The sequence below is a fragment of the Haemaphysalis longicornis genome, unplaced genomic scaffold (genome assembly GCF_048455015.1).
Source record: "Haemaphysalis longicornis isolate Haplotype H1 unplaced genomic scaffold, Haemaphysalis longicornis Haplotype H1 scaffold_1, whole genome shotgun sequence".
Lineage (NCBI taxonomy): Eukaryota > Metazoa > Arthropoda > Arachnida > Ixodida > Ixodidae > Haemaphysalis > Haemaphysalis longicornis.
This window is the reverse complement of record NW_027526203.1, coordinates 218,734,968-218,807,056: the sequence shown is the minus strand read 5'-3', so window position 1 is coordinate 218,807,056 and position 72,089 is coordinate 218,734,968. Positions and strand designations below refer to the sequence as shown.

The 72,089-nt window shown below is 48.8% G+C and overlaps 1 protein-coding gene across 1 annotated transcript; it reads left to right on the top strand.

Annotated features, from left to right (window-relative positions):
* The first annotated feature begins 25,146 nt into the window (after nt 1–25,146).
* Nucleotides 25,147–50,470, top strand: LOC144168354 (uncharacterized). Its single transcript, XM_077697359.1, has 5 exons — nt 25,147–25,387; nt 36,268–36,408; nt 40,995–41,186; nt 43,183–43,272; nt 50,255–50,470. The coding sequence occupies exons 1-5, from the start codon at nt 25,378–25,380 to the stop codon at nt 50,350–50,352; spliced, it is 531 nt and encodes a 176-aa protein (XP_077553485.1). The 5' UTR covers nt 25,147–25,377; the 3' UTR covers nt 50,353–50,470.
* The last annotated feature ends 21,619 nt before the right edge of the window (nt 50,471–72,089 follow it).

Genomic DNA, 72,089 nt, shown 5'->3' with positions numbered 1-72,089 from the left:
TACATGCCGTGGCCCTTCAAAAATTGACAACCTTGCCCCCTTCCATTTCTCGGCCTTCTCCCTCAACGCTATTGTCTGGCTACGCCAGTATGGTTCACTATCCCTGTAATATTCCAGTTCAACGCCCAAGTACTTCACTGGAGTGGTGACCCAACTAATATTAGCGAAGGTTGGCGGTATTGCTGACCATTCCCCATGCCAAAATCCTAGGCACTTTGCCCAGTTCACAAAACTACCTGTCACCATGCCAAACTTTTTGACAGTGTCAACTACCAACTGAACGCTTTCTTCGTTCATACAAAAAACGGCCACGTCGTCTGCGTATGCCAAAAGTTTAACTTCCGACTCATGCAGTCGGAAGCCTTCGATGGCACTATTTCTGATTATACTCATACGCAGGGCTTCGATGTATATGCAAAACAATAGGGGGCTGAGGGGGCAGTCCTGGCGCACCGAACGCTGCACTTCAATTGGGGCTCCCAACTTTTTGTTCACGATCAGCCGCGTAGTGCAATTGCGGTTACAAACCCAACGTTCACATGGTCCAAAATACAAAACAATATCTGGTGTGACACACAATCAAACGCTTTTTCCAAGTCAATCTGCAGGACTGCCACTCCCGTGTGCAGGGCGTCGCAGCACTCAAGGACACACCTTGCTTTATGGATATTTGTAAAAATATTGCGACCCTTAATTCCGCACGTCTGATGTGGCCCTACTATTTGTTGGACAACACTTTGAAGCCTTTGTGCCAGAACTTTCATAAAGATTTTGTAGTCGACGTTTGTTAATAATATTGGCCGGTACGACTTGACAAATTTAAGTTTCTCCGCTTCATCTGTCTTAGGAATGAGGACTGTGTGGGACGTGGAATATGATGGGGGCAGTGTTTTAAGATCATACGCTGCATTAAACATCTTCGTTAGCACAGGTACCATTTCATACTTAAACATCTTATAAAAAGCAGCGCTTAACCCATCCGGCCCCGGCGACTTTCCCGGGTTCAGGCTTTCAATAGCACATTTCACTTCGTCTTCCGAAATAGGTCGTTCAAGCCAGTCCTTCATTTCGTCTTCCAAACGAGGCAGCCCGTCTATGAAATCCCGCTTGAAGCTTTCTGCGTCCACCGCCTTAAGAGCGAACAGTACTTGGTAATACTCATAAAAAGCATTATCGATTTCGCTTTTTTCACTCGTTACTTTACCCATGTAAGTTATCTCCTTGATCTGATTGCGTCGTGCATGTGCTTTGTCTATTCCGAGCGCACGCTTTGTGGGCGCCTCACATATAGTGCCCATTGCTCTGCTCTCGCGCGTTCTTCGTCAATAAGTTCAAGCTTATGCTTTATCTGTGCAATGTCGTCCTTAAACACCCCGGGCATTCTGCCCTCCTCTAACGTTAATTTTTGTAGGATGTTTCTAAGCATTTTTTCCTTTTTGGTTTCTTCATATCTAATACAGCTACACCGTTGGACGGGCTACGCTGGACTTCCTAATATCAGGTACATATATTACAACAAGTTTACACTTTTATTTAGTTTTGGCATTTAAAGCAGCTTAGGTGACTATTTGTTGTATTGCGCTCGTGCAGTAAGCGTCCCCCGAGTTTCCACAATAGCTCACGTCTAGCAATTGCATTTCGTAGACGGAGAGAGAGAGAGAGATAAAACTTTATTTGATCCATGCCATTCAGGTGGCACTTGTAGCCGGTGGCATCCACCACTCACCGGCGACTGCCACAGCCCTATCGATTAACTGGACCTGAAGGTCCAGATCGGAGCTGCGGAGCGCGGCCTCCCAGTGCTCCTCAGAGGTGATAAGTGGGAATGTATTTTGTGGGCATGCCCATATGATGTGAGAAAGGGTGGCGTGATCTCCACACAGGCAACAGGCCGCGATTGGATAGAGAGTTGGGTGTATGTGTGTCAGACGAGCTGGATTGGGGAAGGTATTTGTTTGTAGTAAACGCCAAATGTGCTCTTTGTGGTTGTCCAATTGCTGGTCCGCCGGTGGGTAGATCCGGCGGGAGAGGCGGTAGTGTGTTGTGATGTCATGAAATGTGACCAGGCGATCCCTCGCAGACCGCGCCGCGTGATAGGGATAGAGGTTAGGCCCTGCCTGGGGACCAGAAGAAACGGGGATCAGAAGAAACATGTAGGCGCCTTGTCTGTGTCTAAGTGTTTCTTCTGGTCCCCGTTGTTTAGCGCCTCAAATTTATTCAGTTTGGAATAGCTTTTATTTTTTGTGCATTTTGAACCAGCTAAAAAGCTCCAAAATTTCCATAAGTGACTTCTGTGATCGTCTGCTCACGCGCGGACCATCCATTTGAAGCACGGGGCACGGCCGCTGGATGAGAGCGCACGCTAAGTGCGGCCTGCCGCGTCGCCCGGATTTCAACGGGCAAGGGCGTGAGTGGCGGTGTTTACGTTTGCCGACGCTTGACTCCCTCGCGGCGCTATCGTTCGGGGACTGGTTTCGGGACGGAGCGGGGCGGTCCCCGTTGGCGAGCGCTTGCGCCGACTGAGAGACACAGCCAGCGCACGGGTTTTAAAGCTGTTGTTGACCTTCCTGGGCTACTCAACCGCGAAAACTGTCTGTCCGTAGTTATGTATGTATGTATGTACTGCCAGTCTGTCGCTCGATCCAGCCGCCCGGCCGTGACTGAAGCAGCCAGAAGTTAAAATAATTCTTGAATGAGATATAGGCAATACATTTTCCATCTAACAAATCTAAAAAGATGCTCCATATTCGACAACATTGTTAAAAAAATAATATTCGACAAAAAGATAATAAACCACCGGTAATAAAAAGATAAACCACCGGTTAGCTTTGTCTGAAAACTTCTCACATACAGCACGTAAACCGCGTTGCACAGTTTAAAGCCGCAAGTTGATTAGTTACAGTTCAAGCGGCAGGTATTTGGTGGGACTTTATATGTCCTAAATTTCAAAAATGTTCCCTTTTCTCGGGAAACGCGGTGTCGACACACGGGAGAGCGATGAATATTTGCCGGCGACGGATTAAAGATTGCCTTAAATACACTTGTTTGCAAAAGCATGTTGGCTGACCTCATAAAACGAAGACACGCGAAGGATGGTTGAAAAAGGATTTGAAAAGACTAGACATTTTGCTATGCGTGTCTTTTGATACTCTTATACTGGCTCGATCATGTCTTGCCGCGCACAGAGATTTGGGTTGTTTCATTTTCGCAGGTACGGCAATGCCTTTAAACGCGCTACTGAAAACTTGATTACAAAGGTTGTATAGAAAGAAAAATAAATGCACCATGCTGTGTTCAAGAGACAGTGCGCACGGTCAACTCTCCTAGCTGCTAAGCATTTTTCAAACTTTGCGATGAGAACTAGCGCTAGGTACATTTCCTCCGTTATTTCATCGCCGATTTAAACCCATATGCATTTATCCCTGAAGCTAACGACCGGGCTCCTGGAGCAGCACTAGTGTGTGCTGAAATTAGCGCGCCCTAAAGACGATGGGGTAGTTTTGCTCTGCGAACATACTGCGCTTCAATTCGAATTAATTTTCGTAGCGTAAGGAAATTTTCACATACGTTATTAATACGCCAGTTTTCTTTTTTGAGTATCCAAGCGTAATCTCTCCGTAATTCAAGAAGTGTAATGCCTTGTATCTGCACAAAAATGCGTAATTCACGCAGTTAGAACATTTAATAATTATGATATTCTAGATGTAGATTGTTGGTGTAAAATAACAAAGAAAAGAAAATAATGTGACATGTAAAAGCAGTGTTTGAATGCTTACGCATTATTGGGCAATTTTTGGAATTACTGTGCAATTTCGCTTTTTTCTTTTGTGTCCGGGCAAAAATTTAGCTTGCCGAGCTCGCCAAATATTTTTTTTAATTTTTTGTCGACCCGGACATCCCATCTGCTCTCCTTAATTTTTTTCGAGGCTACAGGGAACAAGTAAAAATATCAGGTAGAAACTGGAAGCGCTTTTCATTCAACTGTATATACAGGGTGTTGCGACGATAACTGGAACACTTTAAAAATTTTCCCTGAGCGATCCGCCGCTCTGTTCGCGCTCAAACTTCACACAAAGGTCGTATTTTGTGGTCTATTTTGTTTGACACCGGGAACAACAACGGTACTTACCTGTTTATTCTGAAAATAAATAAAAACGATTTTCGCCTATGGGAAAATGGCCGCTGATTTGGACGTGCGAGCCAGAGCAAGTTGATGTTGGAACGACGGAACCACCTGCAGAGTGAAACGCATGTTTGGGATTCACGTACGGAGCCAAATGGTGCAGCAGACGATCAGAAAATGCACCTAGAAATGAGCTAACAGACGATCAGAAAACCCGGTTTTCTGGCTCGCACGTCCAGATCGCCGCCATTTTCCCATAGGCGAAAATCGTTTTTATTTATTTTCAGAATAAACAGGTAACTACCGTTGTTGTTCTAGGTGTCAAACAAAATAGACCACAAAATGCGACCTTTGTGTGAAGTTTGAGCGTGAACAGACGGGGGATCGCTCAGGAAAAAAATTTTAAAGTGTTCCAGTTATCGTCGCAACACACTGTATAGTCAAAATAAAAAAGGGCCAACATAGCTATGATAGTAGTATTACTTCATAATAAACGTGTAATCAAGTCATATGTGCCGTGAGATTAATACGAATTGTGGTGTTTTATTTAGTGCACGAGGAAAAACCTACATAAAAGTTGGTTATGTCTCAAACATTGAGAAGTGTTGGCACTCATAAATAACAAGCGCCGTCACAAAAACATTGTTTCTGTTTGTCCACAATCTTAATATATTATCTGCAGCTGCAGCTTGCAGACAAAACGTAAATCTCTGTCGGGCGTGAGGTCACAAAGAGCATGTTGGGCGATGTAAGACACAACGACACAGCAATGCGAGACAGAAGGCACACTATCAACGCGTAATGCTGCTGCTGCGAACGGAATTCAACTTCCATCTTGACAAAATTAAGCTCGGCCGCCGCTAATCGTGTTTGTCTTTTAACACGCGTAACATTAGTGATGGTAAATGCTTTATGTGAAGCGTGGAACGCCGATGATAAGCCCACACTTCGAAATAAGCGGCCCGAAAGCTGGCGTCCCGCGGGTCGCGCTCACAGCAACCAGTCCCAGAATGGTGGCGCCGTGGTGGCAGTATTCGGCTCTAGGCGCACTCACGCCGCTTTGGAGGCACGCGGCAGGCCGCAACTCAGTGCGCCTTTCATCCAGCGGCCGTGCACGGGGGACCGCGGCTCACGCTGCTGCGATAGCTACCCCGCGCCCCTGTTCCGGCCACTGTATTAGGAGCCCGAAATGCGCTTTATTTAATACAAACCAACAGCAGCAAACACGAACAAGCCCTACCGGGTAACACCATACATTTCTTAAATTCAAGCCTTTGTAGAAACATAATCCAGTACAGCCGTTCGCAGTTCTCAGATGACGCTTTCGGTAACGAGTCGCCCCGCCTATCCTTTCCTCCATGCCGGTCACCGAGCGCGGAGAGCAATGGTTCTGCGCGACGCCGTAAGGGGGCCGAGCGTCTAAATGCGGCGGCCCGGCGCGCGCGTCCTGCGAAAAACTCCCGCCTTTCTCAAGAAGCTTTTTGGCTGCCCGGCACAGACACAAACCTTCCTCTGGGGTTTTTCCTCTCCTAAACAATTACCCCGTTACCCTGCCTTACCGCTTTTACCCCTTTTACGTGGCAGACTCTTCTAATGGCCGGCGCACAACATATTCACTCGCAAAACATTGCCTTTTGTTTTTGAGACGGCCGGCGGACGCCGGCAGAAAGCTAGGCGACTAAGATTGCGTTAATATGGTATGTTTCAAACTCTCCGCACAAGAAAAGCACTAGCTGACGAGAATTAGTGGCGCATATATTCAGCCGGGAATTTTCCAGGCTAGCAGACGACAGAAAACGAAAAGGATCCGAAAACACTGTGCGGCGGGCGGTATTCTCCGTGTCGCAGACGACAATAAAACAGATGATCGAACCGGCGGTTCGCGGTTGATTCCACTGTTTATCTCCGGCTCGTTTCCGTCCTGCTGTCACCCTGTGACTTCACGTCAGTGGGCGTGCCACACGTTCTCCACATATTATCTTCACGCGACAGGTAGGTCTCTACCCATGTTTCTGAATAACAACGATTTTTCTTTCCAGTAATCTGCTCGTCAGTCAGTTCCCTTCGCGGCAACGTAGACAGCGCGTGGACTAAACGATTCCTTTACTGAAAATTGAGGGCCAACCTGCAAGCTGAAGGTACACAGGCTCCAGTTTTCATTTTCACCGCGGTCTACAACCTCCGCTGACGATGTTGCCGGTATAAAATCGTTTTGACGTGGTCTGTAAAAAAAAAAAAAAGTTCTTAGCCGTTTCAGGCCATTAGTAGAACATAACTAGAGAAAACGAGAACAGACGACGGTTTCTTTAAAAAATGAAAATGGTGTGAGATAATTTCTTTTTTAGAAATTACCGAGCAACAGCTTTGTGCAGCTAGTTATCTCGCGACGGGTAGAGAGAAATCATTAAAAATCGGGTGGGGGCACATGGCGAGAAATTCAGTTGCTGTATCCGACTTCGAGATATCAAGGTTAAGGATAGACAGAAACGATTGTAGGCAGCGGTGCATCCTTGTTTGCAATTTGGAGAATATCGAGCAGAATGCCGGGTCTCGCGGCATGGTGCCGCAACACTCGGGGTGCTCAGCAGTTTTGAAGAAGAGGTGGATAAACCACGATACGAAGGTCACAAGATAAGAGGGAAAGAAGAATAAGGAATAGGGAAGAAAAAAATCGCCGCGTATCCCCTCGCTTCACTGCAAATGCCGTCGGAAGACGTACGGTAGCCCTCTGCCGCTCCTGCCAAGAAACTCTTCTCCGTTCTTCGTTCCCACTTCTCTCGCTCCTCTCATAATGAATTGAGCGAAGGTTTGGTCTAAGTTCAGTTTTCCCGCCTCCTCACTGCTGGTGCACCATCTGCCGGGACGTTGCGGATCGTTTTATTAATACGTTGTTTGTTTTAGGAGCGAATCCCCTTAGGGGCTGTCGGCGTCTCATGTCGTCGTCGCAAGCGTCGTCTCATGTAGTCACTGTACTAAAACACCGGGAAACTCGTTTACGCCTCGCGCTAGAGAGCTTCGTGCTTCAAAGACAAGCGACTGTTACACCAAAGCTGTATACCTCTACCCCCCAACGGTTTCACCTCAGTTGGCAAAAACACCAAGGCGCCAAGAATACACATATGCACTACATGCTTCGCGCCTCCCCAGGTTTAACGTTAGTGGTGATGGCCCGGGATTTTATGCCTGGAAAAGGCCGAGCACTGTTCTTTTGGTGTTTGCCCTTATCTCGCCTTTCTGCGCCATTTTTAGCGCGCTCTTGTAATTTTCTACCGTAAAAACCGACCCAACGTGTTTTACTGCGAAGCAGTATACCTCTAACTAGCCAAGGAAACTTTCGTGTCCGCGTCAGCAGAAAACTCCCATGCTACTACCGGTTACACATAGAAACATCCCAGGCTACTAATGGCTACCGGCTGCACTCAGGCTACGCAAACTACTGGCACCGGCAGGGATCCAACCTGGTCCCGAAGAGAAGCCTAGCGATAGCCCGTCGTCTTGTCGACTAAGCTACGCCCCCGCGTGGAGACGGGGAGGCAGACGGTGGTTGGGATTCAGCGTCTGGGGAGGGGGAGGGCGCTTTTTTGAGGCGACACATGAAAGAAGAGTGATGGGGGAGGCAGTGAGAGAGATGACGCTATGGCCGCGCGTGCCGCCCTCCTCTTCACCCTTCGAAAGATGCTCCTCTTCGTTTCGTTTCTGCCGACGCTGCTGCGCTCGGGACAACGCCCTAGCTAATCTCAGGTAACGGCTGGCAGACTGCCTGGTTTCACTCTTTGAAGAGCCGCGTGCGTGAATTGAAGTGACGCCGCATGGGTGATCGTTGTGGGTGTCGTTTACAGCTTCGCAGTCCAACCACTTTTGGAGCGCGGATCGGGGCCAATTTTAAAGAACACGTAACGAACGGTTATGTACTTGCATTTTGCCTCAAATATGGCTGGGGGTCTTTGAGCTAAATAATTTCGCCATGTAAGACCCACGCCAGCAGTTTTGGTAGTTTGGAACATTCGTGTCTACGTTACACTCCGCGGTCAAGTATTCTTTCACTTTGGCCAGGATGCTGAAAGACTATCGTCTCTTCAAAAACGAATACAAGTTGTGCGCAGAAGCCAGTAGAGGGGACACGCTTAGCGGTAGAGGGAAGTCTTGCAATCACCTTTCGTGCTCAGAAGAAAAAAAGGCGATACGCTTGGAGGTGGGTTTCACTGTGCAATGAACGGTGAGAGCTTCGTTCGAGGTCATATTCTTGGGTCTTTTTAGGCCCGTGGAGCCGCACTATACAATCATTGCATAGGTGACCGGTAAAAAGCGCAAAGGCTCATGGGTGCATTGTTTTCTCCCGCGGAGAGCCGCCACTTCCGGTTCGGGAGCTCTCCTGGCCTCCCATACGCCGTCGGCTATCACGCGCGTGTGTGCTTGTTGTTTATCTGTTTCCACAGGGAAAAAAAGCGCTCATGCATCGGGAATTCCATAAATAACAACGACTGACTCTACAAGGGGTTTATCTGACAGGTAAGCACCCTGTGACAAATAAACAACACGCACACACTCGCCTGACAGCCGGCGGCGCACGCAGGCGTACGGGAGGGCAGGATAGATCTCGAACCGGAAGTGGCGGTAGCACACGACGTACCCATGAGCCTTTGCGCTTTTTACTGGTCACCTATTGCGGCCACAACACTTGAGAGCGTTATTGAGCCACGCTGCAAAATAAAAAAAGGAAGGCATGAATGTAAAGTAAAACATTTTTAATTTAAGAATGAGATGAAACGTAATTTGTACAACGGTAGGTTGATGAATTAGTCCATTCCATTTATTAAACCAAGCACTCGATGGAAGGAATGAGTTAGGAAAATTTGGAGGGAAAGGCTGGAATCAGCTAGCACTCGACAGACGTTGCTGGAGGTATTTGGGAGAGGCCTTTGTCCAGCAGTGAGCACATAACCAGGCTGATGATGATTACGATCATGAATGAAATCTAATGATTAAAAATGGAGGTATACACAGTAAAAGCCTCATAACTCGAAATTATAAATATATGGGGGAATATCTGAGTTGAAGTTAGTTAAAATGTCAGGGAAATACCACAGATTCCAGTGCTCAGGTCACAGTTTTCAAAAATCTCGCGAAGGTAACAGCCGTTTCAATACAAACATTCTTTCGTAATTGAAGCGCAACCACAGAATCTTGCAAAAAGAGCACAATTCAAAACGAGGCCGTCTTGTGGCCGAAACGCCTAAAGCGCCAATAATTATTGCTCGGGAAATTGGCTTCCTTTGAACGTACGTTTGTCCTCACGCGAACAGATTTGGTAAAAAAAAAGGATTGGCTCATTTTTTATTAAAATTTCGTTTCGAGAAAAGCCTGCAGTCCCTGCTTTTTGCAATTCGTTAAAGGAAACCCCCAAAGCAGGTTACGATCAAGCCGTGTTCTAGGCCGGGGTAATCCAGTGGCGACCGCCCGTGGGTGACCGGTGCGCAACCAATGACTCACCAATTCCCAGGAAGCCACTTCCTGGTTGTCTAAATCCCTCCTCCGCTCGAGCGACCAGACGAGGAGATCCTTGAAAGCGATTTTCCCACGTGGAAGCACTGCGCTGTCCTCCACTCAGCCGCGTCTAGGAAACCCATAGGGGAGGACCGATTCACAAACGGCCAACTGGCCCACTTACTAGCAAAGAGGTTCACCAGTGACATTGGTGGCTAACATGGGCGACAAACTGAGAGACAAAAATTTTCGCGTGTACCTAGCCCGATGGAACTGCGCAGGATGGAACTGCGAGCTTCTGCGAGTGCCTCAAGACCGTGCCCAGTGATTACGTGAGCAGTGCAACTGAGATTGAAGTTTCAAAAATAAGGTTCCCGTGTCGCGGAAAGCGACGTAGAGAGGGCGCCACACAGCCGGTCGCCATTTCGCTGTGCTGATCGCGGCCCAACTGCCGCATGCGCGAGGTGCAAGCCATGCCCGTGAGAGCCCCTTCCTTCCTTCCTTCCTTCCTTCATTCATTCACTATTCCTTTGCCGCCTTTCCCATCCCTGACTAGACCTTGAGTCACCACTGCCGAATAATAATAATAATAATAATAACAACAACAACAACAACAACAACAACAACAATAATAATAATAATAATAATAATAATAATAATAATAATAATAATAATAATAATAATAATAATAATAACAATAATTCATTTTCAACAACACATTGCCCCCGGGGTCAAAGTGCACAGGCACACTACGAAAGTGCACTACGAAAAGAAATGGGAATCAGTGGTCGCTAACTGTAAATGCAGTCACGTACGATGGACACAACAGGATGAGCCAAACGAACGGGCGGCCAGCTGTGTGGCTCCCTCTCTACGTCGCTTTCCGCGACGCTCCGCTCACAGCTAGAAGAACCACACGTTTGACGAACAGCTTTGTGGGTGTGCTCGCTGATGATTGCACGGATTATAAACAAATGGTGGGCAACCCGTGGGTCACCGGTGTGCGCCCAGTGACCGACGGACAGCTCAGAGACCAGCCGCAAGCCGTTACATACGGGTGGGCCTAATCGGGGAAGGGCTCGGAACTGGACACGCGAGAGAGGAGAAGGAAAAGAAAGGAGAGATGGGGAGGAGCAACACCACCGAAAGTCCCGACAGGAAGGACGGGAGGAGGGGATACTGAGTAGGAGGATAGAAAGAGGACGCCGGTATTGAATGAAAAACCTTGCTAGAACCCGCCAAAATACTGTGTTACCATTTGTTGGCAAGATGGGCCTACGTACGGGATAGCAGAGGACCCCGGCTAGCTTTGCTAGAGACGTTGGGCCCTTCTGGGGCCTACCTACCACGCCCGGAAATGACCCATCCAAAATGCCCCAGAGAGGTTCGCAGCGTCCACGAGGGAGACGCCGCGACGGGTTCGACTCACCGACAAAGGCGACGACAGGCTCCAAACGGCCAGGGCGAACCAGGAGATTTGTTGGCCGAGTGGTACAGCGCATAATGAACGCCAAGACAGGGTTAAAGACTACACTGTACCGACGCGCGCCTCAAGCGGGCCGCGACGGTGAGGCGACACGGGGCTGCCGGCGAGGTTGCCTACCTCTCGCGTCCGATTGGGGTCAAGGGCCCCGCTCCGGGCGCGTGGCGGCGAGTGTGCGGACGAGCCGCGATTCCCCGCGTTCCCTACACTCCTTTCCGTGCGCCCGAGCTCCGAGCCAAGAGCAAGAGAGAGACCGGCGCAGTGCCCGCGCCACGCTTATAAGGCGCGGGGAAGAGGAGGCAGGTTCCCGGGTGAGGAGGAGCGACAGCGGTGGCAGGGCAGTTGGTGCCCGCGGCGCCTCGGCCCGCGAGGTGACGTCACAGCGGCGCGGGAAAGCGCGCTCGCTTGAAGGTCGCGCTCATGGGAGGAGGAAAGGGGATCTAGCGGATCCCCACACACTGCATGGAAAAACATAGTTCACTGGGGTATGATCCGGGTACTTTAATATTTTGAAAACTGTTTCACATGCAAAGCCAGCAGCTTACAAAACACTGTGTAGTTTGTAATTTTTTGTGTTGTGCGCCTATTGTAATTTCTACTATATTATTTCAAAAAAAAATGTATAATCTTGTTTTTTCTACATCACCTTTGTTTTGCTAGTTGTCATGTTTTGTTTCTACCGTTGCTGTGCAATGTTACATGTCCAGGGCTGATCGCCGCCGTCAGGCAGAGTTAATCTGCCTTTTGCCTCTCCTCCCGAGACATGGTTTGTTTAAATAAATGAAATGAAATGAAATGGTGAACAGGCTGGATGCAGTGGTCCTTTTTAACTATCTGATTTGCTAAAGTACTGAGGACGAACGCGTCAATAATCAGACAAGTATAAAAAATTCGAAAGGTGTAACAACATGAACGGCCTTGCGTTGGACAATTACGAGCTTCAAAAACAAGCTTTAAGGCCATGCCTAATGAGACTATGGGCACAGGCAAACATATGAAGTTGATTGAATGATCAGCAAACAATATTGCTTTTTTCAGCAAAGAGCTCCAAAAGCCAATTCCAACGTTTCTTTCCCCACCGTTGCATCATTGCGATGCCGGTAGATCCAACTGGCGAGATTTCACGGAACATTCCTAAGGTTTGTGACGGCTCACTAAGCGACCCTGCTGCGCTCTGGACTTTGAATGAGGAGGAGACCGTTTCGCTGAGCTGTCTCGAGGGCCCAAGCTTGCAGTCTGTGCACACTTCAAGGTTTGCCGTTCAAGGGACGTCGATTGGGAGCCAATGTCAGCCGTGTGCCTTCAATCAGACAGCCCTTATAGGAAGTAAAATAATAAATAATGTCGTTTTGTAAGATCCTTTTCATTTGCACAGGCAAAGAGCATGGGGACAGGCTTAACCGCAAGTATATATACTTTAAATTGCCCTGTAGATGCCGCTTGTACGCGTATATTTAGTGCACCCAAGTAACGGCGTCATTGACGTGGTGTTTGCGTAATTGTAACCAGTATGTGTACCGATACCTTGGTTTGAACGGGCATCGGGGACCAAGAAATCATGCGGTATCATTGCCGCGGAATGTTTTGCGGCAAAGCCAATGTTACAGCGCTGTCTTCTGCAGAGCGACGGCACGTACATCTGTGAGCTCGCTTAGGGTGTACACGGGATCGCGTGACCGCCGGTACTGTCAGAGCAGCCGGCCTACCGTGATGTGCGAAGCAGCACGCATGCGCTGTGCGCCTTGAACGCGGCTATGCCATAGAGAAAGAAATATATTTTTATTTCTCTATGGCTATGCCACGGCTAGGTCAGCTGGTATACCCCCCAGGTAACCGATAATTGCGCCACTAGCGCCAATTTGTCCCCTGGTGCTTGGTAGCTAGGCCAAACTGTACAACTAAAAAACAACAAAAAAATCACTGATGCTGCTATGGCAACGCTTACGTTGATGCGCGAGGAGGAAACGCCGTGCCGCTTATCGTCTGCTATGGTCTGAACGAGCGCGCCTTTCTTTGTGTGCCGCAAGCGTGAACAAACACCGCTTGCATTTCGCTTTTCAGATAGGGTTGCTGCTGCGCATCTTGTTTTTGACAGCTTTCAGTTGCTAATTTGCTTGGACTCTCAGCACGTGCAGAAAACATTTGTTTGGATATATTTCTTAGTTGAATACGCGTGAGGCAGCACGCCCTGAAGCGTGGCAATTTTGTTTGGGGCACAAAAAGTAGTAGGCGAGAAATGTGGTTTATTCACTGATTTTATTAGCAACGTATGGCAAGCGAAGTTCAATACATGCCACAAAAGCACATAGCTGTATATCTCGTATAGTAAGTACAAATGTCCGCATTCTGTGTCGGTTACACATACATAACAGAAATCTTCGAACAATTCGTCGAATATACAAAATTGCTGCAGAGGTCACCGCGTTCATTTTCTGTACACAATACAATTCTACAGAAACGATGTTTCATAAAAACACGCCTTTGTGAATAATAAAATGATTATTACGTGAGATGACCAGCTCATTTCGCCACCATTAACAACCGTCCATATTCTTATTCTCGCAAACTTGCTAGCCCAAAAAACCCTTTATAGCTAGCAAATTTTCTGCGCAATTTCGCCATACATCACACTTGGTAAATGGAACAAATACCACTATGGATATCAAGAAACACGTAAAAGCGAAACAAATATTGAGAGTGGAAACAAGGTACAAAAATGTGTCCTAGCACAGGTTGAAAAGCGAAGCGCCGCTCGGCCGTTGTGCAGGTAACTCGAACTCCTCGTAACACGGTATGCGAGTGGTCAGCTGCCGCGTAAATCTTTTTTGGGGCTTCTTTCGTGCTAATAAGCATTCAGAAAAACTGATCGTCGGAACGCTCTAAAGCCAAACCAAATCGTTGAAGAAGCATTTATGCACATTAGGCGAACATAATTTCCAAGCTTTTCTCTGGTACAAAGAAAATGAAGAGCAGCCACTCATCAAACCGATACCGAAGCGAAATTTCCGTCTGCGTGTCCGCTGGCATCAATCGGCTCATGAGAAACTGCTGACAAGTGGCTTCACATGCTTACAACATTACAGACAAATGCGTTGTACCAAACAAAAAGAAATTCACTGTAAAGCAACAGCAGAAGATGATTCGGTCCGCCCAGCAGCTTTTTTGATAAGATAGCGCTTGCTTCTTCATAACTTTCACTGAATCAAAAGTGTGCTGACCTGCATGCCATCCGCTGGGAAGCGGAAAAATTTCGCTGGGCTATTTCTTCCCGTGTTGTCGCGCACCGCACAGCATCGAAGCACGCGTTGTGTCCTTTTCTCAGTTTCTCTGACATTTTGAGCCCGTTCGCACTCGCAGACACCAACATTTTCACCTTCAAGGCATACTACAAAACTTCTACACGTGCACACAGTGAAAGCGGCAGGAGCAGACGGACAGAATGGCAGCAGAAGAGATAAGAGCGAAAGCGCCGCCCATCGGCGCAACGAATGAAGCGACTAAATAAATAAATAGGGTGCCAAAAAAGGAAAAAGCCAAGAACACATTTTATTTCTACACACAATAGAATGATGATGATGGTTGGATGTTTATGGCGCAAGGCCAACTGGGGCAAAGAGCGCCAAAACAATAGTCATGTAGGAGGGGTGAAACCTTAAACACAAAGTAAAGTCAGCAAAAACAAAAGTAAAATCACTTAAAGATAATGGTGATGGCTGGTGTATAGGGCCAGATTTGATTATGCGTGATAGGAGATGAGGTTTAAAAAATTAACTTCTGACAAATACTCAAACACACGTTTCACGGAAACAATGGCATCGTCACCTAGTAACAGCGATGGATGTAGTGGGATATGTTGTCTGTAGAGTTCTCTGAAGTGTTTGTGTCGTGTTGCGGGAAGTGCCTTGCATGTGATTAGTATGTGCACTACGGATAGGGCCTCTCCGCACCTGCTGCACTGGGGTCTAGAAGATCCCATCAGCAGATACGAGTGCGTCGGATGGGTGTGCCCTATCCGCAGCCTACCGAAGGCGACTTCCGTGTGTCTGTTGTGTGAGTCAGCTGTGTACCGTCCCAAGTGTGGCTTTATTATGTGTAGTTTGTTCTCTGTCTGTTCGTCCCAGTGTGTTTGCCATGTTCTGCGCAGGTGTTGTCTTATGTGAGACTTGAGGTCTGTGTAGGGTATCGTTGTAATGTCTACAGTGTTCCTGAGTGCAGCAGCAGCGGCCCTCTCGTCTGCCAACTCGCTCCCAGCGATCCCTGCGTGTCCTGGGACCCAGCAGAGGACCAGCTCATGCTTTTGTGCATACACGGACATGATAGTGCTGAATACAAGATTAACTATGTGGTTCTTGGGGGGCTTGTGCGATGACAGTGCGCGAACAACACTCAGAGAATCTGTATAGATGATGGAATTGTGAATTTGATTTTCAAGAATGTGTCGTACAATCAGTAAAATTCCATACGCTTCTGCTGAAAAAATTGTTGTGTGCACGCTCATGGTTCTGGCTGCATTGAAATTTGGACCATCAGCAGCGCACGACACCATAGTGGAGGTTTTAGAAGCGTCACTATAAAATTCCGCACATGTGTATTTAAACTGCAAAGACAGAAAGTGCTGCAGTATTGCAGCTCGTGGTACCCGATTTTTGTCAAGTCTCATAAAAGAAAGGTCGCACGACACAGGGCGAACTTGCCAAGGCGGTAAACTGTTTGAAAAGGATGACCTATATACATCTAAAAACGAAGCACTGAGTTCTGAGGCTCGCTCTCTCACTCTAAGTGAAAAGGGCAGAGGAACGGATGGGTGATTTACAAATAGCAGAGATGTTGATGTATCGTTAAAGACAGGATAAAAAGGATGATTATTCAGTGATGAAATTTTAAAAGCATATAGCAAGTCCATGTACGTTCGTTGGTTCTCAAGGCTCCACTTATCACACTCGACATACAGACTCTCGGCAGGGCTAGTGCGAAAAGCACCCGAGGCGAGACGAAGGCCCAAGTGTAGCACTGGGTCAAGCATTCGTAACGCTGTTTTACTCGCCGACCCATACACCACACTGCCATAGTCCAAACGTGACCCAACCAAAGCAGTATACAAGCGCAGCAGGAGTTCTTTATCGGAACCATAGGATTGGTGGGAGAGAACCTTAAGGATATTCATTGTTTTGAGACATTTATGCTTAAGTTCCTTGATGTGGGGAATGAATGTGAGTTTGTGGTCAAACACCACACCTAAAAACTTGTGCTCCTTGTTCACAGGAAGCGACACGCCATTAAGAGTAATGTCTGGGTCCATATGGACCCCGCGCTTCCTGGAGAACACAACGCAGGAGCTTTTTACAGGATTCAATTTAAAACCATTCTTGTCTGCCCAGCCGGCAAGTTTCTTTACACCAAGCTGGACTTGACGTTCTCAGATTGACATATTGCATGATTTATAGGATATCTGGACGTCATCTACATACCTGGAATAAGAGATTGTAGGTGGCAGTGCCTTACCAAGAGAGTTCATTTTTACTATGAAGAGAGTGCAGCTCAACACGCCACCTTGTGGCACGCCATTTTATTGCACGTGAACCTTTGAGAGCGCACAACCAACTCTTACTCGAAACGTTCTGTCTGACAAGTAACTAACAAGAGTGTTCAATATGTTACCCGAAACACCGAATGACTTGAGGTCACTAAGGATCCCATAACGCCAAGCGGTGTCGTATGCCTTCTCAAGGTCGAAAAACACAGTTAAACAATAGTGCTTATGCGCGAAGGTATCCTTGATGTACCAGTCAAGAGCTACCAGTTGATCGTTCGTCGATCGCCCCACCCTGAATCCTGCCTGGCTGCTCTCGAGAAGACTGTTGTACTCAAGGAAGTACACGAGCCTGCGATTTACCATCTTCTCGAAGAGCTTGCACAGGCAGCTCGTCAAGGCTATAGGACGGTAGCTTGAGGGGGACGACGGGTCCTTTCCCTCCTTCAGGAAAGCTACAACTATAGCTTCCTTCCAAGAGTTTGGAATGTGCCCCGAAAGCCATATCTTGTTATATAGGTGTAAGAGTGTTAGAAGAGTGTCTGCGTGCAGGTGTTGTATCATTGTGTATGTGATGTTGTCTGGGCCTGGAGCTGAGGGTTTACACGTGCTCAAAGCGCCCTCAGCTCATGCAGTGAAAACTCTGAGTTATAAGAAGATGTTGACCTATTGTTATCTAGTATAGGCTTCTTTTCGGCCCTTTGTTTGTATTTCATGACAGTGTTTGTGTAGTGTGCTGAACTGGACACGTGTTGGAAGTGTTGTGCGAGGGTGTCAGCCTGGTCTTCGAGTGTGTCCCCTGTTGTGCTGACCAGAGGCAGGCTGTGTGTTTGCTGTCCTTTGAGTTTGCGTATTCTTGTCCATACTTTCCGTGTGTCTATGTAGGAGTTTATTGATGTTATGAAGGAACGCCAACTCTCTCGTTTTGCCTCACGGCGCACACGTTTCCCTAGCGCCTTGGCCCGTTTGAACAAAATGAGGTTACCCGACGTGGGGTACCGACGAAGGACACCCCACGCCTTGTTCTGGGCCTCTCGCGCCCGCCTACAGTCCTCATTCCACCACGGCCTCCGCTGGTTGCGCGGGGCACCAGAGACGTGGGGAATGGTCTTTTCGGCGGCGTCGAGGATGTGCGCCGTGAGCAGTTGGGTAGCTTCTTCAACGTGTAGGTGTCCTATGGATGTGTGGTGTAGTTTGGATGTCTCTGTAAATGTATTCCAGTTAGCTCTTAATTCATTAAACCTTTTATGGGAAGATGGACTGCTCGGGCCTGTACCTATATACGTTAATGAAGTAGGGAAATGGTCACTAACATATGGGTCCGGACCGGGCCCACACCCCACTCAAGACATGGAAAGAGAATTGCAGAACCAATAGCCAGGTCGAGATGGGAATATGTGTTGTGACCTATGTTATGGTATGTAGGCTGTTTATTGTTGAAAAGGCATGCTCCTGAAGATGTAAGGAATTTCTCTATCAGGCGACCTCGGGCATCCGTTCTGGAGGAGCCCCAAAGAGGGTTGTGTGCATTAACGTTGCCTGTTAGAATTTACGGTTCGGGCAGCTGGTCGACCAGCGCCTCGAAGACAGAGCTCGAAAGTGCATAATCAGGAGGAATGTAAATGGAGCATACCGTTATCAACCTATTAAAAATTATTGTCCGGACGGCTACAGCCTCAAGGACGGTGTTCAAGGTGACAGGGTGGCATGCTAAGGATTTGCGGGCGATTATGGCCACACCACCAGAAGAGTGTGTGCAGCCATCCCTGTCTTTCCTGTATACCCGGTAACTATTCAAGAAATTTGTGTATTTGGAATTCAGATGTGTTTCCTGGACGCACATTAAACTTGGCTGGTTGGCATGCAGAATCTCATGCACGTCGTCAAGATTATTCAGAAGGCCTCTGCAGATCAATTGAACTATGTTTTCTCTTCCCATTATGATGTGTTAGAGCTACTGGAGTGTGATTATTTATGTAGGGTCTTTTGGGGCTTGGACTCTTGGGAGGGGCTTTCTGACCTTCTCTACTGACCTGGACGTCGCAGCCCGTTCCTTCCGCTGCGATTAGAGCCGGAAGGGCTTGACGTCCATGTCGTCATCTGATGGCAAGGGGGTGCCCAGCGGACTGGGCCCCCTTGACGTGGTACCCTTTCGGGTGTTCTTTGCCTGCGCTGACAGTGCCGAAGGCGGGGGGAGCACCACAGATGGCACAGTCAGTGAGGCGGGGGAGGGGGTCGCTGTGACTGCCTCCGTCTCCATCTCGTCCGGGCCCTCGCGTGTGCTTCGGGCCGGTGGAGAGGGGGATACGGTGGGTGCAGCAGCATCCCCACCGGACGTGGATGCCACCACAGCCGCTGCTGGCTCAGCGAGCGGTGCGGAGGCGGGTTGGGCTGCAAGAGGCAACCCAGGGGGGGGGGGGGGGGACCAAGTCCGACTCTCGGTACTGGGTCCCCGCCGAAACAAGACGCCGCTCCGCCCCCCGGCGAGCTGCGTCGGCGTACCTCCCCAGGGGGAAAGAGGCGAAGAACCTCTTTCGCGCCTCTGGGAAGGTGATGTTTTCGGTTATCTTAAGGTTAATGATTTTTTTCTCAAGATGAAACTTTTCACACGCGCGAGAGTATGCTGCGTGTGGACCCTGGCAATTCGGGCAGGTGAAGTTGGTTGCAGTGCAGTTGTCGGAGAGATGATCGTGCTGGGCGCATTTGGCACATGTTGTTCTGCCTCGACAGGAGTTGGTACCATGCCCGAACCTCTGGCACTTGAAACAGCGCCGCGGGTTCGGGATGTACGGCTGGACAGAACAACGGATGAAACCTGCGTTGACATGCTCAGGCAGTGTGCAGCGGTCGAAAGTCAGGATCAGATGTTTGGTGGCTATTTCTTTGTTCTCTCTCCTAATGACGATGCGCCTTACTGCTGTCACGCCTTGGTCTTTTAGGCCTTCGAGCAGATCAGTCTCTGTCTCGGTTTGGAGATCAGCCTCAGAGATCACACCTTGACAACTGTTGAGGCTGCGGTGGGGTGTGACCCTGATCTCCAGATCTGCCATGCGGGTTTGTTTCAGGAGGATTGTGGATTGCTGCTGAGTTTTAACATCAACTAGCACTTCACCAGTTCTGAGCTTTTTGGCGTCATATGTTTTGCCGATGATACCTTCAAGGTATTTAGAAACAAGAAATACAGATTGAGAGGAAACTGGCTTCGATTTGTCCCCAGATTCAATGATCAAAAAACGAGGGTAGTTATCTGGCTTTGGGAGCGAGATCGAAGGCAAAGAAGGAAAAGATACTTCGGTGCGGCCCCTTTTAGGGGGCCGATCACGGTTGAGGGGGGGGGGGTTGAAAATAACATATGGCATAGTATAAAAGCAGGGAGACAGGGGTACTTTCTCCTCTGACCTTACCGTGGTAGTCAAAGAGGTCCCGGAGCTCCCTGCCTGGTAGACAGGCATGGAGCCCATCGGCCGGAGCTTGACCAAGGCTCCGACGGCCACCGTTCGTGGTTTCTAACCCTCCACCTATAAACACATCGCCACGGTTGGATCCAGCTTATGTTTGGGGGCTCGGGGTCCGCGGTATCGCCAGTACCGTCACCAAGATTGCTCAAGGTGCCCCGTGCGGGGCACACAATGGAATCGCTTTACTTTATTGCTGGGTGTGTTGAAAAGATAAAGCCACATATGCAAAGTTGCTGAATTTTCGCTTGGCTACCAGCGTCATGGCAACACTTAATTTTGCGATATCGAGACTACACTCTTAGTCAATTCCTGGTTATACGACCCGCATGCAGGCGGGCCGCCGCGTCATTTTAAAGCCGCTTATAAAGCGGCGGTTCAGGCGGCCTCGCGCGCAAGCGGCCCTCCAAACTTGCGGCCCACCGAACACGCGGCCCGGCGTTTAAGCGGCCGTATTGAGGGCCGCCTAACCAGCGGGCCACCTAAACACCGGGCCGTGTGTTCGGCAGGCCACTGGCCGTAATTTTTCTACGCGGCCCGTTATGCTAATCTATTCCCGCTTACGAAGCGGCCCCCAAATCATACGGCCCCTCAAATAAGCGGCCTTGTTGCTTTCCACCAAAAAAAAGAAAAAACCAGCCACTCGGCCAGAATTGAGTTCATCCGTTTTTTTTTTTCGCTCGCATTGCCAGTTCAACGTCAGCATCCCGTGACGAATGCTCTAACACATGTTACATCATACGAGACACACAAAGTGCACATAGGCACATACACACAACCCTACGGAGACTCGAACCTGGGTCTACTACAACACATGAAGAGGCGGGTATCATAACCACTGCTCCACGACCCACGGGTTGCTAGGGAGCGCAAACATGGGCTTATAAGTATTCTGCATGCTGTTGCGCGTCAAGCAGGAGTCTTAAATAAAACATTCCGCTGCGAGTGACTTTCTTTAGACCACCGTTTTCGAATCACTCTACCAAAGAGGCATAATACTACGGTTTGGAGGGCTTTAAGTACATTGTTACGAGCGGAAACCTTTTGTCATGCTGTGTGCCCGTTTCAACAGTATGATGCGCCATGCGGTGATTTATTCCATCGATGCAAACGGAATCGATAACAGTTCTTCTGCCTTGTTACCAAAAGTATTCTTGGCCATTGGCGGAAAGTGCCTCCTATGACATTGCATGCAAATAACTAGCACGTAAGGCACACTGTCGTGCTGAACATAAGAGCTGTCTGGTCACGAGTGGCAAGTATACCAAGCATGAAATGGTGTACTGATTTTTTTCTGCTCGTCGTAGCTCTTCCGATGGTGCGGTTACATGCCTTCACCTTTATTTTTGTAATAGGGGGCGGTAGTAAATTAGGTCTGTGGTAATGTAATGAACCAATAATAAATTACTCATTCTATATAACATTGTGTCGCGACGCCAGCAGAATTACTGCGTCGCCTGAAGAATTGGTGATCGCGAGCACACAAAGAATATCTTAGCGTTTTCTCGCGCAGACCGGATAGTCGCTCGGCCATGTAACTTGTAACCCCCTGCATTTCCAAAAAAAAAGCAGTTTTCGCGGAAGTTCCACCTTAAATCGTTATAATATCGTAAAGATCATTGGTCGAACCAAATTTTGAGAAACCAAAAAATAAAAAAAATATAAAAAAATGACGGAAACTGCGAACAGTATAACACCCTGCATTTCCACAATAATGCAGATTTTGCGGAAATTCCACTTGTAATCGTTATCATTGCGTAGATCGAGAGAATTGGCCGAACATAATTTTGAAAAACGAAAAACCAAGAAAAATATCAAAAATACGGAAAATGTTGAGCCGTGTAACGCCCTTCATTTACAAAAAATGCAGATTTGGCGCAAGTAACACCTGTGATCGTTATAACCGTGTAAATGGAGATAATTGGACGGACAGGATTTGGAAAAATCAAGAAATTTGGCTCTAAAAGACTCACACTCAAGAGAAGCGCCATAAGAATGCTGAGCATTAGTAGACAATTCTCTTAATTTCTGCAATTTTTTTTAAGTGGCCTCATTTAACTCGCGCTTCCGTTATTAACGAGTTATATGATTGTACGCGGAAGCGCAAGGTCGTGGTTAAGCATTTTCAACATTTTCAAGGCCGTTCACCAAAACCATTGCACTTGGTAATGAACGCACACTTGTGCATCTGAAGTTTAGACCGTATAAAACAATGCCACCAATAAATGGGTTACAATGGCTGCAATTGCACAAACACATTCGTGATTTGTGCACTTCTGGAACACGTTCATGACCTCAGTTGTTATGCAATGAGGTTTTACCTTTATAATCTCAGTGTTTTGCCACCTGATCTATCAGGCCTCAATGCACATACCACGAATTAAAAAAAAAACTCGCTATATTTATAATGCCATGTTACAAGCAAAGCTGTATAGCAAATATCTGTATACCTTAAACCTATCGGGATATTGAAGTAGTCTACTCATACGAGCTTGGGACATGAACAGAGAGGTGAGTTGGGTATGTAAATTTTAAGTATTTTGTCATTCTCGAATTCATGAGCATGCACAAGTGTGAGATTAAAATGACATGAATGACACCATGTCGAAGGAACAATGTTTTCTTTTTATTTGATATCAAAAATACAAATACGAACACGAAATACTTATACTGAAATAACAAATACAAATATTAGCAGATTGCCCTTATGGAACACACAAATGAAAATATTCTTTTGTGGAAGAGCAAATAAGGACCTGTCAAGATAAAATTATTCTTTCATTTATGGAATTTTCAGCAGCTTGCTGAACAGGGAGGAAACTCATCTTTTTTGCAGGCTGCTGACTGTATAAAGCCCAATGTTTGGCCTAAAGCTGACGGGTATACCTCATGTCCTAATGCAATATATTACCAAACAAAGAAAAAGTACTTTCTCCGGGCTTCAATTATTGTCCAGGTGAGGTGAGGTGACTGTGAGAGGGAAAGAGGTTCCCAGCCTGCACCACATATGTATCGCAGGGAGAGAAAGGGAAGAGGAAAGGGTAGAAATACACCCCTTCCGATGATGTAGAAGGCCTTTGTAGAATCCCCCCCAGCAATCTTTGGCCCGGGAGCTGCTGCTTCTGGGATTTCGTCGCACTGTAATGAAAACAGCGTTGTAAACATTTCAAAAACCTCGAGTTACGGGTAGCATTCTGTTGTGTTGGCACTGCGTGAAGAAAAGAAACGGCAGTTGAAAAAGTGACCAGGTACAAAATTGTGGCGTTATTTATCGGCGGTAAAACAGTATAGCCTATAGGGGCGCAGCAGAAGTATCACCAAAACCTTAGCAGATATGTGAAAATATCATAAATCAGGCAAGTGCATCGCTGTAGTTTAGGCAATTATTTCTTTCTTACTGCTTTATATACAAAAGTTCTCCAAAAGGACGTTTTCTTCATATACATAGGAAGGCCGTGCGCTTTTTCAGTGCAAAGGCGTGCGAGAAAACTTTGGCATAATTTTATTTGACGCCGGTACGTCAATTAGACGTCGTAAAAAAACCCTGTTCGCTGTTACACGCGGAGGCAATGTGCCCTAGTTTCTTTTTATGAAACAATTTCCACCAATAGTATGGCGCAAAACATTTTATGAAAGATCGAATAAAACTGCTAGCAATATCTTTTGCTAAAGCATAGGTAAACTGCGCGCACCGACCAACAGCCAACGCATCTGTAACCATAGCCTCCTGTATAACGCCTTTACAGGAGGCTGAGTAACAACATTAGAAGCCACGGCTATGAGCAACCTCCACGCCGGCGCCGCGCCGCGTTTGCGCTGCCAATGCATCATGTTTCTGGAAACCGCGAGTTGACACTCCAGACAGACGACAGCCGCGCCGAACACAACAAGATGGGGGCTGGTGTTACTCATGAATGTTGCTTCATGTGAAAACTTTACCATTTAAACGCACCGTAAGAAACTTTCCAAATCGCCACAGGATCCAGACTACTCAACGTGCCAGAAAATTCACTAGCCGAAACGACGACGCGAAAACCTAGTTACGATAAAACGTTATAACTAACTTTTTGCTACTCTTACCGAAAATGGCAAGCAGTGGCCATAGAATATTGAAAAATACAAAATTCAAACTGGGTTTTATGTGGCTTGACCTTGACAATGGGACAATGAAAATTCTTTATGGCACCACGGTATACTCATTACGGCAACGGAAGTACCCCACATGTGCAAGCGTTTTCGTTTTTCTCCTGGATCCCAAAACGGCCGCCGCACTGGGAAACCGAATTCTCTCTATAAGCACGTCAAATTTACCGTACGATCCCGGGTATCGGAGAACAGTTCTGGCGCGGGCTTCTTACGACGGCGCAAAAGGCATAATTTCGCGGTCCTTGCTACATTGTCTGCAAACACAAATTCTTACAGTCTTTCTCCCCCACCCCTCGAAAAAAAAAAGAAATCCAGGGACTTACCTATCCGCTCGTGTTCAACCGGGCTATGCCCCTAATACACACACCAGCCGGATTGACGTGGCGCCGCTGCTTGGCTTGCGTTCCCGGTGGCCAGTGTAACAGGGGAAGCAACTGCAGTTGCTTCCCCTGTTACACTGATTTCGGTGCACACATTTGATGTCAGCGGAAGTGAACGTGGTCAAGAAAGTGTGAGCGCTCGGAACTGAGTATGAACTATACAGAGCATGTGTCAAAGCGCGGGACACCAACTTGCTCCGCGCTGAAATTACTCCATACTGCGCACGCGCGCTAAAGACAAATCACCGGACCACAACTGCCACGCGCGAACTTTTTTCCATTCCTACTGCGCATGTGCGCGCAAGCTTTTTTTTTATGTTTTTCGGCTTTCGCCGCGTCGTCGGGCGCGTGTCGTCGGCCGCCGCAAAGGAACGTTGCGGGTCATTGTGTGAGGGGGAATACGCGCATGCGCCGCAAGCCGCACATATCGCTCGTAGCTTCACGATTGCCCCTCTCTTTTTATTTATTTTCTGGCGTCAGGCTGTCCGCTAGTATATAGCCATGACACGGGTCGTTGGTGCAGCATATAAGCGTGCTGTAACCACCTGAGGTTTTGTCACGGAAAAGAAGTCTGTCAGGGCCTCTTATATCACGGTATTGAGGCTGCCCACCGCATATAAATAGGACGCTATCCGGGACGCGACTAAGAGTGTAGCCGAAGTTTCCGGCTCCTGGCTATGCTTTCAGCACGCGCATCGCGAAATCGGAGTGTCTGAGCGTCGTCTGCTAACGTCATACAGCGTATAGCTGGGGAGAAGCTGGAATCTGCAAGAAAAATGTTCCCGGGTGAGCTGTTATTCGTTCATTAGCTTGAATGCAATGCAATATCTTCGTCACATCGCAACTCGGTAGCTTGCTTCAAGCAGACTCGATAAAAAGAGGACGATCATTTTAACATCACTTTATTTTTAGTAAGTGGTTGCCCCTGAAACCGTAGGAACACATGCGTACGATGTTTATGAGAAATAAATTGTCAGCTTGAAGCGAGCTCGGGCACGACCACCTTAGATTTAATTTATGGTAGAGAAGCACCTTTGTGATTTTTATTAGGCATGGGAACAGCGCAGAAATGCGGCACCGTAACTTTGCTCGCTTGTTCACACAGGTTCACAAACAACCAGGGAGCAATCGAGCGCAAAATTAACGGCATCGACTTCGCCGCAGTCGAAGCAAAAGCGTGTGACAACGCCGAGGTCGGGGATGTACTTTTGCATCTAAGGCAGCTAACCGACCATCTGAGCCGAGAAAACGCCAGGTTACACGACGAACATTCTCAGCTTGAGGACAGAATGAGACGCAGCAACCTCTTGTTTTACGGTTTGACAGACTGTCCCCAGGAGAAATGGAACCAAACGGACGAAAAATGGGTAAAGAGATCACTACCGTTCTTAAAGGAGCACTGACACGAAAATTTTATGTTACACTTTTATTGCTTTTATCGATGCTTAATGGTCTGGCAAACCTGAAACAGCACTTCAAATACTTCAGCGCGCGATAGTTAATTACATTGAACGGCCTGAAAATCGTTTGTTACGAATTCCCGCGCTTTCATCCCGAACGGCGCATATGACAGCCTCCCGGTTTGACCTCACCGCTTTGTGCGCACGTCACGCGGCGCCCGCTTGAGAGGGTATTGCTGCCCGTTCGCCGCTCGTGGGGCCGCGCGCGTGAAGTGACGTCACGAGTTTTTGGCGAGCGCCGTCGCGTCACTTCTTTTTCCTCTCCTGGAGTGATGTCACGCTGATGTCCATTTGCTGAGTGCCGCTCCGCGCGCTGCTCCGTCGGCGCGATAAATGCGATGCAATTGAACTATGTTCTTCGCGTCGCAGGCCGCTCATATTTCAGCCAGGGTATTCTGTTGAGTGAAGGAAGCGAACTGTGCAATAATATTAACGCCGAAAATTGGTGTCAGTGCTCCTTTAAGTCACCAGTGCCGAGTGAGGCACTTGAGCGAGTACACAGGCTAGGAACGTACAGGCCCAACCAAAATAGACCCGTTATTGCGAAGTTCGCATCTTTTAAGTAAAAGCAGGAATTACTATCGCTCAGCGGAAAATTTAAAGAGAATGGCATAACTGTAAGTGAGGATTATTCCCTTCAAACGCGGCAGGCACGAAAGAAGCTTGTGGAATTCGCCAAAGAAAAGGACGTTTCCTTCAAGCTTCGGTATAATAAGTTGCTCATAGGTGATAAGCGTTACGGTTACAGTTTTTCTGACGACAGTGTGTATGAACTTGGCAGCGCCTCTAGGCAATTCGTTAATCAGCAGCTTTCAGACGAACACTCAGTTTCCAGAGCAGCGCTATAAGTTGCAAGTGCACCGCAGTAGCGACACGTGAGGGGTGGTGGGTGGTGCCCGAAAAATTCGTTCTCTTTTCTTTTCACTAACATAAGGAGTGTCTTATCGAAGCGCGGTGAACTAAATGCGGCGGTCGATACATGTGACGCTGACGTTGTGTTAACAGAAACGTGGCCGCAAAAAAATTGACCGCAGTGAATTGTTTGACTGTACCAGTAACTGTACAAAGCGATTCAATGTGTATGGTCGTGATAGAGGTGATAGATGCGGCGGTGGTGTACTTGTTGCGGTAGCGGATCACATTTCTTCGTCTTTTGTGCCTGTTGTAAGTTGTAACCAATTTAGAGATCGTATTTGTTGAAATTTGCGCTTGTTATAAAAATATTATTTTGGGTATCTGCTATCGTCCACCGTCCTGCGATCCGGGCTTCGTAAATCGCAGTGTCTAGAGTGGCGTCCGACGGCTCTTTAGCGGGGCCTTGCAGTGCCGTCCGACGGCGCTGCAAGCGCATGCTCCCGTGCCGTTCGGCCGGCCGGCCAGTCCGGCGCTTGAGCGGCGGAGCTTTCAGCACACGGCAGATACGGCCAGCACCGCGCCTTCGAACTTCACTCCTCTTAAGATACCGATACGAAAGAAAAAAAGTTTCTTACGACGCACTAGCCAGCTCAAGATCGGACGCTCGCGGGTTGTTATGTAAGACGTTGCGTAAATGTATCCCGGTGAGCAAGCGAGCCCAAGGTGCAGTAAGTGCTCTCACCCAGTGACTCGGGCACGTCGGTGTTCGCACTTATTGCGACATGTACGATGTACCCGACGTGTACGACTTCTTCCCTGGTGCTTACACCATTTGCACTTAAACAAGATTATGTTACATATACGCGACACAAACAGGTAGAAATCACTCTAAAAGACACGCTTCTTATAACCTGGAAGAGTAATGCTGTGGTGCCGAAAGCATTGCGGTTTGCGCGAAGAGTCGAAAATAATTAACTCAAGAAGACACTTTTAAACATCTTATTGCAGGAAGAAATACAGACGTTTGCTTTCACGCCACACCTGTATCCCAGAACGCAAAGTTCGCTTCTGTTTCACAGACGCAAAAGTTCTGGCACCTTCGAACTCTACGTTGAAACTCTATGGGTGTTTTCTACTTGCTGATAGAGGTACGGCAAGGCTGCAAGTCAGCCTACCGTACCGCTATGCATCCAGCCCCTACAAAGATGACTTGCTTTGACAAGTCAAAGTAGTTTCTGCGCACTGATGAGTCCCACGCTGTTCGTCGACTGGTACATGTGTACGCCGAAGCCACTTGCCAAAGAGCCGGTGAGCACGGGACGCTGCTTGCTGGCGCAGCGGGCCCGCCTTGTAGGGCCGGGCCAACTTTGACCGGGCGGCGGCTCGACACCGTTTGGCATTGCGGATGTAAACAAACATTTCGTTACCGACTACGTCAGGTGACTCTGCAGCCGCGATTAACCGGTTTTGCGATGTCGTCGCGCGACGAGGGACGAGCGATCGGCTTCGCCGTCGCAAAGTGACAAAAAGCGAAGGTCGCCTTATCGCCCCGCGACATGGCGCGGCGTGAATGAGTAAACGCACATTGCACCTTGGTTTCGGCTCGCTTGCTCACAGGGATACATTAACACAACGGCTTATATAAGCACTCGCGAACGTCCAATGTTGAGCTGGCTGATACGTCGAGGAACTTGAACTTTTCTTTCGTGCCGGCCGTGTGTTGAGAGCTCTGTACATGCAGGTCCAGGAGCCGCTCCAGCGCCGGACCGGCCGGACGGCACGGGAGCATACGCGTGCAGCGCCGTCGGACGGCACTGCAAGGCCCAGCTAGAGAGCCGTAGGACGGCACTCTAGACACTGCGTTCGTAAATAGCCTTCACGACACTGTTAGCATAGTTATGGAACATTTTCCTAATGTACCAGTCCTTTTAGCCGTAGACTTTAATTACGCAAATATAATTTGGTCCAGTGATGTGCCTCAGTTAAGTCCGTTTTCTACCGACAGTTATAACTTTTTGAGCTTTTGTTGTGATTTCAACTTTACGCAAATTGTTACCCAACCAACCCGCATTAAACCTTCTACTTCGAGCGTTTTAGATCTTGTGTTAACCACAGAGCCTGACCTGGGGTGGTATTCTCGAGTTTTGTCCCTTTTGCGTCCCTCTCAAAAATGTCCCTTTTGGCGAGCCCTGATTGGCTAAAAGCAAACAACCGGAAGTGACGTAACGCAAGCGCGGCAAACCTACTGTCCACCTTCCTCCATGCTGCCAACGTCCACTTCTTAACCGGAAGTACGTCACGATGAAAGGGACGCAAAAGGGACGTTTTCAAAAGGGACAGTTATGAGAATACCGCCCCTGTTCACGTCTCTACTTTGTTTGCCTCAACTAAGTGATTATTCTTTGCTCCATTTCACTATAGATGTTTGCGTTCCTCATCATGAAAATTATACTAAGCGCATTATAGATTACGCTGCTGCCGATTTTGAAGCCATCAATAGAGGACTTTGTTTATTTCTGGACAGCTATCTTGATGAATTCGAGGCGCCTTCCGTTAATTCGAACTGGAATTTGTTAAAAAAAAAAGCAACATACCTGACTGAAACATTTGTTCCTATGAAGGTAGTCACCACCAACAAGCATGGTATAGCCAATCTTTGAAAAGGTTGGCTAACAAGAAAAAAAGGCTGTTTCGGTCCGCCAAAATTTCTAACTCACAAGTCATATGGGATTCTTACTACGTTACTAATGGGGAATACAGGAGCGCCACAAAAGCATTAATAACACACTCCCCAATATGTTAGCTAACAACCCTAGACAATTTGGAGGGTAGTGAATAAAAAAGATACTCGTGAAGTAACACTTAAAACTTCGGATGGGGTAACCCATAAAGATGACTGCGCTAATAGGGAGTTTTAGAATAGGGGGCCCCAACGCTCTGGGGCCCCCAAGCGTCTTGGGGCGTCGTACTGCGCATGCGCAGAACCCAAGCCGTCCTTGGGGTTTTGGGTTTGCGTTTAGCGCGCACGCTATTTTGCCGAAATAGCGGGCGCCCCAAAGCTGGAGTCTGCGTTCTTGCGTCGCTCTCGCAGCCAGCGAGACTGCGCGTGACCATGGCTGAAGCGAAACCTGCGGCTCGTTCCTCGACTCACCCGATCAACTGCGAAGATCCCTGAGCTGAATTTGTTGATTCCGCACGTCGTTCGCTAGATATGGATAAAGCAGGTAATCGTGAAGCGTTTTCTGCCTTCAGAAACAGTCCGCGCACACGCCGGCCGCGCATGTCAGCTCGGCACGCTCAGCGGCTCGAACCGGTGCAGACCACGGTAGCAACCGCTTGTCGCTGCTCTTCCGAATCAATCTGACCGCTAAAAAGAAACTCTACATGCGAGAAAGTAAGTGTTAGTGTGATGAAAAATTGTGCTAGGGCTTGTTGTCAGGGCTTATTTTAAAAGCGGCGATCAGATATCTGCCGCGATTCTAAGCCTACGCTGACCGGCCGTGGACGTTCGGCGATCCGACCGATCGCCGTGGCGCGCGGTGCGTGGCGCGGCCGAGAGATGGCGCTACCTGCGCGGAAGCATCGAAACAGGCAATGCAGATGTCTTGGTCACCGATCGCTGAAACGGCAGTTATAGCTGAAATACACTTCCACATGCGAGAAAGAGGATGATAGTGTGGTGAAAAGTTCTGTTACGGATTGTCATTCGCAGCTGCACAGATAGCGGCGATCAAATTTCCGCCACGACGCTAAGCCTAAAGTTTCCATCACCCGAGCAACGCAAGCCGGTTGCGGGCTGTCGGGGGCGCCCCTCTTCTAAAACTCGCCGCGCGCGAGCGCCTTGCGTTTGGGTCCCCCCAACTTCTTGGGGGCCCCGAACGCCGGCTTCCCCTATTCTAAAACTCCCTATTATTCTCTGTGCCACATTCGCGGCGGCAGTCTCGGGTTTCCTCAACAAAGGATGAAATCCTGTTTATCAAGTTAGTGGTTATCTCCCGATGGAAGCAATTCGTTTCGACGCATCAGGCGTACAAAAGGTAATTGAAAACCTTAAAGTCTCGCCTTCCACTGGAATCGACAACATTACTTCCAAGTTTCTAATAAACACTAAAGTATAGAGCTCCATAATTCTAACAAAAATATTTGAGCAATCGCTGGAAGCAGGCTGTCTTCCGGATGATTGGAGTGTGGGAAGAATTATTTCATTCTTTAGGTCAGGTGATAAGTTTTGTCCGGAAAATTACAGACCAGTATCAATCACTTCGATACCATGCAAAATAATGGAACACGTAATTTACTCGAAGCTTGTAAAATTTTTAGAGGGAAATTCTTTCTTTACTGATTCGCAGCATGGATTTCGTAAAAACTTTTCCTGTGCAACGCAACTATTATGTTTTATTCACAATTTCCATTCTATTCTCGACAACGGTACACCCATTGACTGTATCTTTTTAGATTTCTCAAAAGCGTTCGACAAAGCACCTCATGATTTACTCATTTTAAAATTACGGAGCCTAAATATAGATGATAACGTGCTCGCGTGGGTGATTGCTTTTCTCAGTAACCGTTCCCAATTTGTAACTGTTAATAAATTTGACTCGCCCAGGGTCCCGGTTCGCTCTGGCGTCCCACAGGGCCCCGTGTTGGGACCATTGCTCTTTCTGGTCTATATAAACGATTTGCCTCTAAACATCACTTCTTCAGTCAGTCTTTTCGCAGATGACTGCGTAATTTATCGGGCAATTAAGGGTCATTTAGACGTACTCGAATTGCAGACTGATATTGGTCGGGTTCAGAAATAGTGTGAGACTTGGAGTATGACGTTAAACGTTAACAAATGCAAGTACATGCACGTTAACCGTCACAGCACTAGTATCAGGGCGTATCAAATTAATAATGTTCTTCTCGAAGCAATAAATTCGTATAAATATCTGGGTATACACATAACATCTACATATCTACATTATTTTGGAAGACACACATTGAATATATTACAGCTAAAGCTAATAGCATGTTGGGCTACCTTCGAAGAAATTTTAATCAGGCACCCGTTTCCTTGAAACTCTTACTTTACAGAGTATTGGTACGTAGCAAATTAGAATACGCAGGATCTGTTTGGGACCCTCGTCATGGCTCACTTATCTACGAATTAGAACGAGTGCAGAATCGGGCAGCGTGCTTCATCCTTTCTAATTACCATGGCACTTCGAGCGTCACATCAATGAAAACCACACTAGCATAACGCCTACTGTCTCTTCGCAGGAAAGTGTTTCGGCTGTGTCAATTTCATAAAATTTACTTCACCAATTCGTTACTCAGATATAGATTATTGTCCTAACCAACTTACGTCGCCCACTCGCATTGATCATCGTCATAAAGTAGGAATTCCGTCAGCGCACACCAAATGTTTTCAGGACTCATTTGTGCCAAATACTTCTGTATGTTGGAATCGTCTTCCTTATGACATTGTTGGTATCACAGATGCTGCTTTTATTAAAGTTGCTGTCATTAATTTTATTTGTACGTGGCCTTTAGTTCAACCCTGTAGCAAGCAAGGTTACTTGATTTTCAATTTTGCTGTTGTTGTATTCTGATTTGTATGATGTACAAGTATGTATGTACCCACTCCCCTCTGTAATGCCCTCGGGCCTTGAGGGTAAATAAATAAATAAATAAATAAATAAATAAATAGAAGGATCGCGAATTCGAGGTTCAAAGTGAGACAGCAGAAGACAAGCAGGCACCCCGATGACGCGATGCGCGCGCTGAAAGCAAATTCTGGCTCGACACGCACAGCGCATGCGTGATGCTTCGCGCAGCTCACGGTAGGCTGCTCTGATAGTACCGACGGCCATGCGCTCCCATGTTCACCCTAAAGGCACATTCCCACTGGCGATGCGCCTCGTCGCGCGACGAAAAGCGACGTCGCAAAGCGACGAGCCGGCCGTCGCTTTTCGGCGTTTTGCGACGGCGGAGGAGATCGCTCTCGGTCCGAATTCCCTCGTCACGCGACGGCCCCGCAAAACCGGTAAGCCAATCATGGCCGCGGAGTAGGCTGACGTAGCCGGAAACGAAACGTTTCTTTACATCCGTTATGCAAACGCTGCGGGCGGGCGAGGACGAGCCGCCGCCGCCACCGCCGCTGGCTCGCTCGGCCGCCGTGTCGGGCCGGCAAGCAACTTCCCGTGTGCATCGGTTCTTTGGTCAGTGGCTTCAGCGTACGCGTGCACTAATCAACGAATAGCGTGGAACTCATCAGTGTGGAGAAGCGTGTATGGATTGTAAAAGCAAGTAATCATCGTATAGAGCTAGGTGGACAGCGAGACGGTAGGTTGACTTGCAGCCTCTTCGTTCTATCGGCGACTGGTAAACACGCGTAGAGTTCGGTGGCGTCAGAACTTTGCGCCTGTGAAAAGAAGCGACATTTGTGGCCCGTGATGCGGGTGTTGTGGCGTGAAAGCAAGCGTGTTCATTTCTTCGTGCAGTAATATGTTGAAAAGAGCCTCCTTGAGTTTGTTATTTTCTGCTCCTCCCGCAACCCGCAAATGTTTTCGGCATTGCTCCAGGTTAGTAGCATGTGTTTTAGTTTGATTTCTACCTGCTTTTGTCGCGTAACATCATTTTCTTTGACTGCGAATGGTTGACGCACCAACGAGGTCGTACAAGTCGGGAAGCAGCTGCACTGAACGCACTCGCATCATCGCAAGTGCGAACACCACCTCAAGGCCTCATCGCGCGACGCGCGCCGTCGCGCGACGAGACAAATCGCCAGTGGGAATGTGCCTTCAGCGAGCTCTATACGGCGCAAGTTTTGGGAGGGAACGTGACACAGTCCGCCAAAGCGTCAGCTTCGACGCCGGTGCCACCGTCGTCCCAGTCGACGCCATGTCGACCTCGAAGCTAAATGCGCTCCTCCTTGGGGGAGATTTGCTGCATGCTTTAAGGGAGAGCAAACTTTAGATCGGAAGTTTCCAGGACATTGAGACAACTCGTCGAACACAGCGACAGGCACGCCAAACAAACACGCCCGGGGAGAAAATTTGAGAACAAGGAGGGCGCGTTGCCGCAGTATACCGGGAAGAGTTGTATTGACGCCGACGAAAGTCTGTGGCCGCTTAAAATCGCTACTCGTTTTCTAGGACCATTGCCCAGTTATTTTAAAGTAAAGCTTTACTACTTTGGTCCAGTGATTTTGTGGCGGATGCGAAAATGACCTTTTGACCGGAGACACACCCTCGGCGACACACCCCTTGAAGCGCACCGCGTGATTCGCCGGGCCCGCTGTTGGCGCCTGCGGGCGCCGACAGCGGTCGCCACCGCCGCTGCGGCCGAGGCAGCCAATCACCCCCGCAGCGGCGGTGGCGACCGCTGTCGGCGCCCGCAGGCGCCAACAGCGGGCCCGGCGAAGAGGAATGGTGTGTTCGCCATGAATGAACGCCGCGTTTTCCCGGCCTCCTTCTGTTAGTGTTGCACGGAACCGAACGGCTTGAGACGTGGTCGGCAATACAGCTACATCAATGGTTAACCAAGCGAAACCAAAACTCAACCAGACTGAGTTAAGCTCTTCCTTTGCATATCCAAGGTTAGCTGAGCTAAGCCGCAGCCATTTTTTAACTTTAAAAACCACATCATCCTATCCCATATTTCCCCTTCTCTCTTCCCACCCGACTGCCCGCATTGTCACACCCCTCCCAACACCTACCACCTCGTCTTCACCTGCCCCCAACACCCTCATCCCCACCCCTCCTGTTCCGCTGAGCAGTGGCAGTCCGAGCTGACCAGCTGCGCTCCGGAGCGCCTAGTCGCCCTGGTGCGGCACGCCCTGGAGGCAGCCAGGACAAAAGGCCTCCTGGATTTACGAGGCTAGCCGCACCCTTCTATACCTCCACTCTAAGCTCAATAAACGTTTTACCAACCAAGCAATACTATCTTCCCGCATGACAAATAAACGCGTCCTTTCGTTAGTTGCCTCGCCACGAAATGTACGAGCTAAGTGTGATATCGATCTGCATACAGTGTAAACAGAACGTTAAAATTCGCCAAAAACATCTTTTTCCTTCGTTACCCCCGAAATTTTTTCACGTTCTTTGCAACAAGTTCCTAAATTACGTATTTGTGAAATATTGGCCTTGAAGATCCTAAATTCCTCCTCCTCATCATCATCACCAGCCTATTTACGCCCACTGCAGGGCAAAGGCCTCTCCCATTTATCTCCAATTACCCCGGTCCTGTGCTAACTTGCGAAATTATTTAAACATAAAAAAATTGTCGAAGGTACGATTTAAGAAGTCGGCTTAGACGTCAGCGCAAAAACCACAAAGCCGAAATTTCAGCATGATAAATTACGATACATTTTTAAAGTATCTCTTCCCAACACAATATATACTTATTGTACATATTTTCCTCACTTGCCGACCGTGTACTTATTTGGAAACAACACTCAATTCAATTGAACTGTCTGCTGCCTTGAAAACCTCACGATGTACTGCTTTGAGTTTGCGACGGCTATAGCTTTCACAGTTCTTCCAGGGGTAAAGTAAAGAATTATAGCGTTTATAGCTGTCTTAGGTGCACCCTCACAAGTGTTTGATAAAAAAAAACTTAGGAGCCATTCGGTCACACAGAGATGGAAGGCCAGCGAAACTAGTGAATTTACTAAACCAAACACACGGTGGGATCAACTGACATTAAGAAATTCCAGTTTGAGAAGTTTCATTGCGCCCAAACCGTAACGAGAATGGCCTTGTGATCACCCTGGAGCACGCCGATGGACTCGGCCAAAACCCGCACCATATTCAGCGAACATCAAACTTATCCAGGCTCTCTTGTCTGCAAAGGGTAGATTCATCACGTCTGGAAACGTGTTCTGCATATACTCGAAACGCCGCGACTAGTCACCACGTGATCGGCGGCTGGCTGCGCGCGTCTTAATGGCCTGGCCTCTGAAGATTGCCTACTTCAGATCTTCACGTGGTCTTCTCCCGGCCGTCCAATAGAGAGGCGTCGCACGAGCAGCTTGTGGCGATCATTCTTTTTGTTTTTTTGCTTTCTTTTCTTGTTTTTCGGAAGGGCGAGGGCACGTGCATGGTGGTCTCTTCTTTTCCACCTCCTTTCTGCACGCGAACGCGAAGACCCAATAAAACTCCCCGACCAACGAGAGGTTAACGGCGCCACTGCGTTATCTCGTGCTCCACCACCAATCAGGGGCTCGGCGAATCATAGGTGTTCCACATACACCCTCTGTTTTCTCCACTCTGTTCGCGCTGTTGTGCTCTATATACCGACCGGACTGGACTTAAGGGTGCCCTTACTGTTATTGTGTGCATTTTTCTTTGTCTTGCTTGCGCGTAGGCGTCGTTCGCCACAAGATGCAGACGCAGGGAGAGGCACCCCGCCAAGTGAAGCCTCCAGTCAAGGCGTCTGCCGCCGCTGCGTCGGCTCAACCGACACGTGGACGCTTCACCGGTCGCTCATTTTCCCGCAGTGTGCGAGGTAAGCAGGAACAGACCCTAACCGGGAGATATGCAGCAGCGTTATAGAGAAAGATTACAGCAGTGCGTGCAACTCTGCGTGACAAAGGTCTTAGCATTATCACAGCCCTTCGCTTCAGAGAGTCGAACAGAGGAGGAACTTTATTTATCCCATTCGTTCTGATTGCGGTCACTCCGGACCAGTGAGCGGGTGTCCTCAGTCCAGGACTCCCTGGCTGTAGCCGGCCTTCCGTGCCCTATTCACCAGGAGAAGCTGGGAACAGGGGTCGGAGATGGTCAGCGTCGCCGCCCACTGCGAAGGGGTAGGGTTGGGATTGGGAGGGAGATCTGGGGTGTTATAGCGTTCCTGATGTGGCGCACAAGATTCATTGAGGTGAGTATTGGGCGGGGAATATTTTGTGCCAGAGCGTGTTGTGGGGGAAGGTGTTAGTTTTTAGCTGGAGAAGTAATACTCCTCCCTCTTTGGTGAGTTGCTTATGTGGGGGAGGAAACTGTTGGCGGTAGTGAAAGAGTATGTAGTTGCATGTTAGTAGGGGTTTGGGCGTGTTGTGGGCGGAAGTGGTTGGCGTAGGGTTGACTAATCAATGCTGCAAATATTTTCTCCCTGTCAAGTTCCCGCACTATACTAAACTGGACGACTACGATTCGTAAATCAGTTCGCGTTAATGTGTTTTCCCGTCGGCTTTATGTAATTTTATGCAATTATTCCATGACACTGAAAGAAGACTACGAGACGAATTGAATTTGAACTGTTTACGTCGAAATTAGAACGAGCGCCGGACTGCAGTGTCCCTGTTTAAGTTAAGAGCTCTTCTATAGAAACAAAATCTGTGAAAGCTAATGGAGGCTGAGAAAACAGACGACAAGGTGAAGCAGAAAAAAGATGGAACGTAGGGTTTTTGCGTTTTCCCCCACCTCACGAACAACATAACTAAGAAGGACTAATACCCCTGTCGCGCACCGGTGATCCTCTTGACTGTCTGTATGGCGGCTCAGGCTTATTTTTCCGATCACCCCCCACGCACGCACAACGAACGCGCGGAGCCCTTAACTGTAGCATGGGAACGCGAATGGAGAAGCAGAACCGAAACCACATCTGAGAGTCGAAATGCAAGTGCGAAAGAAAAGCTCGGTGTGCCTGAAGCGAGAACAGGTATACGGAGAAGAAAATTGCCTCCATCTCCCCGCGAGGGAACCCTGGTGTGATGCGGCGCATCTGGGGGTTCAATTGGCGTTTCCATTAGGTTGAAGGAAAGGAGACCGCGGAGGAGAGTCGCGCATGCGCGCACATGCGCAGCGGAGCAGCTGTTAACGCAGCGTTAACGCAGCGAAGCGCGCGTCAACCAAGCCCGCCAGCTGTCGTTATGCTAATGCGCCGGAGTGAGAGTGTTGCACACAGCTGTGGGAGAGGAGAACGGAGGAGAACTGCGGACGGACGCCGCCGCCGCCGCCGACGACGACGCAGGAGGGACATGCCTCAGAGCAAGAGATGAGCCGCATCTAATAATCACTACCACACTAAAGCGTCAACTCCCCGGTGCGCGCGAGCAACGCCGAACGAGTCCCGGTAATGCGCGCAAATGCCGTGCGTGGGAGAAAACACACAAAACAATAGAGAACGGAAGCAAAAATATAACGCAACTTGCAGCGTTCGTTGTGGACTGTATTGAAGGGGCAGCAGTTCTATTTTAGGGTAAATTCATCACTGGTATGGCGAATGCGCATTGCATTAGCTTTGCGAATGCTAGTAATATAGCAAGGTTCTTATGGGAAAACTGCAGCTATGCAGTGCGCATGTACTGTTTGTTAATTTTTTCAACCCATTTGGCCAACCAAGCAGACTGCGCGAGTCTTGCTTTAGCGATCGAGGCTAGCGTGTGGATACTTTGTTTGCTAACGTTTCTGTCGTGTCGTGTCAGCCGAGCAAACAGCGTGGTGTGTTAGGCAGGCCGACTTACACACGTTTCCGTTGTTTTCTTTAAATTTAATCCACGCTAGAACACTGCACAGGTCACAATTCCTAGGCCCGGCCCGAACCAAATAATTTTTTTTTAAAATATAAGCCCGAGCCTTGCCCATACACGACAACATTTATTAAAAGAAACCTGAGCCCGTCGGACTGTTTTGAAATATCAGCCCGCGTTCGGCAGACTATAAACATGAGTCCGAAAAAAATTGATGTTTTCAACCTGAAAACATAACCATAAAGGGAGTATATTGGACTTACATTTTTAAAACTTGGACCGAGCTTTGTAAATACTTATCCGGACACATGAAAAGAATTTCCGGGAATATCAGCAAAATATATTTTCAGTGGAGCTGCAGTGACTTCGCACTTCGACTTTTTTTTTTCAGATAAACTAATTCAATGAGTAAACTTTTTGGTATCAACAATCACGAATTTGCGGCGCACGACTGCTGGGCTTCAGACACTGCATGCATGCGCCTGGGCCAGCACCGGGCCGAAAAAAAATTGTTGAATGCGTGCCAACTGGCCCGAGCCCTTGCAGTGCACTAATCCACACAACACACGCGATCTCCCTCAAGGCAGCGGAAAGCATCAACATTCACAACCGTAACTATCGGAAAAGCACCAGACGGCACACTTTATAGCGCGATCATTTTAAAACTGTACATTTGATTGGTAGGCTGGCCATTCATTCCCATGGAACAATTACGATATTACAAATGCACAAGTTCATAACACGTGCTGCCCACATCTTGCGGACGTAAGATATTGAAACAGTTATGAATTCAACAAATAAAAGATGGCTAAAAGAAATCACAGATATAAAATCTTTGTAGCAATCGCATAAATGGATTAGGGGTACAGTCCCACAACGCGCTATTGCACTATCCTTTAAAACTGCATGAGCCATGGCCCTTCGAAAATGAGAGACCGCCTCAAGCATATGCCCTCTCCAAATTACAAACAAAAGAAAGAGCCAAGAACATTTAAAGATCAGCGTAGGGCCGGCTAGGCTGCTCTTTTAATTACACACACAATAATAGTATGTGCAGCGGCTTAAGAAACATCAAAACCGAGCGTGAACCACTCAACAGCAGCATAGCGGCAACGCGCGCCGCCTCGAGATCTCGGGCGGGGCACACCAGCGCCACGGGCGGCGGTTAACATGTACAGCTTCAAGGGCGCTGTGGGGAGAAGGCGCCGTTTTTTCCACTACCCAAGTATTCTAGTTCACTATATATAACACGAGTGCGTCGATGCAGCATACGGTGGAGGAAGCCGCTTGCCCTGCGCCGTTCGCGATGCATCTCGGGATTGCACCCCGGCGCTCCGTCGACTCTTTCGGTGCGCGGCGGTGCAACCAAAAGTTGCCACGCGGCGGTGTGCCCCGGTTTATCGAGGACACATGGTGCATACCGGTGCGGTTTTTCGAGTATGAAAAGGCGCACTGGTGGGCCCTGGTGTGCACCGGTGCGGTTTACCGAACATGCTAAAAGTGCGCGGCCTCCTTGATTAGCAACGGTGCAAAAGGAGGAAGAGGTGACCCGCCGGTAGACAGAAAGAGCAATAGACCCAGAAAGAGCTGTCGAATAGACACACGTTAAAAGCACAAGCGAGAGCCGTTTGGGTGCTGTTAGTGATGCGAATGAACTAAATGAGGCTAAATGAGCAAAGTGAGCTAAATCTGCATCAGATCAACCGATACATTTTTTTACTTCGAGAAACTAATCAATATTGGCAAATAAGATGTCGCGCTCTAACAAGCAATAACTACGACGCATGTCACGGGGGACGGAGTGATTAAGAGCACTTTGTGTCATTACGAACGCTGAGAGTTCGTAGGCACAAACGTTTTCCACATCCGCCACCATCAGAAGTACGGTTACTAAAACTAGGAGTCGTTCTTGCGACATCCTACTAGAGAAAGCTCCTTTTGAGCAACTACCGCATCGCAGACAGGGTAAACGTTAATCACGTGCAATGGGCTTGTGCCTACGCGAAGTACTGCTTCACAGGCACGATGTATACACACACATGCGCTGTGGCTGCTCCGTTAGAACTGGCTACATATGTATGGTTATTTCGCACTAAGGTACTATTATGAGCAATATGAAAGAGAACATAGGAACGCGTAGAAAACACCCTCAGACCCAGCTATGAGTGATACGCAGCGGCCGCCATCGGAAACAAAGTGGAAAGGGGGACGAACTGTTCCCATTCCTGCCGTGCGTCTTATCGGCTGTCAGACGATATCATATTATCTGCGAAATGACGTAAGCTGCTGCTTTGTAGAAATTCCAGCGTGGCGGGAGTGCCAACAGTTAGTGGAAGAGCGCCCTCCTTTCCCCATTTGTTTTTCACAGCGCCATCCGCGTATTGCTCCGCGCCTGTTTCGAGGCTGTTTGCCACGCGTTCGTGTGTTTCCTTTCATATTGCCCATAATAGTACACCGAGGAATTTTCCAGAAACTGCTTGCACATTATTGCGCGCCATGCCGCATACTTTCGTGCATACTGATGAGGTCAGTATTAAACAATACTGCACGTCGTCAGTGGCGTCTTATATTGTCACAAGCAGATTTTGATGGAAATCGCTAAGTGCGACGTGCTGACCCGCAGGAGGCGAGAGCGACAGCCTAGAGAGCCTCCTGGACAGATCCGCCGCCATACAAGCTGACGTCTTCGGCTGCTGGGATTCGACCGGTCCCGCCAACTCGACCATGGTGGAGGGTGGCGTTCCCATTACCCAAATGCCGCCGCCGCGTTACCCGCCCAAGAAGAAATTGCGACTGTGCGAGGCCGCTGGTAAGGGTAAGTGTCGGTTTCCCGACTGCACTCAATTAAGGAGGCACTATTTCAGAAACATTCTATAAAAGTTTTTATCTCTCTCTCTCTCTCTCTCTCTCTCTCTCTCTCGCAAGAACACACGTGGCGTCGCCTCCGGACGAACACATTCCCTAATCCCGCTAAACACTACCGAATACACCTTTCACTAAAAGGGCCGTGCAGACAAAACACAAGTTTGTTCTATTCGAAAGATTTCGGGTTTTATAGTGCCCCCAGCACTTTTCAAAAAAAAAAAAAAGCTTTATTCATTGAGAAATTAATCAATTTAAGATAAAATTTTGCTTCTCCCGCCCAATCGTGCGTTTTCGTAACGTCTGCAATGACGTCACAAGAGCAGGTCTTCAAGCGACGGCTGGGCAGCCGGCTGCGGAGCCTTATTTGCCATCAGTCCTAGATGGTGCTACCATACTGCGCCGGGCCGTTTTCTGCCTTTGCTTTGTTTTTGACCGTATTTGTAACTGGCTTGTTTTCGTTAAGGCAGAAAATAATCGTTTCGTGAAACATGGGCTCACTCGACCAATATGGTCACGTAATACAGTGTCGCTTACCCCAATCAGCCAGTGTCGTTTGAGACAACTCCAAAGAGCCGCATTACATGGGCAGCTGAAACATGCATAGTGCGCGCAGTACCAACAAAAGTGCGCTACGGCACTTTATGTTTACGCGTACTTTTGTAACTTCCACTATTTCCCCCACCATTCTTACGGATATAAAAAAGAATGTACCCTAAATTTAAGCGCAAATAGCTCGTTCGGCAAGCTTATATATGGCGCAAAACGGGGTGTGGTGTTTGTTTGAATTCTGCGCCAATTTAACTAGGGATTACCGGTGATCGAGAGTGGACTGCGCCGCGGGCACCTTTTGATTGATTGATTGTAGGTTTTAACGCGCCGACGCAACGCAGGCGATGAGGCGCGCCGTAGTGGAGGGCTCCGGATTAATTTTCACCACCTGGGGATCTTTAACGTGCGCCGAAATCTCGTACACACGGGCGTTTTTGCTTTTCGCCTCCATCAGAAAAGCGGCCGCCACGGCCGGGAATCGAACCCGCGACCTCGTGCTCAGCAGCGCAACGCCTTAGCCACTGAGCCACCGCGGCGGGTGCGGGCACCTTTTGGCTACTGAGACGATAGTGGGGGGTGATTTCACGATATGTAAAACCAGCCTGTCCGCCGCCCTCCTCCCCTCCCCCACCGAGGTGGCGAGTCTGAGACAGAGGCGGCCTGGTAGCACAAACTTCGGGCTGCCTCGGGTGCCATGCCTTTCCCAGGGAGCGACGATTGCTTAGGCGTCCATATCACTAACGGGAGTGGGCGGGGGGAGAGGGGGGGGGGCGCAGGAGGCTATGCGGGGCTTGCGACGTGGCTTTGTTGGCGAAGCGCGGTGATAAATTTCCCGATATGCCTGATCCTCACGCAATAATAATAATAATAGAAAACTGTGGTTGATTCCTCTGTCATAGGAATGGGTAAAACACTAAAGTGAAATGTGCAGTGAAATCTGCAGCTGAGCATGATTAGCAGGTCGGCGGTTGTCTTGCGGGTGTGCTTCGCGAACGGCGTCCTAATGGCGGGTCGCTTCGGCAAAGGTGTACTGGCATCATTCCCGTGACGAATATGACGTCAGTGAAATATTGCTGTATCCCGGCATAAAAAACTTTCGCGTTAACATATAAAACCCAAAAACGAACAACCCTAAGTATAACGTACTCTTTAGTACTATAGGTTGCTGCCCCGCAAGAAGAACCTGTGTGCAGGGGTGCACTCTTTACAAGCCGCTTGCTTCGTTGTACTGGCGTCATTTCCGTGACGGATATGACGTCAGCGAAGTCTTGGTGTATCGGGGAATAAAACACTTTCGTGTTAAAATGTTCTGATCCTGTGGTCTCACTTTCCGAATTTGATGCTACGGCTACCAACCGTCTAAATTTTGCCTAAGGCGCCATCACACCTCTACGCAGATCCGAGATTCCAGGCCAACAAGCCTGACGAGAAACAAGAGGACGGCGCCACGCTGACCGAGCTTGAGTGGCCTGACGAGATACCGCCTTGTGAGTATAAATCTTTTGTTGCACATCTCCGGCGATACCCTGAGAAACTTATTATAAATTTGTGTTTTGCTTGCGTCTTTAAACGTGATATTCATATATACGATATTGTACGAAGTCCCGATATTATTGTATGTGCATGTTGGGCGCTTAGTACGCCAGAAGGCACCTCCAGTTATAAAATTGACAGGAATTCGCGAAGTTGTGCAACTTTTCTACCGTTTGTAAACCTATCATTGCATATGGCTGTGTGAGCTTTTAGTTCCACAGAGCGCCGAAAAAAGAAATATACAAGTACAAGGGCGAGTTGACCACTTTGAAAAAGATCCCAAGCTCGTGGTCACTCTTCTTGGCAGCAGCTTCGAGCTGTGAGCGCTGAATTTCGCCCTTCCTGGATTTCGTGAAGGCCATTTTGTTGTTGCGTGTATGCCGGCTGTTCACTGGCAGCCTAGCGCAGCGACTTGCGTTTCTAGACCCAATCCAGTTGTAAAGCTCCGCCTGAAAGCTGTGCGTGAACTCGTGGCGTCCGCGATCAGGTGCCGGCGCATTTTCCTTCACATGAATCCCCTTCAGGTTATGTGCTCTTAGGGGGGTACTATGTTAGAATATTAGGAATTAAAATGATCTCCTCCGCGTTTTCGCTGTCCCCTGCTCGTCCCAGCTTTCGGCTCTCCGATAAAAAAATATGGCTGCATTCCCTACAGGCCATAGCCTTCTTTCCTTCTAGCTTCTGTTCTTTCCTTAATTCGTGAGATGACTACTTTTTCACCCACAGCGACTGCGCGTCAGGTTTCACAACCACAAGCTGGCGAATCAGACCAGGCGTAACTGTTTTGCGCAAACCTTCATTGCATAAATCGTGGGAGGCGCGAGAGGGGAAGGGAAGAGTGGGAAGAGAGAGTGCAAGGGGGAGAAACAGTCACGTAGCAGCCGCGGTGGAAGACTGTAGTCTTTCGATGACTGTAGTCCCAATGCGCCACCACACGGCATTTAGTGCTCCCGGGCGTCTTGGCTCTCCCACGGCTGCATAGCCGAGTCAGTCCGGAAGCAGTAAGCGGCGCTAACACCCACAGCAAAAGTGGCTCTAACAGGTCAGTAACCACAATGCTTAGCGAAACTGCAACAGGAAAATATAGGGGAAAAATTAAAACCAGTTCCGTGACTGTGTGAAATCTGCTGAAACACCGGAGCTGACTTCGGCACACTGGCGCCCACAGCATGCAGGGGCGGGTTCGCTCACAACACCACTCGCAGCGGTATGTACGTATTCGAAGCTGACCCACGGAGGTCTGGTAGTTTATCGGTGCATATATAGGGGGGCAGGTGGATGTGCGCCGCGTGCCGAAATATTGCACTGGACCGCCTTCGAGGCTGTGGCGCCGCCTATCAGCCCAGCGGGGTACCTTCGCCTGCCGTGACGGGCACCACCTTCGCCTCGCGTGACAAGCATCATCGGCGGACATCGCGAGTCCCTAAACAGCTCCGCTGTTAAAAATTGCAGTAGCTTCCCAGTGGGAAATTTCGTGTAAATGCTTATGCCACCTTACTACACACCGAACACCTAAAAGGGACACTGAAGTGAATTAGTCAAGCTCCCGGTTTTGCTTGCACTGCGTAGACTGGCTCAAATTACCACACTTTTCATCGTTTATCCGTTTGATAAGTCGTTAATTATTTTATAAAGCGGGAAAGAAGAAAAACTGCCATGCGCGGTCTGTGGCGGCCGCACCAACTAAAGCTGTGACGTCACAAGGAGATGGCACCATGATTGGACGATGTCCGAGGTTAGCATTCAAACAAGTTTCGATTTCGGTTCTGTAAAACAACATGTTTGACATCCGACGGCATCATTGGATGGGCCTTCTCGATATCTCAGTAATCGCCATACCGCCCTTCTGCCATATTGTCGGCTGTAAAATGCCTGAGGTAAGCCTCCCAGGACGGCTTGGAATCGTAGAAATCACTAGCCGAGGCCTACGCAGTGGATGACGCCCTCCGCGTCACCGCTGACGCTCAAATGCCATGCGCTTTTCCCTCATATTCGGAGCTTGCCTCACTCATGCCTGTATCGTAAAAAGCGTGTTCGCACCAGGACAAAGGTGTGCTGATTCAGGCCTGTGCCCACTGCCCGCAAGCAGCAGCACGCAAGCAGCAGCACGCAGGCAGCAGCAAGCAGCAGCAGCAGCAGTTCTCGTTAGCGTGCTATCACGCCAACGAGAAATCGCTAGAGCGTCAGTGGCAGTCTGCGCGCGTTCTGCAAACTCGCTCGTGGAACAGTGAACGTTACGGCCCAAAAATGGTGAACTCAGTTTAGAAAACATCGGCCGAAAACGAAAAAATCAACTGGCAAAAAAAAAAAAAAGATCCACCCTCGGGGATTCGAACTTGCGACTTGCAGAACGATAACATAGCGCCTTACACCACTCGACCACAGGCCTTTTGTTTTTCTTTATTGCCTGGATTCGACAATTCACAACACATCACAGATCAACAGCGTAAATAATATACGACAAACACGTGGTGAGGCGGCCCGACTTAGGCCTAGTGATGTCCTTTAAAACTCTTTCAATGACGTAAGCTACTCTATCTTTGGCAGCCACACAGGCGATACCTCTTGAGATTTAATTACCTCCACATAACGACCTACACTTTCTCTGAAGTACTGCTTTGCGGAACGGGCATCTACGTCGTTGTACAGTCTTGCTGTGCGTGAGCGCCATATGCTGTGGAGGCCCAGCGCCATGACTAAATCATAAGGCATTCCACCCTCTTTGTCTACGAAGAGATACCGTATGCCAAGAGGGTTTAGCGGGAAGTCTTTGCAAACTGTTCTCTGTAAAACATCCCAAAAATATACGCCCTCCCAACAATGCAAAAAAACGTGGTCTATCGTCTCCGGCGATTTGCAGCTAAAGCAATCTGTCCCCCATGGCACAAAAAGCCCCCTTTCTTCCATAAAAGTCAGGACTAATAATGTTCCCGTGTGTAGCCGAAAGAAAAAAGACTTTACTCCAGGCTGTACTTGCATTCTTTTCACCCTTTTGAGCACATCCTGGCCGGGTCCTCCATAGTACATAGCTCTGTACAAGGGCACAGGGAAGACAACATCCACAATATCATTGTACAAGGTTTTCGCTTCACTGTGCTTAAATAATCTTTAGAGAAACGTGCACTCAAAAAGTTCACACTCCCAACTGCTTCTTTAAAAAATCCAAAAATACCCCCCGACAGGTACTCGGTGGTGACAACATAGTCAGGAAGTACACTGCCCAGCCTCAGTTGACATACTGTTCGAAGAAAGTGGTCTCCTACATCCCTTAAGAAAAAAATCTGTTGACCAGCTGGCGCACAAATAAATGCGCCAGCCCCAGTCCCCCATCTTTCACTCTCCTAAACAGGTTGGTGCGGCTGCACCTCTCCCAGGTTGAGTCCCACACAAAAACCGCAAACACCCGATGCAGCTTTTGCACATTCGCACGAGAGCAATGCAGTACCTGCATTACATACCACAATTTACAAATGAAAAACAAATTGCACACCGTTGCCCTAGCAAATGTTGACAAAAAAGCCCCCTTCCACTTATCCTCCTTTGCGCGAATCTCCTGGGTTTGTTCACGCCAATACGGCTCACTGCACTAAACTGCACTGCACTAAACTGCACTAAATAGCTTTGTTATGTCCACTACTCTCATAATACTGAACGTGTCTTCGCAGAGAACGGCAATGTCGTCTGCATACACCAAAAGCTTGACTTCTGACTCATGAAGGCGAAACCCCCGAATATCAACATCTTTTAAAACTCGCAAGCATAACGTCTCAATGTAAATGCAGAACAATAGTGGACTGAGCGGGCAGCCCTGGCGCACAGAGCGTTACACGTTAATGGGCGCTCCCAATGTCTTGTTCACAATCAACCGCGCACTGCAATTCCGGTACGCGAGCGCCACCCCCTCCTTGATAACAGAACCAACATTAATATGATCCAGAATACTGAACAACAATTCATGTGACACGCAGTCAAATGCCTCTTCAAGGTCGAGCTGAAGCATAGCGACAGGCACTCGCGTGGCGTCACTACACTCAAGCACGCACCTAGCCTTATGAATGTTAGCGCATATGGACCGTCCTCGTATGTCGCATGTTTGATGAGGGCCTACTATTTCATGTATCACACTTTGAAGCCTATTGGCGAGAACTTTCATAAATACTTTATAATCGACATTGGTAAGCGAGATAGGTCTATATGCATGACTTTCTTAAGTTTTCCTATATCTTCTGTTTTTGGGATTAAAACTGTGTGAGCTGATCCACAGGACATTGGCAGAGAGTTCAAATCATAAGCCTCGTTGAAAACCGCCGCTAACAACGGCGCTATTTCACTTTTAAACGCCTTGTAGAATGCCGCACTTAAACCATCTGGGCCGGGAGACTTCCCTGGGTTTAGATTGTCGATTGCTTCTTCTACTTCTTTTGATGTTATTGACTGCCAGCTGAGCCGGAGCTGGATATATAAGGTATATAATGTATAACCAGTTTACACTTTTATTTAGCCTTATCATTTGAAGTACTTTAGATGACTATTTGTCGTATAGCGCCCGTGCAGTAAGCGCCCCCCCCCCCCCCCCCCCCCCCCCCCCCCAAACTTCCACAATATTTCACGTCTAGCAATTGCATTTCTTGGACGGAAAAGCGCTCGCAGATGTGCGGTCGTGCTGCTGACCGCTGTGCTTGTTCACCCAGCGCAAAAAATTGCTTCCTCCTCCCTAGTTTTGGGCTGTACAGTAAAAGTTTCAGTTGATTTTATTTTCTTAGTACCAATATTGACTTCGTTGACTCTTCTCCCGCCTTCAAGTGGCCTTAGATTTTCCTACTAGCGTAAAGTCAGCGAAGCGTCGCATGTGCCCTTGTGCAGCGCTTGTGTGAGGCGACCTTGACTCGACTTGGAGCTAGATACAGTGTGCAAACTAACAAAGTAAAGAAAGGCACATTCTTTCATTCACAAACATGTGGTGGCTTAGTTTCAATTGAGCGAGCCAATTGCGACGAACCGTCGGCGGCCGGCGGTCTAAACGCTGTGTCGACTGACTCGATCGGAAGGTCTGCGAACCGTGCAGTAGCGCAGCCAATTGCCGGCTCGTCTCCTCGTGACGTCACACGAAAACGCCACAAAAAATGGGCGAGGGTCCAGAGAGGAGGACAACATTTTCGAATTGCTTTTTCTACTAAATAAATTCGCGTAAACGCGCTCAGAGTCGTCGAAACATGGCCTATGGACTCCGGACTACAATTTGCGCTAGTAATCCCTCAATGTTTACAAATCACTTCAGTGTCCCTTAAAAGTTGATTGATTGTTGGGTTTAACGCGCCGACGCAACGCAGGGGACGAGGCGCGCCGTAGTGGAGGGCTCCGGATTAATTTTGACCACCTGGCGATCTTTAACGTGAGCCAAAATCTCGTAAACACGGTCATTTTTGCTTTTAGCCTCCATCAGAAAAGCGGCCGCCGCGGCCGGGAATCGAACCCGTGACCTCGTGCTCAGCAGCACAACGCCTTAGCCACTGAGCCACCGCGGCGGGTGAGCACCTTAAAGTCGGCTTCATTACTGTCCACATGCATTGATGAGAAAAGAATTTTCCGAGCGCCTAGTCCGATACCAAAATTTGATGGCCGCCTTTTAATTAGTACCTCCTTAGACCCCATCCGCATCAGGCCATCTGTACCGAGCCACTTGAAAGACGGCGACATTACTACACACATGGGCATTGCTGGGAAGACATTTTTTGACGGGGCAATAGAAGGACTCTTACACCAACGTACTATCAAGACCGTATACACGCTAAGGCAATGCCTTCAATGCAGTGCACTGGAGCGACCAATCCATGCCATCAACGGAACGAATTCAGCAAAAGACGTCTGTGCTGCGACTCTGCGCAGTGCAGAACGTCGTGCTTACATTGCCTGATGCCACAACGCAGACCGAACTTTTCAGTCAGACCGAATGCTCGATTCGTTGAAGTGTTACTGTCGGGTGCATAAATTGGTTTAATAGAGTTCTGTGTGGTGAAGCTGAACCATAGTATGTCTTAGATTGTGGCACCTTTTAATTATTGCCACATTTGTACGCGGCGAACGTGTGACCAATCAAACGTTACGGACGGAAAGACGGGTTTCCTCATTTAGTCCGCATAGAAATGCTTAAGCATCTAAAACAACACAGCTGACGCCAAACGCCGGCCTCCTTGGTCCTAGCCTTCTGGCGCTTGAACTCGCAAGTTCCTGAGCACTGCGCCGATTACGCAATGGCACAGGGGAAGCTGACTTAATAAATTGGGCCATTGTTTGTCAATGCATGTTTTAGAAAATATTGAATTAAATTTTGCTGCCGAATTTGTAGTATAGTTCAATGAAAATGGGATGCACAAAGAGCAGCTTCGAAGACCTGTGCAGAAGGGTCGTCGCATCTCTGAATATCGCAACTAAAGGTCCAAATTTCTTGCGATGACACAGGAAAGGGAAAATTAGTGGCCTCCTTGAATCGAATAAAAACCTGCTTTTGTCTATTTGCACAATTTAGCCATCTTCGGGCTTGTAACGTGCACCCGCATAGAAGGCAAGTTTGCTTCCATAGAGAGAACGCTGTTTTGGTAATCCAGTCCCAGAAAGAAAACGGAGTATTGCTGTCGGCTGTGCTGTTTTACCAAACATGTTATGAAATTTTAGTTCATGCAAATGAGGCGCGGTTCGGGAGGAAAAATTACTTGAAGATGTGCATTTCTTTCTGCAACACACTGCACAAGTTTGCCCCCTGATTTACGCCAAAAGGGCGCTTTGCCCTTTCGCTACACACAGGCTGCTAGTATACACTCCCAGCTGGGTCGGCTTCGCTTTTTAAGGCGTTTTGCTCGCCGGGACGTCACAAAGTGAAGTTTCCTTTGTGAGCGTCATTGGATCCAAAACCGGCATTTTGACCTCTGCTCCCTGCAGGTCCACTCGGCCTCCTGTGGGAGATGCAGCGCGAAGAAATCCGCAAAGCCGGCGTCTCTTACAGCTGGGAGCTGCAACCACGAAGATGCCCGAGTTGAAGCTGTTGCTTGTGTTTGTGAGCCTTGCGAGTTACTCTTGTAATATAATTTGGCAGGGGTGTTGGCAATTTTCACATAAAGTCTGTCTGACCCGCCGACTTGTAGCTTTACTTATTGACTCTCAAACGAGAACTGTATGCCGTATGCCGTTTTGCCTGTATGCCGATGTAAACTGTAAAAAAAAAAATTCTTTCTTTACTTTTTTGTGTTTTCTTTTTATTTATTTATTTATTTATTTATTTATTTTACCCTCAGGGCATACAGCATTGTAGAGGGGAGGGGCTTACATAGAAGCAAAAAAAGACGTCAAAAGTACGCGACAAATGTTTAAGGATTGTACACACACAAATATAAAACAATGTTTAAGAAACTGGTAAAGCAAATGCAATAACCACAGCCATAAACGAAATCACACTCGGAGCAAAAATAAAAGCAAATGGTAAGCGCACATCATTCGCCGTAAAAGAACACAGTAACGGCGGATCGACACAAGCACACAATACAACAAGAAGAAAAATAAAAAAAGAAACAATAAACAACGAAAAACAAGAAAGCACTCCTTACTAGAAAGTATTGGGAAAAAAATTTACAGCAAATTTGAACTTGACAATGCTTCCCGGAAATGGTTAGGGTTAGTAATGCAAGCTAATGAAGCAGGCAGGTGGTTCCACTCACGCCACGTTTTCGGCAAAAACGAATGACAGTAGGTGACAGTGTTTTGGTGCGGGATATGAACTTTGTGACGATGGTCAAGACGTTCAGATATGAAACGTGCGGGTTGTATCCAGCGTGATTTGAGTACATGGTTATTATGATACCAACGCCGCCTGCATAAACATTGCCTAACGCGTGAGCGAAAAATGGCCAAACAGCCACTCTCCTATTGCTCTCTCCTACCCTTCCCCGCTCCGTAGCCTTCCAGCGTGCTTTCGTGTCCGCCAGCCAGCGCCGCTTCTCGGAAACTATGCAAAATAGTGGAAAGTTTGTTTAGCGTTCCCGAGGCGGCGCTCCTACGCCTTCTTGTTTTTCACCATGCCTGTCTGTCTTGGTCTATCACTGATAAAACTTTCTTTGTCACGAAGCAAAATCCCTTGCGCTGCCGCAGGCTGATGCCGGCTTTGCGCGGTTATCTACTCGGATCACAGGCCCTGAAATTTTCTGAGTGGGGCATCCTACCTCTATCCCCTCGGCATTTAGGTATTGTTTTGACCCCGCTGTTCGCACTCCGCATCGGCACGCACTTCTAAAATTGAGGACTGTACTGTAGAAGCGCCCGGACAGCGTGCCGGGATCCCAGCTGCTTATCCTTTTGTTTCCTATAATTTTCTGAAGTTTACAAGCACGTGATATTATTCGAAAGTAATCGTAGAAGTGAGCCCCTTAACAAAAAACGTGCACGCAATTTTTTCTTCTCTAAATACTCCAGAAAGAAAAATATCAGTGAAATAATGGCTGCCCCATCCGAAAATATCGTTTTTCTGTTAGCTATATGTCTACCCGACAATCAGTATGTTCTTACACTATTTCAGTCCGCCTCCGTCTTTATCTTTGGAAAAATGCAGCAAGTATGAAGCGAGCGACACGTTGAACGAGGTCCCCAGTGTGCCGCAGAACTAGCGCCCCGTCGCGGCTAAGATGTAAGCGAAACGGCCCTTGAAGCCCAACAGGCAAGCTGACAGACACACGTCGTAGAAGTGGGTGCAGCGTTCGCGACTCGCGAGCAGTGACGTAAGGCGAGATGTCCGCCGGCACGCGCCACATAGCGGATCAGTGCCTGAACTAAGCGTCCCTACCCTTCCCATTGAAAAGAGCGCAACGCGTCAGGCAATGTTAATACAGGCGGCGTTGATGATACACTTTCTAGAATAGGCACAGACGGGACAGTTTTCTACGTGTAGCGAGAGGAGTTAAGTTAGGACTGGATTTCGTAGTAGTTACACTGGCCGTACAATGATAGTTAGAAAGTATGAATCTTACAGAACGGTTTTGTACAGCTTCAAGTTGGTTAGTTAGATTAGTATATCCAGGATCCCCAAGTTGACGAAGCATACTCTAGTACGGGCCCACATAAGTAACATATAACTGTTTTTTGAGAGAAGAAGGGGCTAAGGAAAAATTTCGCTTTAAGTATCCAAGCATGCGGCTAGCCTTAGATGTTATAAAATCAATACGTCGACACCAGGAGAGGTTGTTAGTTATGTGCACACCAAGGTATTTATATTCGACTACGGACTCAAATGGGGTACTGTTAAGAAAATAACCAGTACAAGTTAATTGATTACGGGATATCCTCATCACTTTACATTTAGTTATGTTAAACTCTAAATGCCAAAGTTTGCACCAAGTATAAATATTATTAAGGTCAGATTGTAGACATCCAACGTCAGAGGAACTAGTAATGTTACGATAAAGCACATAGTCATCAGCAAAAAGGCAAATAGAAGAAGAAATATTACTAGGCAGGTCGTTAATGTATATCAAAAAAAGTAAAGGTCCTAGCACAGAGCCCTGAGGTACAGTCTTTGTCAAAATTTTGTGGGCCACGGCGACCGTGGCCGGAGCAGGCGCGCGGCCAAGCAGGGGCGCTGCGCTTGCTGCTGTCGGCTGGTTGCGCGGCTAAAGAAAGCGAGGGGAACTTTTGCTCTTGGTTTTGTAGTGTGCCCGGAGCAACAAGTGCTGCGCAAAGTGCCTGCGCTGAAGCGAAGTCGGCCTGCTCTGAGAAACCGGCCCTGCTGCACTTATCGCGCCAGCCCTACTACGAAATGAAGCGTTATAGTTCCCCTCGCTCTCTTTAGCCGCGTAATCAGCCGACAGTGTCAAGTGCAGCGCCCCTGCTCGGCCGCGCGCCTGCTCCGGCCACGGTCGCCGTGGCCCACAAAATTTTGACAAAGACTGTACACCTGAGCGCACAGGTACCTCAGGGGAGTTAGTTTGATTAGCAGACACAAACTCAGTTCGGTTAGAAAGAAATACTTCTATCCATTGTAAGACTTGGGGATCAATTTTCAAATTACGTAATTTCAACAGGAGAAGTTGATGATTTGACTTTATCAAACGCTTTGGAAAAATCCAGAAAGACACAGTCAGTTACAAAAGAGGAGTCAAGAAATGCATGCAAGTCATTCGTAAACGTAATAAGTTGAGTTTCACAGGAAAAGTTTTTTCTGAAACCATGTTGGGAATTATGAAAAAAACTGATTGGACTCAAGAAAGTTAACCAAATGAGTGAATATTATGTGTTCGAGGATTTTACAAGGAATGGAAGTAATGGATATGGGACGGTAGTTTGAGGGGTTATGCGCGTCACCTGACTTGTAGAGTGGAACCACCCTGCCGGTCTTCCATTCTCTGGGCAAGTAACTCTCGTCAATAGATTTTGTATAAATGAAATACAATATAATTGAGCTGTACTCTTTAGTATTCTCAGGAAATTTAGAGGTTATGTCATCAGGACCACAGGATGACGACCTTTTTAATTTAGATATTATGGCTGCAATACCAGCAGGATCAAGAGTTAAAGGGACACTGAAGTGATATGTAAACATTGCGGGATTACTAGGGCAAATTGTAGTCCGGAGTCCCCAGGCCATGTTTCGACCAATCTAGGCGCGTTTACGCGATTTTATTTAGTAGAAAAACTAATTCGAAAACGCTGTCCTCCTCTCTTTACGCTCGCCCATTTTCTGCGCCGTTTTCGTGTGACGTCAGGAGGGGATGAGCTGGCAATTGGCTGCGCCATGGCTGCGCTACTGCACGGCTCCCCGGCCGACAGAGTCAGTCGGCCCAGCGTTTCGTCCGCCGGCCGCCGGCGTGTCGTCGCAATCAAGGAGGTAAAAAAAAAATTGCTTGGTCGCAATTCGTTCGCTTAGTTGAAACGAAGCCAGGACACGTTTGTGAATGGAAGAATGTGCCTTTCTTTACTTGGTTTGTTTGTACACTGTATCTAGCTCCAAGTCAAGGTCGCTTCACACAAGCTCTGCACATGCGACGCTTCGCTGACTGGTACGCCAGTAGGAAAATATAAGGCCTCTTGAAGGCGGGAGAAGAGTCAGCGAAGTCAATATAGGTACTAAGCAAATAAAATCAACTGATATTTTTACCGTACAACGTAAAACTAGGGCGCGGGAAGCACTTTTTTGCGCTGGGCGAACAAGCACAGCGGTCAGCAGCACGACTACGCATCTGCGAACGCTTTTCCGTCTACGAAATGCAATTGCTAGACGTGAGCTACTGTGGAAACTCGGGCGACGCTTACTGCACGATCGCAGTACAACGAATAGTCACCTAAGCTGCTTGAAATGCCAAAACTAAATAAAAGTGTAAACCGGTTCTACAATATATACCCTATATTAGCAAGGCCTTCGCGTCCCGCTCCGTGGCTCAGTAGTCTGGGGCGTTGGGTATGTCACCGCAAATGTTTTGCAAGTCACGAGTTCAAATCCCCGCGGGTACGTGCTTTTTTTTTTTGTAAGTTAACTTTTTTGTTTTCCGCCGATGTTTTCTATATTGAGTTCACCTTTTTTTTGGGGCCGCAACGTGCATGGCTACACGAACTACTTCACAAAACGCGCGCAGGCTGGCACTGGCGCGCTAGCGAGTTCTCGTTGGCGTGCTGTTGCCATAAGCACCGACTGCTTGCAGGCAGTGGGCACAGGCCAGAATGAACAGACCCTTGGCCTGGTGCGAACACGCTTTTTACGATACAGGCACGAGGGAGGCAAGCTCCAAATATGGGGGAAAAGCGCATGACATTTGGGCGTCTGCGGGTACGCGGAGGGCGTTCATGCACTGCGTGGTCTCGGCTAGTGAATGCTACGACTACAAGCCGTCCTGGGAGGCTTATCTTGTGCATTTTACAGCCGACAACATGGCAGAAGCGCGGTACGATGATTACTGAGATATTGAAAATGCCCATCCAACAAAGCCATTGGTTATGTTTTACAGAACCGAAACCGAAACCGAAACTTGTGTGATTGCTAACCTTGGGCATCGTCCAATCACGGCGCCCCTCCTCTCAACGTCACAGCCTTAGTTGGTGCGGCCGCCGCAAACCGCGCATGGTAGTTTTTCTTCTTTCGCGCTTTGTAAAATAATTACCGATTTGTCAACCGGATAAACGATGAAAAGTGTGCTAATTTAAGCCAGTCTACGCAGTGCAAGCAAAAACGGGAGCTTGACAAATTCACTTCAGTGTCCCTTTAATGGGTCCATGGGGAAATAATTGGAGTCTTGCATGGGGGGGGAAATCACTGATGAAGGGGTCAGAAAAAGAATTCGCAAAACTATCATTAAGTACAGATGCACACAAATGGTTCGCAACTGGTTCTCCCGACATGTCTACCAGACAAATGTTACAGTCCTGCTTCGGCTTCATAGTGCTCCAAAAACTCTTAGGGTTAGTTTTCAGTAAGGAGGGTAAGGTACAGTGGAAAAAATTACTCTTAGCCGTTTTCAATGCTTTTGCGTAGGATGCTGCTGCTAGCTTATAGGCAGCCCACCTCGCCGAACTTGACGATTTTTCTGCAGCACGGAAGAGCCTCGCTTTCTTATTGGATAGTCTTTTAAGATACCGCGTATACCAGGCAGCATTAGAGTTGCTGTACACATTCCTCAAAGGTATGTATGTATTAATTAAGCCTAAAACCTTACATCTGTAAGAGGACCATAAGTCTTCATTGCTTTGTTCCATGCCAGATTGCAGCAAAGTATCCATAAAGGCGCGAAGTTCAGAGTTTATAGCCTCGAAGTTAGCTCTGTTATAATGTCTGATTAGTTTTAGCCGCTTAGGTTTTCTACTGGGAGGAAGGGAAAAAGTAAAATGAAGCACGTCGTGGTCACTTAACCCAGGCACGTGCGTAATGGGAGAAGTGATGTCAGGGGGTGACGTCAGAATTAAGTCAAGCAAAGGAGATGTTGTAGGCGTGACACGTGTTGGTTGACAGACTAGCTGTAATAAACTAAATTCGGAACAGACATTAAGAAAACACGCAGCCTCGGCAGACGCAGGATTGGCAAAAGGACACGCATGCGCCCATTTGATTGTTGACAAATTAAAGTCACCGACAAGGAAAAGTGGCACACCTTGATAACGCACTGCAATCTGGTTCAAGCAATCGTGAGAGAGAGAGAAAACATTTTATTGAGCATCTCCTTAGGTCAGAGGATACTCGTGGCCGCAGGCATGAGCCTAGCGGCGACGTCGGTAGCTCGGGTGACCAGGGTGGTTTGCACGCATGGGTCCGGGTTACGCAGTGCCTCCTCCCACTGCTCCTCGCATGTGATTAGGGGAAAGCTATTTTGAGGGCAGGCCCACATTATGTGAGGTAGATTGGCTGGGGCGCCGCATAGGGGGCAATCAGGTGTGGGGTATATTGACGGGTGAATGTGCGTTAGCCTTGCGGGATTTGGGAAGGCGTTTGTTTGTAGGAGGCGCCAGATGTGTGCTTGCTCGTTAGTTAGGTTTTTTTCAGCCGGAGGGTAGACCCGGCGGCAGAGGCGGTAATGTTGCGTGATTTCATTGTAAGACACTAGTCTGTCCCTTGCAGATCTGGCTCCGTGGTTTGGATACAGGCTAGCTCCCGCCCGGATGGTGAGGCCTCGGGCCATTTCGTGAGCTGCCTCGTTTCCGTCGAAGCCAGAGTGCGCCGGTGTCCAGACCAGTTCTACGGGGGACAAGGGGGGATTTCGGTTCAAAATTTTGAGTGCTGCTTTGGAGATTAGGCCGGCAGCGAAATTTTGAATTGCGGTTTTAGAATCAGAGATTATTGTGGTTGGGGTGGGTTGCAGTGAAAGTGCTATGGCTATCGCCGCCTCTTCCGCTATTTCAGGACTGAGGGTCTTGACAGTTGCGGTATCTAAAGGGGACCCCTCGGCGTTTACTGCGGCGATTGCGTAGGCCTCGTGGTGTCTATACTCAGCTGCATCAACATACACGACGTTGGGTTTGCTTTCAAATTTTTTCTGAAGAGCTCGAGCTCTTCTTTCCCTTCGCTCTACGTGGTGTAGGGGATGCATGTTTCTTGGGATTGGCCTAATGATAAGGTTTGCATGCGTGTCATGCGGTATCGGGAGTGCGCCAGTTTGTTTAGCAGGATGTTTGATACCTAAATTATGCAGGATGTGTACTCCTGTAGGGGTTTTGGATAATCGGCCATATTGATTTAACAAGTGGGCTTCAATAAGTTCTTCGGCTTTATTGTAAACTCCTAGTCCCTCGAGTCTGGCTGTGGAGGTGCACAGGGGCAGGTGCAATGCGGATTTATATATTTTTCTGATTAACTGGTTCACTTTGTTCAGTTCTGCAGTGCTTGGGTTTAGATATGGTAAAGAATAATTTATTCTACTGATGACAAATGCTTGTACCAGCCTGATCCTCTCATCTTCTTTTAAACCTTTGCGTCTCTTTGAAATTCGGCGAATCAGACCGATTGTTTGGTTGATATGTCTCTCGATTGTCTGGAGGAATTTAGTGTTTACCCTGTTGTTCTGAATTTGGAGGCCCAGGATTTTTAGTGATGAGACCTCTGGAATGCGACTGCCGTTAATGTATATTTTAATGTCGGGGTGCTGCTGTTTACTTCGTTTAGGGGGGATTAGAAGGAGTTCAGACTTATTTGGTGAACATGATAATCCTGCCTTCTTTGCTTCTTCTATTACCACCTGTGAGGCCTTCTGCAGAGTCTCCTCTATGTATGCGTCACTACCACCTCTCATCCACAGGGTGATATCATCTGCATATAAACTAAATTTCAGGTCAGGGATCAGGCTTAGCTTTTTGGGAATGTTTAATATTGCCAGGTTAAAGAGGAGCGGGGAGAGCACTGCCCCTTGCGGTGTGCCCTTGTCTGAAAGTAAAATAGTGTTCCAGGTGACACTTCCTATGTTAAGTACTGCAGTTCTGTTTGTAAGAAAGTTCCTGATGTAGTTGTATGTGCAAGTTCCTGGGTTAGTTGATTCTAGCCCTTCCATGATGGCAGCGTGGGTGACATTGTCGAAAGCCTTGGCAAGATCTAGTGCCAGGATTGCCGCCGTGTCTAGGCTTTCTGAAGGGGTTATAATGTCATGAGATAGCTGGAGCAGAATATCTTGCGTAGACAGTCCGGCCCTGAAGCCTATCATTGTGTGTGGGAGCTGCTGTGTATCTTGTATGTGCTGTGTCAGTCTTGCTAGGATGATATGTTCCATTAGCTTTCCCAAGCATGAGGTTAACGAGATCGGTCTTAGGTGTTCGAGAGTTAAGGGTTTGCCCGGTTTCGGAATAAATACCACTTTCGCGTGTTTCCATGCCTGAGGGATGACGCCTTCTTTCCAACACTGATTGAAAAACTTCTTGATGTTACTAATAGACTCGTCATCTAGGTTTTTGAACATCTTGTTGGTTATTTGGTCTGGGCCAGGGGCCGACCCTGAGCGAAGTTTAATTATCCCCGCTCGCACCTCTGCCTCCGTTATCTCCCTGTCCATCAGAGGATTTGGTAGCCCGCTATACTGGGGGAGGGATTTTGGAGTTCCAGAGGAGAGGTAGGTTCTTCTGACCTGTTCTATCAAGTCTCCGTCAGTGCCTGGGAAAGCCTGGATTATTTTAGTCAGCCTGTGTATTTGGTCAGTTTTGCTGTGATCTGGGTCAAGGAGATGTCTGAGGAGCTGCCATGTTTTTCTCATACTCATGTTTCCTTTCATTTGATCGCAAATTTGGTCCCATTGATCTTGAAATAAGCGCGATGAATGCCTTTCTATGTCTTTATGAAGTTTAGATAGTCTAATTTTGAGTTTTCGGTTGCTTTTGTTTTTTAGCCATCTTCTTTGTATGCTTTTGTAGGCTTCCCACAGATGGTTAAGGTGTGGGTCGACAGCTTCAGATGATATTTCCAGATCCAGGTTTCTTGTGGCGGCTTTTACATCTTTCAAAAGCTGTTCGACCCATTGATCTATGCCTGTTATATTCTCCAAGCTATTTGGTTCATCGCTCGACTCGCGGATCTTTCGGAAGTCGTCCCAGTTTGTGAGGGTTTTCTGCCTAGGAACGTGTGTGATTTTATGTGTTAGCGTCAGTACAGTCTGTATTATATAGCGGTCGCTACCGAGAGATGTGTCTGCCACATTCCAAGTGGCTTTCCTTATGTGTAGTGTGAATGTGAGGTCAGGGGTGGAATCTCTCTGTACACTGTTGCCGATTCTGGTTGGCGTGTTAACTTCTGTTTCTAGCGTCAGGTGATGTATTTGTGTCTCATTCCAGAGGTCTCGTCCTTTAGGGTTGCACTTTGGGTACCCCCATGCCGTGTGATGTGCATTAAAGTCCCCCACTACGATGAGAGCATGAGGTCCAGCTTCTTGACGCGCCAGTGAAAATAAGAGATTAAATTTATGGTCTGTAGCTTTCGGTGCACTGTATAAGTTGAGTATGAAGAGTTTAGTTTCTCCTCTGTTTTTCGGTAGGATTGTTATAAAGTCATGGGGAATTTTTACGCTGTCAAATTGGGTTCTATGGGCGGGTAGATTTCTGTTTACCAAGACTGCCGTTTTAGGATCATCAGTGTTTTGGAAGGCTTTGTAGCCTGGCAACCTCACTACTGTGCCTGTTTCCTGTAGTGCTATTATTTCAGGAGGAGTTTCTAGGCTTTGTATATGCAATTGTAAACTACCCCTTTTCCGTTTGAATCCTCGGCAATTCCACTGCCAGACTCGCACGGTGCCGAGTTCTCTTTTAGAATTGTTGGCCATATTGGTTATCTATTTGGGGTGCCTGCGTTGCGGGGTTGCTTACTGTGTTTAAAAAACCCTGCATACAAGTGTGCAGCTCTCCTCGGAGGGATTCTACGGCAGCTTGCAAGGTTCCCATATTGTCATGTAATGTGTAGTAGTTTTTCTGTATTTCCTTCAACTCGCTATGGAACTCTGTTATGTGTTTCCTAGTTCATGGGGCGTTGCCTTCTAATATGGTGAACCTCCTTTCATGGTCACTTAGCTGGGCTGCTTCGGTATTCTCTGTCGCTGAGACTGTTTCAGTGGTTGCTCGCTTCTTAGCAGCCGGCGGAGCCGACCCTGATTCGTCGTGTTGTAAATTTTCAATTTGACTTCGGAGCGTTCCGTTCTCTTGTCTTAAGGCCTGGTTTTCCTGCCTGAGCAGCATGATTTCGGCTCTGATGCTAGCTAGTTCTTTCGCTAGATCGGGGGGTAATGGGGGTGGATATTGTGGAGTTGAGGAGCAGCGAGAGGAAGTACCGGCAAAGCTTACCGACTTGTCGCCGCCCGGCTGCTTGTCTTGGGTTGCTTCCGGTGCCGTCCTCTTGGCAGAGGTGGATCTTCCCCGTTCTGCTTGCGGGATTCTCTGCCGATTAGCTGAGGGGGATCTTGACTGGTATCGAGACTGGGACTTGGACCAGCTTCTTCTTGACTGGTGGCGTGTTTGTGATTTAGACGAGTTTCTTCTTCCGTTGGGAGTGTTTGATCGTTCTCTTCTTTCGAGGAGGGCTGGTCCGGTACGGGGGTCTTGTGCGCCAGAGGTGTCCTTATTTCCCTCTGCGACGGCTTGAGCGTATGTTTGCTGTTTTCGTCGCGGCTGGAATCTCTTGGGACAGTCGGCGGAACCCGTGATGTGTTGTCCTTCGCACACCACACACTTGGGAACACAGTTATGTCGTTCTACAGGGTCAGCTGATCCACACTTGGAACATCTGGCAGTGGGCGTTGAATTTGGGCACACATCTTGACGGTGCCCAGGCTGCCAGCACGCGATGCATGCTTCTGTCTTGCGTCTGAATGGCTTACACCGGTACGTGGCAGCCCGGTATCTGATCCAAAAGGGGACCTTGGTGCCATGAAAAAGGATTTGTGCGTTGTTGGAGCTTCCGAGACGCCTAGCTTCTAAGATCTGCAAGTCAGGGTTGTATTCTAGTATGCTGCTGGTAATTTCTTCCGGTGTGTCCTCTTCGGGGATGTTAAAAATGACACCCATGGCCGTGTTTGCTGGCGCGGAGACATGCGTGGCCATCTCATAGGATTTGTTCTTGACAGTGAGCGACTGGATAGCAGCGTATTTCTGGGCTCGTTCTTCTGATGGGGTGCTGATTAGGAGATAATTAGAAATATGGTGGACCCGAATTTGGTCTGTCGGGTTTCGGGGGACGTTGGCTGCTTGAAAGATAGCATCGGCAAGAGAAGTTTGGGCCACCAACTTGAGGTTTAGTCCTCCTCTGGGCCGTAGGACCACCTTGATATCCGCCTCCGGCAGTTGTGTCATCGGTGGGCTTCGACGAGCCGGTCGGCTCTTGCGGGGTTGTTCAGCGCGCTGTTCGTTCAGCGGAAGCGGGTTCTGTAGTGCGGTTTTCGCTTCGTTGAAGGCGCGTTGTCGCCTGCGTATTTGGGCCCAGTTTGCATCGTTGAGTTCGCTAGGGTGAATCTCTTCGCCCTCCACGGTGACTTCCATGACGGCCATTGGGAGCTAGGCCCATTCGCTAAGCCTAGCTCCGGCGTGGTCGGTGAAGTCTGCGGGTTTTCGCCAAGGAAATGCTATAAATATTCCAAGAAACTTGCTCAGGTGAATCCTCTAAGGTTCCGACGCCGATGAATAGCAGATTTGAGGGTCCGGGCGAGGAATTTCGCCGCACGAGGCGAAAAAACACAGAGCCCAAGCGAGGCACTTTCGAACACAGCGGCGACCACAGCGCCCCTCCGCAAGCAATCGTGAAGATTCTCGTAAAAACCACCAGCACTAGAGGGGGACCGATAACAAACGCCAAATATGAATTTTTTGAAATTGTAAGTTATGCAACACCAAAGAATCTCTAAATTAGAATGAAGCATGATTAGAAAAGACTCCAAATGGTCACTATCAGCAATTAAAACACCACCACCGCTTTTGCAACCACGGTCACGTCTATACACCACGTACTTTTTGTTGCACTGAAATAGCTGAGTCGATGCTATTTTACGTGACAGCCATGTCTCGGTAAGTGCAACAATATCAGCCTCGGAGTCATTTATTAAAGAGCTAAGGCTTTCCTTTTTACTGTACAGGCTACGAATGTTTGTGTAGAGGACGGACGCTTTATTCTCATGTTGAGCACCACTACCCCTCGCGCACCCCTAGCTGCCGCTCGGCTGTCCATACACCCGTACTGAACGCGTCGACCGTGGGGATAATACAGCAGGTGCAGGGGCAGAGGTTGTCGCCTTAATTTCATGCACACAGTCAGCGCTAGCGTTGTACACGTAGTTCTTATCACCAACCGAGAGCCTATTGTGGCGCAGTTTGTAAGAGGTATTAAGACCTTTCCCGTACTCAAGCAATTTCTTGCGGGCAGTTCGTGTTGCTAGTGAAAGGTCATCTCTGATGTAAAAGTCGGTATCGTCCAGCAACGATCGCTTTGACTGCACCAACTCTTTTGTTTTGCAAGAAGCCAATTTTACCACAATAGGCCTCTGCTTATTTGGAGCATATAGACCTATCCTATGAGCGCGCTCAATATTTTCTGTGGCGAATTCTAAGTTTAGTTTTTGAGAGGCAAACGACACAATCCGCTGTTCTGATTCTTGCCAACTTTCCTTGGGGTTGTCTGCGAAACCGAAAAACAGAAAATTGTTGCGCCGCGAGCGGTCCTCGGCGTCGTCAAGCCTTGCTCGTAGAGTGATTATTTCATTAAGGAGATAATCAGTTTGGCCTAATGAAGCCATGTCACGCTGACAACCTTCAAGAGTAGTAGCCCGCTTCTCCACGGCTTCGAGGCGGGTTAAGGCTGAAAGTTGGGCTAGTTGGTGTTGACTTAGATGCATATTACCAGCGAAAAAACAGACAGGGACGAAGAAAGAAGCAGACCCGTCGAGTGTCCCGTCTGCTTCTTTCTTCGTCCCTGTCTGTTTTTTCGAGGCGGGTACTGATGGCAGAAACAGAAGCAGCGACCGAATCATGAGCGGTTTAAGTTCATCGACTGCCTTAGACAAGTTGGTTTGGTTATTCTCAATTCTAATGCAGCGCTCATTAGTTTCCTTCACTAATCGCAGTATTTAATCATTGGGCCCCGGTTTTACCTCAACGTCACCACATAATAGCAAACATAAGGCACAGAATGGATCAAACAAGGCTTCTGGGCATGGAAGCACGACTATATGCAGCGGTCATCCGACCTGAAGCATTTACAAGATGGGATGGAAAGGGGACTAACCTGTGCAATTAACAAAAAATCGTGCCAATCCACCCCGTGAATGTGGTTGGAAAGCAAAGCTGTAAACGGCACCCATAACGATTACCCATGTCACGTCACCTAAATTCACTCACATTGCTCTACGAATAGTAAAACCAGAGAGAAGTGAAATGCACTTAACCACACCATTTATTACTTCAAGGAGATATTCTTGGTAAGGTTATATCAGTGCATGATGCATTAACGATGTTTGGTTGAGTTGTATTGGTATAGCACAAGAGTGGAAACTGTTTTAAAAAATTAAACTAAGCTCCAACCCGGTGTTAGACGATCTGACTTCTCCGTCTCTGCGCCGCGGACGGAGGCGGCGAGATTTGCGGCAGAGAAGAAGGAGGAGGAGGAAGAAATACTTCTGTTCAGATTTCTGAATGGCCCAGAGTGCAGCCCTGGGAAGTGATTCCTTCTTCTGTGGGTCCCATATGCAGTCCGTGCGGCCTGTGTTCTGTCCACCAGCTGAAGCTGGGTAGGTAGGGAGGGCCTGGACAGCGGCATCTCCCATTGCTCTTATTGCGTAGTTGACAGAAAGAGAGGAGGGTGCTCAGGGCTAAAGTCTCACACTCCGATTACGGGGCGGAGTGTTCCTACTTCTGAGCAAAATTTGCATTCATCTTCCTAGCGATTCGGATGCATTAGGTGAAGACGCGTAGGCTGTGGGAAGGAGCCCGGATTGTATGAGGTGTAGGGTAGTTTTTTGTTCTCTGGAAAGATCAGGTTAAGGCGAACGTACGGTCTCTCTCAGAAGGCGATAATGCTGGGTTATCTCCCTCAACATGACAAGCGGGTGACTGTCCTCGTGCAGCTCCATAGCACGGGAGGTAAAAGCGCAGGCTTGTTGGGTGGGCGTATTTGTTGCCCTCCATTGAAGCGTGAGGGGGTGTCCAGATGAGCTGAATGGAACCGTTTGGGGTGCGTTTTTAAAGCAAAGCTTTTTACCTCTACCCCGCAAGGGTTCTTTCGCGACCGTTGGTGTCACCAGAAAACTCCAGCGAACAAATAAAAGAATTAACTGGCACCGCCGGGAATCGAACCCGGAACTAATAGACTAACAAAGCGAGAACCCGTTGTCTTACCGATTTAGCTAAGAGCCCACGGAAAGATGGGGAAGGCGGGTGGTGTACTCACCAAGCAGAAGCTAGACATGCTCCTTGCTAACCAACACCAGGACCCAGCGCGGACGCCACTGCCAGCGCGAGGGCAAGCGCACAAACAAGCGCAAGCCCAAGAGCAAGACCTAGAACAAATGCAGACACAAGAACCGCCACATACACACGCCACAGGACCACAAGCTGTAGAACTACCCGAGGAGGCAACACAGGATGCAAACACAGCCGAAGAACCCGAACCCAAGGCAAAGAGGCGAGCTACAGTAACAAGTTTGATCGAAAGACGCCACCCAAAATTGGAAGAGCGCATGGACAGATTTGAAGAACAAGCCCAAAAAGGCCAAGAATCAACCAATCGAAGACTGGCAGCACTGGAGGCGGCGACAGCGGACATCACCGTCCGCATGACCAACATAGAACGGATATTAGCACAGATACAACACGTCATGCAACGACCCAGCGAGGGACCCCAATATCACCCCAGTGAATGCCGCCCCTCATGGCCCGAACAACGCTAACGCGGGAGCTCGTTGTGTGGCAATGGAATGCGAATGGCCTGCGCGGAAAGAAGGCACTATTGCAGCAGTACATCAGGCAAGCCAGCCGGCGGCCAGACGTAATTCTCCTGCAAGAAACGCACAGCGAGGCTCCCCTGGGCCTGCCGGGGTACCGCTCCTACGCCAGCCCGCCCAGCGCAAGAACAATTGGGAAAGGCGCAGGGCAGGGGGTTAGCACCCTGGTGAAGAAAGGACTTGCATACATCGAACATGACTTGCTCCACAACAGCGCCATCGAACATCTGGCTATCGAAGTCGTCACGGGCCGCAAGCAAAAGGAGAGCGTCTTCATCGTCAACACATATAGCAACCCGAAACACTTCCAGCAACGTTTCCGAACCCTAATGCACAAGGTGAAGCAATTGGCAAAGGACAACACTGCGCTCGTGTGCGGAGACTTCAATGCACCGCACACGGCGTGGGGATACCCGAAATCCACAGCCAAGGGTCACAGCCTTTACGAAGAGGCCCTAGACACAGAATATCAACTGCTGAACGACCCATCGACACATACAAGACACGGCACATCCACGCAACGCGACACCAATCCAGATTTGGCATTTTGCAACGCTGCCGGGGCTCGCTGGCGGAACACGGGCGAGACACTGGGCAGTGACCACTGCGTCCTCGAGATTACGGTGCCACTGCGCAGCACAGCGCCGACTCCCCGCAAGCAAACGATGACAGATTGGACCAAGTACAGGCAGAAGCTCGATGCTCTGCCCAAGCGCATTGACGACATCGACGAATGAATGCGCACCCTCAATGCAACGGCACAAGCGGCCACGACAGAAGTGGAAGCGGACGGAGGGACCCCACAAATCGATAGCCGGCTGGCGCACCTGCTGGAGGCACGAAACTCGCTAAAGAGCAGATGGAGGCGACAACGCCACAACCGTAAGCTTCGAAAGCGCATCGCCATGCTGAACCGCGAAATTGAGAAACATAGCGCGGTGCTTTGCCGTCAACAATGGCAGGCGGTCTGTCAGGAAGCGGATGGCCAAATCCACAAAAGCCAGACCTGGCGTCTGCTACGTCACCTGCTGGATGAAAACAAGACAAAGGGGACGCAACATCACATCCTAGCACGCACCCTACACAAGGCAAAGCAAGAGCTCGGCGAAGCCGAAGTTCGCCGGCGGATCGACGGTAAATATCTCCCACCCACCCCACCAACCCCCCTCCCAAGTTACGCGGGCGCAGCCAATGCCCGGCTCGACGCTGACATCGAGGAGTGGGAGGTCCGAGCAGTCCTTCAAACCATCAACTGCAAGTCGGCACCGGGGCCAGATGGGGTGTCAAATAAGGCGCTGCGCAACCTCAGCGACGCAGCGGTAACGACGCTAACAGAATACTTCAACAGGTGCTGGCGCGTAGGCAAACTCCCCACCAGCTGGAAGGAGGCAAGGACGGTGCTCATCCCTAAACCGGGCAAGACACCAAGCATTGAGAACCTACGGCCTATCTCTCTGACATCCTGCGTAGGAAAAGTTCTCGAACACGTCCTCCTCAACCGCTGGCAAGCATACCTAGAAGAAGAAGGCCTCTACCCAGACACAATGCTGGGTTTCCGGGCCAGGCTCAGCACACAGGATGCCATGCTGCTCATCAAACACGAAGTCCTGGACCAACCAATCAGCTCTATGGACAACCGAGCAGTGTTGGGCCTGGACCTGCAAAGCGCGTTTGATAAGATCCGTCACTCAGCCATCCTCCAACAAGTTTCGCGCCTCAACATGGGAGAACGCTCTTTCTCATACATCCGCGACTTCCTGACAGACCGCACCGCAACAATCGTAGCCGGAGACATTGAACTGCCCAAGAAAAGACTGGGGAGCACTGGTACACCACAGGGCGCCGTGATCTCGCCGACACTGTTTAACATAGTGATGATCGGGGTGGCCAAACGACTACAGAACATCCCGAATGTCGGACACACCATCTACGCAGACGACATCACGCTGTGGGTGTCCGGCGGCAGTGACGGCGAGATCGAGGCGTCGCTGCAGCGCGCCATCGATGACGTCGAAGACCAACTGCAAGGCACAGGCCTCACGTGTTCCCCGACAAAGTCAGAGCTCCTGATCATACCACCAAAACGAAAAAGCCGAGGAAACAAGACTGAACCCAATATCAACCTCCGGACGCGCGACGGGATGACCATCCCGCGAACGAAGACGCTGCGTATCCTTGGTCTACACGTCGATGCGCTTGGGCACAATGGCCTTACCATCACAAAGCTGGAAACGAAAATATTAACAGCCGTAAGGCTTATCAAGAAGGTGGCAACGAGGCATGCAGGGATGAAGGAAGGCAACCTCCTGAAGCTGGTGCAGTCGTTTGCGATCAGCCACGTGGCCTACGTCGCGGCTTTCCACGACTGGACAACAGCGGAGAGCCGAAAGGTTGATGCGCTGATACGCAAAGCATATAAGACGGCACTAGGCCTTTATACACACACTAATACAGAGCGCCTCTTAGAGCTAGGAATACACAACACATTAAGCGAAATAGCAGAGGCACAACATACAGCACAACTCACAAGACTAGCACAGACAAAGACAGGCAGATCGATATTACAAAGAATAGGTTCTCAAACGAGGCTGCAGGGGGACAGAGACCGATCGCCGCTGCCGCGCGCGCTGCTTCGCTTTCTGCAGGTTCCACCAATTCCCAAACATATGGACCCAGAGATGAACCAAGAACGTCGCCTGGCCAGAGCAAAGGCCCTCACCGCTACATATGCCGCGGACACTGGTGCATACTATGTCGACGCGGCGGCATACCCAGACCGCCCGGGCACGTACGCTGTGGCCGTGGTCGCGGCGACCTCAGGGGAGCTGTACACGGCGGGCAGCGTACGGGCTCGGGACTCCAACCAAGCAGAAGAGCTGGCCATCACACTAGCCCTAACTAACCCAAAGTGCACAACAGTGTTAAGCGACTCGCGTAGTGCGGTTATGAACTTCGCTACAAACAAAGTGTCCTCGTGCGCGTCTAGGGTGTGCGGGGCCCTACCACAACGACTAGTGCCAGTGACCATCAGATGGTTCCCATCGCATATGGGCCCGGTGAGCACGGGTGCGAACCGTAACGAGGAAGCAGACCGAGCAGCGCATGTGCTCACCGGCCACGGCACTGCCCTGAGCCCTCGACCTACGGAAGGCGACAATGACGGGATGATACCGGTTGGCACATATAAAGGGGTGCTGACCTGGTATCGAGAAAACAGAAGGACTTATCCGCCACCACACCGGAATCTCACCCGACGGGAGGGAGTACTGCTACGACAGCTGCAGGCACGCGCAATATGGACGCCAGTACTCGCAAAGCATGTATGCCCGGAGGTATACCAAAGTGATGTGTGTGCGGTGTGCGGCAGGGATCGAGCCACCATGGTGCACGTGTTATGGGAGTGCCAAGAGACAGACCCACTCATGGACCCGCTGCCACCACGCCTTGCCAGTGCGGTGGCCAGCACAGACTGCAACCTACAGCGGGAGGCCGTTCAGCTTGCGGTGGCGGCCCTTGAACGCCAGCGGCCGAACACGCTGCCTCCCCCCCGGGAGGCCGGCGACAGTAGGTAACCTCTCGCAGGCAATAAAGATGTTGTTTCTCTCTCTACGGGTTTACCCCCTGCGTTCTCGCTGAATGCCACGTGAATGCGTCACGCGACCACTCATGCCCGTCTAGCGGCCCTGTGCGCACCTTGCTCATGTGCTAAGAGTTACAAAAATTAAAGGAAGCTCACACCAATGCATGGCATCTCACTTTTAGTACGCCAATGTGCTAAAGCCTGTGGCCTCCAGTGTTCACATAAAAAATCACAGGTCATTGCCGTCCGCCCTCACGCCAATTCAAGGAATACATTCAAATACTCCTTGATGGCCAGACCATCACTCCAAGCCACAGAATCAAGATCCTGGGCCTACATCTTGAGGCTAACACCAAGAGTGACGTCTCCTTGCAGCGCCTCAAAAAACAGCATTAATCAAATCATACACATGATCAGCCGAGTTGCCACCAAGAAGCGAGGCCGAAAGGAATCCGGTACGTTTCGGTTAATTGAAGCTTTTGTCCTCTATAGAGTCACTTACCTCAGCCCCCATTTTCTTCTCGACAAGGAAGACATAGAGATGCTTTATATAATGATTAGAAAGGCGGTCCAGCAGGCCATTGGTCTTCTCATGAGTGCGTCCACACAGAGGCTGCTTAGCACGGGGCTCCACAACATGGTGGAAGAGCTGATAGGAGGCCATCTTTCTAACCAGAAGGTCCGACTCAGAACTGCGGTGGGTAACCGCATGCTTCGCCAGATTGGCTGGGCAGCCCAGAATGTCACACCGCTTGACGTACTCCCAGACTCTTGACGACTAATACTAAAGATTCTCCCTTTGCTTAGAAATATTAACCCCTCACATGACGAGGGTCACCGAAAAGCACGGGCTCAAGCGCTAATCACCACCCTAGGTAGGGATCATGCAGGTATCTACACAGACGCCTCCAAACATCGAGGGCAGCAATACGCCATCATCGTGGCTACCTCCAGAACCAACCTCCTTGCGTGTACCTCGCTTAGGACCCCTGAAATGACGGCAGCAGAAGAGGCAATCATCACCTTGGCTCTCACTCAACCAGGGTTTCGGAGGGTAGTCACCGATTCCCAGCAAGCCTACTGGAATTACCTAGCCTACTGGAATTACCTAGCTAAATCGGTAAGACAACGGGTTCTCGCTTTGTTAGTCTATTAATTCCAGGTTCGATTCCCGGCGGTGCCAGTTAATTCTTTTATTTGTTCGCTGGAGTTTTCTGGTGACACCAACGGTCGCGATAGAACCCTTGGAGGGTAGAGGTAAAAAGCTTTGCTTTAATAATGGTGAGTACATTGCTGTTGTCGTGCATCCGTGCCCACTGGCGTGGTGGCCACCGGGGTGCCCTTTTATGTGCTCGGCCAAGCAAGGAAACGGTGACGTTGAAGCTGGGATGCTGCGAACGAGGGTATCTTGGCAGAAAACCGGAGGGACCAGGCCGGTTCTGTTCATCGACGATAAGGCTATCGGGATGCATGCGGATGGCTGGCAGAGGAAGTCCGCAGAAATGTGCGTCGAGGTACACGAGTGCGCAGTCTCAGAGGGGGTGACCCAGCTGCATGCCGTGAGGAATCCAGTGAACTGCGCAATGAACAATAATGGTGAGTACATTGCTGTTGTCGTGCATCCATGCCCACTCAATTTTGAATTGGGTTTTTACACTTGAATGACGTGTCTCAACTAAGCTTCGATGCCGTGGCAATTTTGGTTCCAAAATGAAGCCACAAAAGCATGCAACAAAACTCAACTTTCAAATTATGCCGCACTAATTGAATCCGCCGTTCTTTATTGGTGCAAACGATTGAAAAAAATCTTGCTTCTAAACAACAATGCCATATTATGAAATTAAAATTATTCTTTCTTTACCCAAGAGGGGCTGCGGCGCCCCCTCTTGACTATCTCCAGTATAGGCCTGACGTTGATACCGAAAGTACCCAAGAGAGCGCACGCCGCAGCCCCTGAAAAGGCCTATAAAGAGACACTGGACTGAGTTTTCATTAATTTGGGGTAATTAATGCAATGCATGATGCTTTCTTTATTTTATATTGTTGTATACTTATTTGCGGCCTAGCAACGGCAGCGTCCGTGGCAACGGTGCAGCGCAAACATCACCCCAACGCTTTGCATATAGTAACGTGTGCCTTTGTGGCGCAGTGGGATAGACATGATGTTCGTAACGCGAGAGACCCGGGTTCGATCCCGAAAAGGAGGTTCTTTCCCGAGCCTCTGTTTGGGCGCGTGACCCCGTGACGCCGGACGAGCTACGACTCCAAGCCGGGCCCCTAAAATTCGCCGCACATAATACCAGGTGAGCCAGTAAACGGAACAAGCCGGCGCAGAAAAGTACGATGACGGTGAAGTTCTGGTGTCGAAGTCGCCAGGCAGCAGATGCGGCCGTCTCGAGTGCACATGACGCCATCGAGTTAATCATGCTGCTTAGGACGCCTTAGGGCGGGCAATAACCCTTCCACCGGATAGTGACCTCGACATTGGGAATCCAACGGCTTTTGTCCTTCAGAGAAATGGCGAAGGACAACAAGCAAGGGTGAAATAATATGCAGCCCTTTACAAAATTTAAGGGTGTATAGAACTTGTAAAGAAAAACCCTGAAATTTTCTATTGCCCCCTCCGACTTTTGCTTCCACCTATTATTTTGTTTTGCAAAATTTCAAATGTTTTTAGAATGAAGTAAACGAGCGTTTCGAGTACTTAGCTTAAGCGGCCACTAAGTAACCAAGCGAAATCACTCAAAATACTTGTTTATCGTCCTCGACGTTCTTCAAAGCCGCGTTATAATCTAGCGCAGTGCGAGGTAGGCGACGCCAGTACATCATGTCTACGACCAGATTTATGGGTGAGAAAATAAAAAGAAAAAAAAAATGGGCAGAGAGAGAGAGAGAGAGAAAGAGAGGGAGAGAGAAAGAGAGAGAGAAATAACTTTATTGGGAGAGGCTGGTGATACTAGGCGTCGGCCAAGAGCCTTTGGGCTCTAGCAGCGTCTTCAGCCAGCTGGACGGCCCAGACTTTATTCGCTGGGTCGTGGCTGAGCAACACGGTCTCCCATTGATCCGCCCGAGCGATTCTCCGCGCGGGTATAGCCGCCTGCGTGTAGGCCCATAGCATATGTGCTAGATCTGCCCTTTCTTTACATTTATGGCATTTATCCGAATGTTGCCCTGGATAGCAGTAGCTATACATAACCGGGTTTGGATATGAGTTCGTTTGAAGTAGCCGCCATACGACGGATTGCCTCTTGTTGAGTGACGGGTGAGCGGGGGGGAGACGGGC

What these genes read in the sequence shown, in the direction of transcription:
- LOC144168354 (XM_077697359.1), top strand. An exon ending in ATTTTCCCGCAGTGTGCGAG is followed by an intron (nt 36,409 to 40,994) that starts GTAAGCAGGAAC and finishes GCTGACCCGCAG; the next exon opens with GAGGCGAGAGCGACAGCCTA. An exon ending in GTGCGAGGCCGCTGGTAAGG is followed by an intron (nt 41,187 to 43,182) that starts GTAAGTGTCGGT and finishes ACCTCTACGCAG; the next exon opens with ATCCGAGATTCCAGGCCAAC.